Raw genomic sequence first — 72,089 nt, 5'->3', positions numbered from 1 at the left:
TGACATGAAAAGAGCAATCCCATTCACAGTCATGCCCCAGAAAATCAAGTACCTCGGAATCAGTTTAGCTAGGGAGGTAAAGGACCTCCACAAAGAAAACTATAAAACAAAAAAAATAACATAAAATGAAAACTATAAAATGAAAGATTGCACTCTGTTTAGTTTCTAATATGTGATTCCATGTTAGAAAGTCAACATGCAGCTAACTATATGCATAAAGATTAAAGAGAGAAAAGAACACCTTTCTCCCATAGGATTAGATCCTGTGGGGTATTCCACATTGTCCAAAGATGAGTACACTGCACGTGTGGTGCTGGGGGATGTCAGGAACCACCTTAATTTCTCCCCTAAAGTGAATAGGTTTAGCAGGAGACCAAGGAGCTGCATTTTCTAGTACTAAGTAATGAACACTTTTTCTTTTGTTTGCTTTTTGGGTCATACCCAGTGATGTGCAGGGGTTATTCCCATCTCTGCACTCAGGAATTACTCCTGGAAGTGCTCAGGGGACCATATAGGATGCTGGGAATCACGCCCTGGTTGGCTGCATGCAAGGCAAATGCCCTACCCGCTGTGCTATTGCTCCAGCCTCGATGAACACTTTTTCATGTGCCTACTATGTCATAGGTCTTTTTGGGGGAGTGTATGTTCATCTCATCTCTCCATTTTTGTTGGGGTAATTGGATTTTGTTGTTGTTGTTGAGCTTTGTGATTGCTTTATATATCTTGGCTACTAGTCCTTTATCTGATGTATTATGTGCAATATTTTTCCCATTAAGTGGGATGTCTTAAATATCTTAGTTTGAGTTTCCTTTGCCATGGAAAACCTTTTTTTTGTTTTGCTTTTTTTAGGGGGGGATCACACCCGGCAATGCACAGGGGTTACTTCTGGCTTTGTACTCAGGAATTACTTCTGGCGTTGCTCAGGGGACCATATGGGATGCTGGGAATTGAACCTGGGTTGGCCGCATGTAAGGCAAACGCCCTATCTGCTGTGCTATTGTTCCAGCCCACCTTTTTATTTTTATGTAGCCAACATCACCCTAATACTAAAAACAAGTATAGATATTACTAAAACACAAAATTATAGTCTAACATCCCTGAGGATTATTGACTCAAAGATCCTGAAAACAATTTTAGTAGATCATGATCAAGTAAGGGATCATCCAAGGGATACAAGGATGGTTCAACATACAAAATAAATTAATACAATAAACCATGCAAAATATATAAATATCATATTGTTATAGAAATCGATGCAGATAAGGTTTTTGACAGAATACAATATCCATTTATGATTTTAAAGACCCTTAAATTATTAACATAAGAATATACTTCAAGATATTAATAGCCACCTGCAACAAATCATTAACCAATATAATGCTCAATGGTTAAAACTTGAAGGCCTTTCCTCTTATATGAGGCACAAGGCAAAAATTTCCACTTTCACCAATCTTATTTAACAAAGAGTTGGAAGTCATTGTCACAATAATTAGACAAGAAAAGTAATCAAAGTTGTAAAAGAAAGCAGTCAAACTATCGTTATTTTTAAATGATATACAATTCTATAGCAAAGTAGCACTTTGCAAAAATTTACACATAAAAATAATTTGCACTTGTGTGTATAAATAGCAAACTAGAAGAAAAAGGAATAACAAAACAAGCTCTTTCAAAATAGTCTCAAAGCATCAAATACTAGGAACCAACTTAATAAAGAAGATAATAGGATTACACCAGGAAAACTATAAATTACAGCCGAAAGGAAGGCAGAATATACTAGGGAATAGAAAAATATTTTCTGCTTATGGATTGGCAGCATCAACATTGTCAAAATTCCCTTCCTTCCCAAATAATTATGTACAGTCAAAGCAATGCCCATTAACATCCCAATGATGTTCTTCAAGGACTTGGAAAAAACAACTTAACTAAAATGTGTATAGAACAAAAAAAATCCCTGAATAGCCAATGCAATTCTAAGGGAGAAAGAAAAAGATGGGAGATATTGCATTTTCAAACCTTGAATTACAATAAAAAGTTATGATAGTGAAAGCCACGTGGTATATAATAAAGATAACAATAGGATCAATGAAAAAGAATTAAAAGTCCCAAGATAAACTTCTGATATATGGGCAGTTCATCTCTGACAAAGGAGGCAAATTTACGAAGTGGAGCAAGGAAATTCTCTTCAATAAATGGTGTTGGGATAACTGGATAACTGAATTAAAAAAAAAAAACTGGAGTCATGTCTCACACCATCCACAAAAGTCAATTCCAAGCAGATTAAAGACTCTGTGATTAGACCAGAATCTAAAAAATATATGACTAAAACAAAGGCACAGCTCTCTAGAAAATGAACTTCAGAGACATCTTAAAGTAATGAATCACAGAGGCAAAGACAAAACAAAAATAAACTAGGAGTAGATTTGAGACTTTCTTTTTTTAAAATTTTTTATTAGTGAATCACCGTGAGGTACAGTTACAGACTAACAAACTTTCGTGCTTGTGTTTCAGTCATACAATGGTCTAGTACCCGTCCTTCCACCAGTGCCCATTTCCACTACCAATGGTCCTAGCATCCCTCCCACCCCACCCCACCTCTGTGGCAGGGCATTCCCTTTTGCTCTCTCTCTCCTTTTGGGTTTTGTGGTTTGCAGTAGAGGTATTAAGTGAATTTAGACTTTCTTAAGTGTCTTGTACAAGTTTAGTATCCTGAGATCTAAAGACCTCAGAGCAACAACAGACACGGAGAAACAGCAGTCTGCCATGACTACCCGTCATGACACAGATTTTCTCCAGCTGCACAATGTAAAAATTCTCAAAGTTGAGGTCAAACATTCTTCAAGACTACCTTATTTTCTCTTTCAAAAACTTAGGTCATTTCTCTCTTAATGTCACTCTGTTTCAACATTGAACCTTTAGCACTGTCCTCAAGCTCTGTGGTTAGCTACTCACAATTACCTGGGGTGATTCTAGTAACCTTGTTTTCAGCTGTTTTTGAAATCCAGGCATGTAAGTTTTCTAGGACTGAAGAACAAAGAAAAAAATTCATGTACTAATGTCTTCAAATAACATTCCATAGTCCATTTCAGCACAGAGATACAAAAATCAGTTTCCAATCATCAACTCTAGTTAGATCAGATATTTTTGTAAAACTGATTTCATCTGAAAAGAAAATGGGACTTTGACAAAATGATCTTTCCACAGTTGTGATGAATAACTTTGCGGCGATTGTTCTCTGTGATACTTTACCTGGTATTGCTACAAGCCTCTCTCCTCCTGCTGCTTTTCTCTTTACCTCCCTAGTTTTGCTACCTTCTTATCAAATTGTCTTAATATTCATAATTAAAACACAATTATCTTATGTTACCTGTTGTCATCATAACATAAGGTCATGTATGAATATCTTCCTAATGCCTATTTCCTTTTGGGCATTCACCGCTAACCAAAGTAAGATGCTGGTTCCTAACTGAGCAGCTATTTCTTTTGCTGGGGCCGGGGGCAGCAAATGGGGTCACATTTGACATACACAGGGATTAGTTAGAGTTCTGTGCTCAAGGATCACCCCAGGCAGGGTTGTGGTATCATATGGAGTTCTGGGGATCAAACTCTAAGTTGCTCAGCAGCATTACCCATTGTACTAATTCTCCAGTTCCCCGAGTAGTCACTTTTTTTTTCCGTTTTGGATCACACCCTGCAATTCACAGGGATTACTCCTGGCTCTGCACTCAGGAATTACCCCTGGTGATGCTCGGGGACCATATGGGATGCTGGGGTTGAACCCGAGTCAGCCGGATGCAAGGCAAACGTGTTACTCCCTGTACTATTGCTCCAGCCCCCTGAGTAGTTACTTCTTTAACCTGGAGGAAGGGTGGGAATTTTCTTGTGGAGACAAGGATGCCCAAGAGCTTGAGTGAACTTATGAAAATCTCTTGAGCATCTAGAAGTTTCAATCCTAAGCAGACTGCACAAGGACCAGATAGGGAATTAAGAAAACTTCGAGTCTAATCTTATGCACACTTAGCTGTGGTGATTCCATTTATTTGGCTGTTGTGCTATGCTACCAGACTTTAGCTTGTACTTGTACTCACCACAGCACTTTAATTGGGGTGCTCTCACACACCTGAGTGTGGTAGAATCTGGAGATCCATTGTTTATTATGTCACCAGGGATTCTAAATAAAAGGGCTGGATTCCCCTTGAGATGCAGGTGCTAGGAAATGGATATGTAACCTTACTGATCTCAAGCTTACAGTCATGCACTCTGCTGTTATGCACAGGTCACTTCTATCTATCAGTTAAGGTGAAGAGGTATGTGGAGGTCCTGGGGTGCTGCAGGGAAGGAGAGAACATGGCCTTGGAGCTGGGGTCTGCTGGGACTGGAAAGATATTGATACCATTCCAATTGTCTCCCAGTTCTCCAGTCTATCTTATAACTCAAGCATTAACTGTTTTCTTTTCCTCTACTTTCTTTTACTTTCGAGTTTTTAATGCACTGACCCTTCTATAGCTATGGAGAAAATCAGGTTATTCTGGACAGAATGCAACAGCACCAAGCTTTCATAACAGATAACAAGAATATAGAGAAGTATCCTAATGATAGAAATGACAGAAAAATAGTGGTGTTTCTGAAAATTGTGTCAAATTAAAATTTTGAATGAGCAGATAATCTACGATGCTGTAAAGAGAAACCATGTTCTAAAGAGAAGTCAGTATAAAGCTGTGCTCCTATAGCTATTATCCAGGGGTACTAGTCGGAGTACTGATAAGTAATTTGAATTATATTTATAATAAATCTATTAATAGAACTGCCCACAAAACACAAAATCTTAATTTAAAAAGATATACTCTGGGGCTGGAGCGATAGCACAGCGGGGAGAACATGTGCCTTGCATGTGGCCAACCCAGGTTCGATTCCCAGCATCCCATTTGGTCCCTTGAGCATGGCCAGGAGTGATTCCTGAGTGATCCAAAAAGCAAAAAAAAAGCAAAAAAAAAAGAAAAGATATATTCACACCTATGTTCAACATGGCACTTAGTTCAATATAATCAAGATACGGAAACAACTCAAATACTCAACTGAGGACCAATGGATCAAGAGGTTATGATATATTTATGCAGTGGAGTACTATCAGCTTTACGAAAGACCAAAACATGCCATTTACTGATACGTGGATGGAATTAGAGGGTTTTATGTTGAATGAAGTCAGAAGGAAAGGGACTGTATGATTGGTGTATGATTGCTCTCTTATGTGTGATTTTAAAAAAGCACCGGATGGACAAAGGCAGCAGAACTGGAGACTCAGCCCCCAGAACTGGGGAGGTGGGTGGTGAATAGCACCTTTGTTGCATTGGTGAAAGAAAACAGATATATAGCTGGTGGGTTTGGTGTTGGAATAATGTTCGCATGAAACCTTTATTAACAGGATTTGAATTACAGCATCCCAATAAAATGTAGTATGAAAGACAAAATAAACTACAAATTAAAAATGAAAGAGAATTTAAGAAATCTCTTTCTATAGGGACATAGTACAGGAGGTCAGGTGCTCTCCTTGCATGCTGCCAACCCACGTTTGATTCCCAGCATACTATGGATCCCCTAAGCCCCACCAGGAGTGATGCCTGAGTGAAGAACAAGGGTTAAGCCCTGAGCACTGTCTGCTGTGGCTATAAAAGTAAAATAAATTTCTGTCTCATAGTTGATACAAAGAAGAATTGGCAATAGGTTTAAGTGTTTGTCTTTTTAAGACAACTACTCAAGAGTTACGAAAGATGCTTCTCCTATGGTCCAATAAATCTTTAGAGTCCTCAGTCCTCGATGAGGTAACTGTTAGCACCTAAAACGATTTCAGGTATTGGGTTGGAGCAATCACACAGGATTCAAGGCCTTGCAGACAGCCACTTCGAGCCAACACTGGATCCCTGGCATCCTATATGGCACCCTGAGCTCTGCTGGGATCACTCCTCAGCACAGAGCGAGCAATAACCTGAGCCCCGGGCTGCAATACATCCTCTCCTCCCACAACATAAACAAAAATGTCCTCAGATATTAAGCTGAAGTAGAGACCAAAGAGTGTTTTTTTTCAATGCACTAGAACAAAAGCTAAGCACGTGCTTTGCCTGCAGGAGGGCTGGGTTTGATTCCTGCACCGCATAGCCCCCAAATATCGGCAGGAGTGAGCCTCAGGCACCAGCAGAAGTAGCCCTGGAGCACTAACCGAAAATAAAGTAAAACAAAATAATAAAAATTTAAAAATCTTGACTGTGAAGCCTGATTTTAGGTAATTTGGAAGATATCCAGAATGTACTTTATTATAAAGTGGAAAACAGCACAAAGGCCACAGGCAAATCTCTTCTGGATGAGCACATGTGTCAAGACACAGAGAACATGCTGTGGTCACTTTAGCAAGCTTAAGGTGTCACAGATCTCTGAGCTGATTCATAAAGAAATAGGTAATGGCTGCCGCCTTGAATGCAAAGAATTAAAACATAAGATACCCTTTTCTAGAAGTTATTGAATTACATTTAAATAAGATATATTTGTGTCCCATCAATGTCCAGGCCAAAAATTCTGATTATTAGTAGTTCGGTATTTATCCTAATTAAAGCATGATCCATTTTCAACTGCATACTAAAAATTGTAAAATGGAGAATTATTTTTGAAGTCAAACCTAGTTATCTTGATACTTTTGAGCTAAGGAACTTTAAATTTTATTTTCCAAACTTTTGAAGTTCAGAAATTACATTTGGACAACAGCATTGCATCTTCAACTTAAAATATCTAAGATAGTATTGTTTCATATTTGTGGCTTTATGTATATTACCAATTATATAATATAATATTGTAATACTTAGAAAACTCAGAGTTTGTGATATTTATTCTTGTTAGAGTTATATGGATTACTTAGTAGTTGGGAAAATTTGTTAATCAGACAATCAAATTTAGAATGAAATAAAAGAATATAAAACATAATCAACTCATATGTGCAGCGTAATATATATGTAAGAGTTTCATCAGCTAATTTTGTTTTATTTTTATTTAATCACTGTGAATTACAAACTAATTCATGACTGAGTTTCAGGTGTGCAATGTTCCAACACCAATCCTTTCACCAGTTTCACTTCCCTGCACCAATGTCCCCAGTTTCCCTCTCTCCCTTACCCCAGCCTTCTCCTAAAGCAGGCACTTTTTTCTTTTGTCTTTTTAGGCTCTGAGGTTTAAAACAATGTTACAGACAAGGTATCATGCGTTCCTTTACCTCTTTTCAACACCTTGTCTTCCTCTAGGATAACCACTTCTGTCCACCCATGTCATAGTAAAGGGAGCCCTCTTTGTTTTTCCCGATGAATAGTGCTGCAGAGCACTTTTTCATATGTCTTTGGCCATGAATATTTCTTCTTTGAGGAAGTTTATGCTCATCGCTTCTCTCCATTTTTGGATGGCAGTGGATTATTATTTTTTTGTGAAGTTCTACTAGCAACTAATTTTGAATAGGATTTGTTATTGTTAAAAACCATTATAGTAATTTTTAAAATCCTAGGCATCACTGCAAATCATGAATTATAAAATCATGAATTATAAAATTATAAGATATTATAAATTGGTGACCTTTAAAAAGTGTTAGTTTTTGAAAAGCTATCTTTATGTGAGCTGAAAGAATGAGATCAGCTTATCAAATTTGGCTGAATGATGAGCAGATATGAAAATGGCAAGACTAAAGGCTAAGCACTATGGAGAAGTCTCAGAAGACCCACCATCAGAGCAGCCACTGTCTTAAGCCAAGCACAAGAGCTGTGGCCAGAGAGGGGACTGGTCACCTTCGTTGCTACCCAGACATGTTTTTGTATGCTGTATTTACATTGGGTAAATGCTGCAACTTTTCTAAGCCACTTTGATTAGCCACTGACTTTGAAGTTCTTTTAATTAGCTTTTGTGGATGATGGTAGATACTTTTGCATATAACAAATTGGTTTAGATTACCTTCTACCCACAAAACCACTACCAAGTTGCAATGGAAAGCAAATTCTGGCCAATGTCTGCCAGCCACAGAAAACAGATCAGTTTGAAATGCCAAATGTCTGTACTTTTATGTGCTCTGACAGACTTTTCATGAAGCATGTGTGTATGGAGATATGACGACATGCACACTGTAGAAAGCTATAACTCCTGTGGGAGATCTGACTTTCAAAACCTCTAGTATCCACAGAAGAACACAGATTTACACTGGCTAGACGTGGGCTCCATTGCGTCCTCGTATACTCACTTGGGTTGCTACATAATCTCTTTTGCCTTCAATTTCTTTTTAAGTTGGGCAGAAATAATAAATAGGTCTATTTTTAAGGTTACTGTGGGAACTGAATAAAATAATGTATTTAGTCTACACAGTGTCACATAGTTGGCCTTTATTAAAGATAAACTTTTGTTATCACTGTTTTCTGTAACTCCAATGGGAGAATTAGGGTATAGGTGTCTGTCTCTCTCCAGGGCTGACTTCTGTAAAGTCTGAACATCTGCTGCCTTATAGGTCAGATCTAGATGTGATTATCCTTGTGATCACAGAAGGTTCTCTACTCTTGTACAGAGTGAAGGAGTTGGTCTATTTATCTTTAACTCTATGGCCTTTTCCTGATAAATTCAAAAGCTTTCTGTTGCATCTTTATTCCTGTGATTAGCAGTATAAAAGCTTGATATCTTCACATTTCTTTCTGGAGCAAGAATTTCATTGATTTGGTATTTCCCATTTCTCAACCAGCACCTACAGTCACACTAATATGAAACTTCACACACATACTCCCCCAATTTGTTTTCAAGAAAAAATAAAGCCTTATTTCTGAGCTTTAAATTTATACCCTGTGCTCCTTAAAGATTATCATTTTGAAATTGACCCAAAGGAAATTAAGAGTTGAATTCAAAATTGAAAAGCAAACACTTCTCTGGGCAAGCACGATTGTCCTTAGCTAGTCCTTCCCTCAAAAATTCAAGATAAGGACAGATTGAACCCTGACTCAGAAACCTGCATTTAGGCTTTCAGGTAAAATTAAGTGTGCCTTGGGAGACCAGCCCATGAGGGAATTTGATCACTCTGGCGTCTGGCAGTCTGAAACGTACCCTTTCTAAAAATCTGTTTTCCTATTCTCCTTTTCTGTAAAAACCCTACTTCTTATTGCAGTACAGAGAAGATAGTTGCTGTGAGGAAATGAGTCTACTATCTTTCAGGCTGTGGGTTTGCCAAGACCTATCATTTTGGAAAACTTATTCAATTTTCTTTTTATTTTAGAATTTGCATGCATGCATGAAATTCATAATGTCATAGTTGCAATTCCAGAGAGATCACATTTACCACACTGACCCTCATTTCCAATTTGTAAAATGATAATTCAGAATAGTTATTATATCATATAATTTTCTTTTTTTTTGTTTTTGGGTCACACCTGGCAATGCACGGGGGTTACTCCTGGCTCATGCACTCAGGAATTACTCCTGGTCATGCTCAGGGGACCAAATGGGATGCTGGGAATTGAACCCGGGCCAGCCGCATGCAAGGCAAACACCCTACCCACTGTACTATCACTCCAGCCTCTCATATAATTTTCTTTAAATTTTTTTTTTATCGAATCATCATGTGAAAAGTTACAAAGCTTTTAGGCTAATGTCTCAGTCATACAGTGATTGAATACCCATCCCTTTCACCAGTGCACATGTTCCACCACCAAGAATTCCAGTATACCTCCCATCCCACCACCCCCTGCCCCCTGCCCTCCGCTTGTGTGGCTGATGATTTTCGCTTTACTTTCTCTTTACTTTGATTACATTCAATATTTCAACAGGAAACTCACTATTATTATTTGGAATTTCCCCCCAACAATCAGACCTGCCGAAAAGGCAGCATTTGATAATTAGTTTTCCATTGCTGAGAATGAAGAGCATATGAGGTTTTGGATTTCTGGTATTTTAGTAACTAAGTCCAGAGAAATTTCTGCCATAAATTGCATCATTGCAAGGTCGTACCATTGTTCAGTGGGCCTTATAAGCTGGTGGTCGCCATGCTGCCGCCAGGGAAAGAAAAAGCTGAGAGAGAAAAACCTTTCCCCTCCCGTGGCGGCATGGTGCTGTAGCTTAGTTCACAGTCTAGAGGCATTTCTGCAAGAAGCTGCTGGTGCCGAAAGTAGTGGGCCTCTGGGATCATGGGCATTTAGCAACGGAGGGGCCGCACGTGTGTCCTTCATATAATTTTCAAAGAAGAAAATGAAGCATTATTTGTGATGGCTAGCACAAGACCTAGAATAATAGACATATCTGCCCTTTTTCTGTCATTTCTATTTTGTTTTTGTTTTGTTTGGGTGCCACATCTTGTACTGTCTTCAGCTCTGTGCTCAGAGGTCATTCCTGGTAGTCTCAGGAACAATATGGGGGATGGGGTTAGAATCCGGTGGGCCACATGCAAGAAAAACACTGTAGTGTTACTTCAGCTCCTCTACCATTCAAAATTCACAAATAATTAGTTTGGCTGACATAATATGAGAAGAGATCTTTTGAAAGATATGCTGAAATATTTTTAGTGTGTCGCCTTATTGTACTCTTATTAGGCTCTTTGTTGCTGTATATAGATATTATATATATTATCTTCATGATCTCTAGGTTTTTTCACAATTAGAAAAGACTTCCTTTTCCAATTTTATAATAATATTCCTAAATATTTTCCATAGTTTTAAATCTTTTTTTTTTCTTTTTGAGTCACACCCGGCGATGCACAGGGGTCACTCCTGGCTTTACACTCAGGAATTACCCCAGGCAGTGCTCAGGGGACCATATGGGATTCTGAGAATGGAACCTGGGTCGGCCGCGTGCAAGGCAAATACCCTTTGCTGTGCTATCGCTCCAGCCCTATAGTCGGCCACATGCAAGGCAAATGCCCTTCACTGTGCTATCGCTCAAGCCCTATAGTTTTAAATCTTGAAACTTCAAAACATCTTAGATTTGTGAATAAACTCATATAGTTTTATAATTTATATTTTCCAATGGTAAGTCAACTATTCTTGGTCACTCAAAAACTGACTTATATTTCCACAGTTATGAATTGTCATCTGGATGGAGAAAACTTATCTAGGCTGCCCTGCCTATGGATTAATAGGTTCTTGAGCACCAGTAGGACTAAACCTTTGTGGCCATAGTTCCACACTTGCAAGGTTTTTGTGCTCCTTGTTTTTCTACCAGAAAAATTTCACCCAGATCTTTATTTATTAGATTTCTGTCTTGAAACTTGTACAGATATCATATCCTGATTTCTTCAGGCTTGAATCATTTCTATTCGGTCCACCTCTGGCATGGCTCTGGCTGTGTCTCCTTGTCCACACTACTTTTCAGTTGTTTTTTGTCTCATATTCCCCTAAGACCCAAATCTCTCTGTTCCTGTACTGTAACTTTTAACATAACAAACACCTACTCATACTCTTTCCTATTGCTCATAGCAGCATGCATGGAAGGGAGAGATATCTTTTGGTCCATTGTGAATAATCACAATATGCCATAAAAGATTTGAAATTTTAAAATGATTGTTGTAAATGATGAAAATGAAGATAAAGGTTATTAAATATTATTTTTCACCTACAAAATTAGCAGAGATCCGAAAGTAAGTGTGCATTGCAACTCTGGGTCAGTGAGGGCAACCTTAAGAGAATATCTTCTCCAGCGAGGGGATATAACTTCATATAAACACTTGGGGAAGTGATACGGCAAATCGAATAGGAAGCATGATGGACACATAGAAAGTAACAATCATATTATTTAGGGAGTGAAAAACAAGAAGCCATCTAAGTGTTTAATTTAGGTAATAACAAAAACCTTGGTGTGGTTTAATATTTTGTTAGGTGCTCAGTATAGTTTTTTCTTTACTTTTTAAATGCTGTTTTTCATTTTTTAGATAATTGTAGATTCACATGAAATTCTAAGAAACAATACTGAGAGGAGCTGTAGCTTTGGCTCAAGGCATGAAGCACATGTTGGCATGTTTAAGACCTGGAGTTCAATTCCCAGCATAGCATTTGTGCTCATCTTCCACCCATAGCAACAACAGGCTTGGCAGGTCCTCAGTGGCCCTAAACCCAAGCACCAGGTCATCCCTGAGCACTGAACTGGAATCAGACTTGCCCACAAGACAGAGAATTGCATGGAGTGGTCCCTAGTCCTATAGCAATATAAAAGCAAGATCCCATGTAGTCTTCACCCAGATTTCCCAGTCTTACAAAACTTCAGCATAATCCTGCAATCATGAACTTTACTGGGTACAATCAGGATAATACAATCATGCAGTTACTCTTCATGTCATGTTTTTATATGCCACTCCTGCCCAGGTCGCCTTTATCACCCCTAGCAACAATGAATCTGTTTGCTTTTGTCAGTAAAAAAGGTGATGTAAATAGAATCATGTCAGATTTGGGGATTATAATTATTTTACTTAGCATAATTTTCTGGATCTAGGTTATTGCATGTGCATAACATTTATTTCTTTTTTATTGCTGAGTAATATTCCAAGATAAGATAGTATACATCTAGTTAGCTAACACATTGAAAGATCTGTGCTGTCTACATTTTGAATGGTCCCATTATAAATGGTCAAGATCTTACAAGCATTTATACACAAGCTTTAATGCCCAGGAGTGATGTTGAGTGTGCATATATATACATATATATACACATAGGTATGTAAATATATATATAAATATAAAGCTTTGTAAGAAACTGTAGACAGTGAAAATACAGAGGGACGATACCTTTTCACATTCTCACCAGCAATACATCAGTTTTCTCTCATGCACAGTATCAGTTTTCATTGTCACTATTTTAAGTCCTAGAAATTTTGATAGGTAGATCTATGGTATCATTTCATTGTGATTTTCGTTTTGCATTTTCCAAATAGCTAATGATGTCAATCATCTTTATGTAGTTGCCATCTGTAAATCCTCTATGTTGCAATGTCTCTTATTACTGTCTTTTGTAACTTTATCATTGAGTTGGTTCTAAAAAAATACTTTAATTAAAGTATTTGAGATATGGTGGCTAGAGAGATGGTAGATGCCCCCATATCCCGGGCCAGGCTATTTCACTCGGGGCACCCCAGAGTGGGACAGGTGAGACACCTCCCACCCTAAGGGACCCAGACCCAACAGTCAAAAGCCTCCAGAACTCAACAGCCGCCATGCTCATGGCTTGCCCACAAGGCAGAGAATTGCCTGGAGCTGGTTCCCAGCTCTTCACACACTGGGGCTGAGCCTTACCCAAGAGTGAATGTATTCCTGGACCGAGGCACTTCATAGGACACACCCTACCTATACTCCAAGAGTATTTCACCACATTTCAGGGGTTCAAAGTAGGAGGTCACCAATCTTAGAGGGAAATATTTTTTTACAGATATATAGGTTTGATTCCTCTGCCCCTCTTGGAGATCCAGCAAGCTATTGAGAGTATCCCGTTCGCATGGCAGAGCCTGGCAAGCTACCCGTGGTGTATTTGATATGCCAAAAACAGCAACAAAAAGTTTCACGCTGGAGACTGGAGACGTTACTGGTGCCAGCTCGAGCAAATCGATGAGCAATGAGATGACAGTGATACAGTGATACAGTGATATATATATATACACATATATATATAAGCATATGTGTGTGTATAAAGCACACATGGCTCAACCTTTAACAACATGTTAGTGATCTCTTATAGAAGGGTTTAATGGCCCCTGGGTGGAATACAACAATCTTCACACTCTTTCTCCTGAGGATACTTTCTAGTAGCATTTTCAGTGTTTTCTCCTAACAAATAATACAAAATATATTATTTCAGTTCTGCTTTGGGGTAGGGATTGGGGTTTGGGATGGAAACATCTGAAATATGGTGGTGGGAAGGTGTAATGGTGGTGAGATTGGTGTCTGAATATTAAATGTAATCAAATATTGTGAACTACCTTATAAAATAAAAAAATTTAAAAAGAGAGAGATGGTAGTGACAGTAAGGTCCATTTCATGCACTTATCTGACAATGGTTCAAGCCTCAGCACCAATAGGATGCAGGATGCATCACAGGATGCAGAACTGGAGGCTCGAAGCACTGAGAGTGTGGCCCAGAGGATGCCCAGCACCACAGTCTTGGGCCCTCACACTGGTCCACTGGCTCAATTCCTTGAGAGTCTCTGGTATGGGACCTAGGCCTCCTGAGCATCACTTAGAAAGCACAACCTTACAAGATTGAAATATAATTAACATTCAAAATTTTTACTATTTTAAGATATGAAAGGCAGTGGTTTTTATCATACTCAAAAAGACTGTGAAAGAGGCAAAGAAAAAAGTTAGAAAAAAAAACAAATGAAATTATAGAAAACAAAGAGCTTTGGGCATGGAAAAAGAAACTCAAAAATTAGACACTACTGAATGGGAGAAAATATTCTCACACATCACATATGATATAGAATTAGTATCCATTATTTATAAAGTACTCACAAAGCTCAATAACAAAAAATACAGAATCCCACCAAAAATCAGGAGAGGAGGTGAACAGATACTTTGCAAGGAAGATGTCTGTATAGCTAGTGGGCATGTGCAGAAGAGCTTATTATAACTCTTTACTAGAAAAATGGAGACAAAAGCAATTATGAGAGCTCATCTCACATCAGTAAGAACGCCGTTTACCAAAAAGTCTAAAAGTGAACAATGTTGGCAGGGATGTGGTGAGAACAGAACGCTAATTAACTTTTGGTGGGAATATTGACTAATTCAACCTCTATGGAAAGAAATATGGAGACTTCTTTTTAAAGTAATAATAGAAATCCCATACTACTCAACAATACCATTTTTGGTATCTACTATTTTGGTATCTAACACAAAAACATTAATTTGAAAGGTAATATGCATACCAATGCTCATTCCAGTGCTTTATAAAATAGCATAGATATAAAAACAATCCAAATGTTCAACTATCGATGAACAGATCAGAAAGTTGTGGCATATATACACATTGGGATGCTATTCAGTTGTAAAATTGTTGAATTCTTAATGCAAGAATACTATTTTTTTTGGCTTTGGGGGCCATACCCAGAGATGCTCTGGGCTTACTCCTCAGGAACTACTCCTGGTCGTGCTCAGGGAACCTTATGGGATGACAGGGAACAAAGGTCGGTTGGCTGTTTGCAAAGCAAATGCCCTACCTGTTGTACAATCACTCTGACCCAAGAATAGTATTTTCTTTCAGTTGTAAGGTTACTATAAAGTTTGCTGCTACATGGATAAAATCTTAAGTCATCATGCTGAGTAAAGTCACTCAGAATGAGAATGACAGATGAAGAATGTTTCCTCTCATGTGCAGGATGTAAATATATATATATATATGTATGTATATATATACATATATATACATACATCTTAAGGGAATAACAAATCGCCAAAGGCAACATATCTGGAGAGTTGGTCCACAGAACTGAGTAAACTCAGGAGTGGGGATAGGGTGGTGGGAGGGGACTTTGGGACTTGGAGGAGGGAAGTAGGTACTCTGTGAGGGGCATGGTGGTGGAACAATGCATGCCTAGAACACCAACAGTACCGCAAATCATGGTGCTCCACGAAAATGTTAGGGAGACAGTACAGAATCATATTTTTTGCATGTTTACAGAGTATGTTAATATAACCCTCCCCTCAAGAAACCCACATCCATGAAAAGTCAATCTCATTTCCAACTTAATTTTGAATTGGAGATAGAGAGAGAGGCATGGTCTTTAACAAGGGCTGTCCTCATCACACCTCAAGTTTGGGGACCAGCAAGTCTAAGACACATGGAGGATAAAATGATAAGTACCCTTGATAGATAGGGGTATGGTGTTAAGCTTTCTCCAAATACCACCAAATTTGGTGGGGTTATTTTTGAATGATTGTGAGTAATGAGGGAGGAAGCACAAAGCCACCCAGCTATTTATCACAAGCCCACAATACACATCGATAGTGAGAACTGAAAGCCTTCCCTCTACAATCAGGCCCAAGATATGGCTGGCCACTCCTCACTACCACTCAATATAGTTCTAGAAGTCCTAGTCATAAGGATTAGGTGATGGTGGTGGTGGTGGTGTGTATGTGTGGGCAGTGGTCTTAATTTTTTCACATAAATTTAAAGCAGCATTTGGTCTTCATATATTTTTAAAAACCATGGGTATATTTGGTTTTGCTTGGGGGCCACACCAGTGGTATCCAAGGCTCGTTCCTGGTTCTGTAAGCATGACAGTTTTTAAGTCTGTAACTGTACCTCACGGTAATTCATTAAAAATTTAAAAAAAAATTAAAAAAAAGAATGCGCATAGGGTTTTCGGGAAAGTTCCAACTCATCACTTAAGTTGCCCATTTCAAATGAATTTGGAAAGAAATTCATTCTTGAAATACTTGATTTTCTGAAGCTTTTGCGTGTCTCTCCCGGAAGAGAGGCAGGCTGTGGTGACGAGTCTGGACCTTGCAGGAGAGCCCTGTGCTGTGCGCAGACCAAGGGCAGGTCACTCTCTGTCTTGCCCAAGGGCCAACAGGTAAGGGGGAGCCACGGGCCCACTTCTCTCTCTGTCCCGTGCTTCTTTTCCTAAGACTGCCAGTCTGGACTTGGGAAACATGCTGGTGATGGTATATAATTCAGTATTTAGAGGAAGCTGGAGGAAAAGAATATTAACACTGAAGAGGTTTGATCTTTAAGAACTGCTGATGCTTCACACTCACTTGCAGCCCAGACTTTCCCTGTCACTGGCCTGCCCTGAGTGGACACTCCCGTTCTCCAAGTCTCTCTCTTCTCAGCATCCTTCCCTGAGTGCTCCAAGGCCAGCCAGCTTCCTTCGCAGGATGAGTGACTGCAGGCACTATTCAGGTTTGGCATAAGTTCCGAGACAAGAGTGGCTCAAACTCTCCTCAAACCTCTTTGTCTTATTCTTTCTAAGTGGATTTTAACAAAATATGTTCCATCATGCAATTTTTAAGTTGGTAGTAAAGTTTTTCATCATTAATTTAAATACTTTTAAAGAGCATATTATAAATATTTCTATTTTTACAAGAAAGATGAATCTGTGCAAATGTTTATAAAGAAACGTAAACAGAGCAGTTTATAATTCATAATTCCATTTTTAAATAAACACTCTTTTAACATAGAAATTTGATTTTTAACTTAAATTTTTCTTTTCCTTGCCCCAGATTTCATTTTCATGTAATATTTTTTTGAAAAGGTAATTGCATTTACCTACAATAACAATATAAAATTGTACCAAATTAACTATTTAACTGTAAATTTTCTGTGAATATAATACTGAAGTATTAAAATTTCTGAGTTAATTATAATTATTATTAATATGCCACTGATCAAAGGAGATCAATTTTGAGAAACACACTGGTTAAGGGACCACTCCTGACTTTGTACTTGGGGTTTGCTGTCAGCTGTGCACAGGGACCATGTGGTGTTATTTTACATGCACTCAACTTCTTGAGCTGTCTTTCTTAAAACATATTATTAAATACAAAATTCAAATTCATAGAGTAAATGTACATTTTAACGAGAGGGTTAACTTTTCCAAGAGCCATATTATTGCTTAAATGAGGTAGGTGTTGATATAAATTCTGTTTCTACTTTTTTGTTTCAAAGACTGGCAAGCTACCCGTGCCATATTCAATATGCTAAAAACTAACTACAAGTCTCACAATGGAGATGTTACTGGTGCCCGCTCGAGCAAAACTGATGAGCAATGGGGCTACAGTGACTCTTTTGTTTATAAAGATGTGAGCTGTAGAAATTTTAAGTTTTCTATTTTATCAATGCAATTAAATTTATTTGAACCATTTTTATGTTATGCACTGAATTCATATACTTATTATAAAAATATTTTCAGTCTCTGTGACCTGACAATGTGATTAGATCCTTCATCATTTTATAAGCAATGAATTGGAAAACTTCTGACTTAAGAAGAAATTTGTTTTCATCATTGGAATAATTAACACTCAGCATCCAGGAAGTGTCCCAAATGAGCTTTATTACGATTAATCATATTATTGTTAATCATTCTATATTAAACTCTGATTTTGATGCACTTTGTAAGTCTTATATCTTCATAAATTATAGAGACGATAATATTGATTTCATTACTTTTGTCAAAATAACAATTTTTGCAAAATGATTTGACCTTATTTTTTGCTTCAGATGTAGTATAATTATCATTTCATACTTCATGTCTGGCTTTTTAATGAAAAACATTACATACCAGTGTTGGCCAAGCTAATCTTCACTATCAAATCAGATATACTCTATGGGAAAAAAATCCTTTGATTTCATTGTTCAATTCAAATAATTATTTTGAAACGAATTGTAAAGGTCAATGAGAGTTAAGTGTGAAACTGATCACCACAAGCAAATTAAAATAATATAAATTGAATCCAATTAACTATTTCATATTTAAGCATTATAAAATCAAGATGTTCAATAAGGTAAGAGAAATGATAAAAGGCATGCTATGTCTCTAGTAAAATTGTTTGAGACTGCTGAGCAGTAATTGACTTATTTGATTATTGAAAATAACCAAATAAAAATAATATAAAACTCAATAACAACACTAACGATAGAAAGGTTCTAATGATACTACATCTGCAGGCAGTAATCAATCTCAGCATATAGGTTTTTGTGGTTTGTATAAAAAGAGATTAAATATTTTGTAATATAGAATATTTTAAAAATTATAATTAAAATGAACATTTCATTTATGTTTGAGCCAAACACGCTTTGACAATTTTATTTGCTAATGCACATCAAGTCTGAAAGAATCTACATAAAAGATTTTTTTATCCTTGTGTTACATGCATTTTATCATGTAAATATTTGGTACTTGGATGGGGCTTGGGGGATAATTCATAGAAGAGACCACTATGACAATAATAGTTGGAAATTATCACTCTGGACAAGAATTTAGTGCTGAAAGGAGGTATAGATACTTTTACCTATATAACTATATACATATACATATGATAACCTTTCAGTAAAGTATTACAAACCATAGCATCTAAAAGGAAAGCAAGACAGAGAGAGGGAAGAAGAAGAAGGGAGGGACAGAGAGAGAGGAAAGGAGAGAGGGAGTGAGGGAGAAAAGGGAGAGTTAGAGGGAGGGAGAAAGAAACAAAAAGAAAAGGAAAGTGCCTGCCACAGAGGCAGACTGGGGTGGAGGGTGGTGGGAGGGAACCTGGGGACACTGCTGCTGGGAAATGTACACAGGTGAAGGGACAGGCATTGTCTGACTGAAACCCAATCACAAACTACTTCATAACTGCATATCTCATGGTGAAGTTTCTATCTTGGAAGCTTAAGGCCATAAATCAAATCCCGGCACCATGCACAGGCCCTGATCCCAGTCCTGGCAGCTCAGCCTTCTGGGTTGAGGTGTGATAGTGGGGCATGCCCGCATGTGCAAGCATCCCTCCTACCAAGACAGGAGCACTTGTTCTCAAAACAATGACAAAATCAATAGGTTTGCTAGTTTCTCAAAGCATTCTCATTAACTTTAAAATATCCCCCACGACAAACCTGTATTGCTTTAACTCTTCTGCTACTTTGCTTTGCAGATAAAGTATATTACATAGGGATGAGCATGGATACTAGTGGAAAAGAATTGCTTACAAATATATGCCTGGAAAAGCTTTCTTGTATCAGAAGGTATTTTGTATCTCCTGCTGCTTTTGTCTTTGCCTTTCTCTCTCAGTACTCTCCCTCCAGAGCAATCCATTCTTTGACAACTCAGGAAGTAGAAAGGGAAAAAACATTTTGAAATTGCCATTGATCTTATTACCATTCCACATTAGCACAAATCTGAATTCTGATAATTCACATTGAAATTGTCATTTATGTTTTCCAACAGATTACTTTTCTAACTTTCATTTTTTAAATTTATAATACTATTTAGTAATGTTTTCTCATGCAGACATATTACTTTTAACTTATGCGTTAGAAGAAAAAGTTCAATGTTCTTTGAATTTATTATTAATCACAAAGAAAACATGTATATACAAAGAGATATACAAAGTATATATATATATGCTACATATATACTTTGAATATGGATATATGGATACTTATCATTTGAGGTAAAAGACTATTAGGAAAATAGAATGAGCAAAATTTCTCAGTACATTATATTTAGAAGAGTATAGTTTTTATAAGATGTGGAAACTTGGGTCAGGGATATAGTTCAGCTGAGTAAGGTGCTTGTCTTGCATACTGCAACCTGGGTTCAGTTCTGGCACTGAACACAGACAAGAGTGTTCCCTGAGCACAGACCCAGAAGCAGGACTTGACAGTTAGCTGTGGCCCAGTCCCCTCCATCCTGCACCCTCAAAAAAGAAGAGTAGAAATTTGTTCTTAAAACTATAATTTCTTAAAAATTTCCACACACACACACACACACACACACACACACGTATTTCAGTTTTTAAAAATCCTGAGTTTATCAGAGCCCTATAATAGCCTACCCTGACTCAGTCTATGACTTTTGTATGGTAGTGTCGCTGAACATCTTGATCAGGGTCTGTGTGTGGAGGCAAGAAGAGGGGGCCGTTTCCAGCCCAGCACGTAGACATCCACATGCGCTGAGCTCCCAGAGATCTTAGGATTCCAGGTCTTTTGTTGGCAAAAATAAGCACAGCAGCATTCGCCTGAAGCCAATGCATCATCACAGACACACCTGCCAGCAACGGCGGCAGTTGAGGTCACTGAGTGAAGCCAACAGAGTAATATAAAAATAGGAGGTGCTGAGGGTTGGCTCACGAAAGCCCTTACCAAGATAGAACTAGACTCAGCTCCAACACCACTCTTGCCAGAACTACTTTTCAAAGGAAGCCAAAGACTTGGGCTTTCATATGAAACCTTCCAATTTGTAAATGTTGACAATTAAGCCAACACTTTGTAACACACATTACAGACGAAACAAGTCTACAAGTCATATTTGGCCCATGATTGTTGGCTAGCAATTTCTGCCGGAAAGCAATATGGCTTTTTTGGTTTTTGGCTTCAGTGGAGAACAAAACACTCTTAAATCAAAGTTTAGGTCTCTAGCTCTGGCCCCATCAGGCATTCCAATCTCTCATTTCTCTCTCTGCAGTTACTAACCCTAAACAAGCTCATGGCTGAGCCTTTCATGTGGAACCTGTAAGTTGAAAGCGAGGTGCAAGGTTAATCATTCAAGATTTCAAGTTTCATGGAGGCCAAACAAGTCATCCTCAACAAATCCCTGTCTGTCTGGATCTTAGACATCATTGATTCCAGCCCATTTCTATACTCCATTAACAGCCCCTACTCCTTTGTAGACTGACTGGTAAATGGAGGCTATATAACTCCACTCTCAAGTCTGGGGTGCTTTCCTCATTTTCCTTCTGTCTCTGAAACTTCAAAGACTAAAATATTTTCCAATAAAAAGTAGTTATAACTCTAATTTCAGTCCTTTTCACTTTCAGTGCCAGGCCTGTGATTGCCCAAAGTGTTTTAACTTCATATGATGGATTGGTATTATGATATATCCACAAGTTCTTCAATACTCATCTCTTAGAGGTAGAGATTAGTTTCCTTCCTGTGTGTGGGTTATACTTAGTGATTTGGCCCTAATGAATAGAATGTGATGGATGACTCTGACTTCCAAGAATAGGTCTCAAGCACTGTGGCTTGCTCCCAACTTTCTCTTGAATTACTCTCAGGGAAGCCAGAGGTTATGGGAACACTTAAGTTGCCCTATGAAGAGGCTCAAGTTGAGAAACTGCATTTGCCTGCCAGAAGCTAGTGAGTATGTTCTATTGGGTGTGGATTCTCCAGCCTTGGTCAAGCCTTCAGATGACTGTGTCCTACAAACATCTCGGCTACAAACATAAGACACCTCAACTAGAACCACCAGGAAACTGCACTCAAAGTCCTGCCCAACAGAATATGAGAGATAAGAAACATTTGTGGGAGCCAGATCAGTAGGGCATTTGCCTTGCACAGGGCCAACCAGGTTTTAATGCCCTTAGCATCCCATATGGTCCCCCAAACCCTGCCAGGAGTAATCCCTGAGTGCAGAGTCAGAAGTCCTGAGCATAGTTTGCTGTGACCAAAAACAAAACAAAACAAAACAAAGCTTTGAAAAGAAAAAACATTTGTTTCAGCATGCAAAAGGTGGTTGCAATTTGTTATGTGGCCACAGATGACTTGTGACTAGGGATAAAGCAACCTATGGAACACTGGCTGGGTGACCTGGCTCCTCAGGGGCCTGTGTTCCCAGGGCAGCATGGGCCAGGGTGTAGCCCCTCTCAGCTGTAACAACATACAGTAGCAGGAGTCTTGTGTGAGGAAAGGACAATTGATTATTCAGTGAAAGGTAATTCAGTTTAAAAAGAACTTTCCTTGCATATATAAAATTAACCTCTGAATGGAACGCCATGCAAGATAGCAGTAGCCCTTGATGAATTTTCTTTCAGATTTACTTCCCAATTTAAAAATATCTCTTGACACCTGCCTCAAGAGCCTGATTTCTGAAAGCATCTGATTCCCACCCAGCACAAGTTGAGCACAATTTGAAAATGTTTTGTTTTGGGGCCACATCCAGTTTCACTCAGGAGATATTCCAGGCGCTACGCTCAGGAATCACAATTGCAGGGTTCAGGGATCCATACAGGATGCCAGGGATTAAGCTCTGATCCAGCATGTCAAGGCAAGCACCCTACCCACTGTACTTTCTCTCTGACCCTTCTGGGGAAAATGTTGACTTTGGTCCTCTGTCTTCATCTCTGGCTCCAATTTACAAGTTTCCTAACTGAATCTTTGTTCAGGTAAAATCCACTCAGCCAATTTGGCAACTTTTGTGTAAGACACTTTGAAGTTTAATTCTCACAGAGCTGAGAAGAGAGCAGCAGGAATTTCCAATACACAGCAAGGGTGAATCCCCTGTAGAGTTCTGATTTTCAGGGTCACACAAGACCTCCACAGCAAGTTCTGGTTATGCCATCTAACAGTATGCTGAGTTCCCAGTTGCTGGGTGCCTATGGATTAATGTCAAAATTTTATCCTCGGGCCAAGCAATAATACAGCAGATAGGACATCCCTTCCCTGGCATCCCATATGGTCTCCCCAAGCACTGCCAGGAATAATTCCTGAGTGCAGAGCCAGAAGTAACACCTGAGCATTGCCAGGTGTGGACCAAAAACAAACAAAAACCATTTATCCTCTTGTAAATGTAAGCTTGTGTATAAGCACAAAAATTCCACGATAAAGAGGTGATGTATCTTTTGGCATGAATGGAAGATATAACTGAATAGGTCTTTATGGCAAGGAACAGGAAAAAATTTTTTTTTCAATTCTTCAGAGTACCCTAGAATGGAAAAAAGAAAATAAAAGGGTCTTGGTTTAATTCTTCTTTCTGTATGGAAGTAGCTCTGGAAATACTGTCCTAAAGCCACTGATGGTTCTTAATCTCATAAAAGCCTTTGAAGGAAAATAAATACATGAAAGGCAGAGCTGATTCTATTGCTCTTGATGTTTGCCCTGGGGTCTACTTCGGAGTTTCTGTGAACACATGAATTTATATGAACCAGAGGAGACATTCAAAAGTAGGTCTTTCCAATGATGAGCCGAGCCATTTCCCTTTCAACTTGCATATTTATTGAACAAATACTACTAAAATACATTGGGTACTTATCATGAGTGCATCAGATAGATCACATTGTTACAAAATCAGTATACAACTGCAATTCTACGTAAATGCCACAGATGCAGAATACTGTTTTCTTGCTTTATATACACAACTTATACCTATTCTAACAAAGGAGGGAGGAGAAGATGCACAAGAGACTCAAGCCCGTGGGAGAGCGAGAAGGAAGGGGGAAGATGGGGCATGCACTGTCTGACTAACAGTCAGAAGCGGAACAGTACAGAACAAACCTATCTTGCTAAGGAAGAGCTAAAGACAGTTATATAAAAATTAAGGTGGGCTTTCAGACTGGCTAACACAACAGCATTCCATGAGTAGGTGGTATTAGCTGATTTTATTTTTATCTATTTCACTGGGAGCAAGGACAAAACATATAACCTATACCTTGCTTACTAAAACTGTTAAAAAGAAGTGCTCTGCCTTTATTTTTTTTTAGTTTAAATTTTATAAAGAAACCTTTCAAATGTAGTCTTGGGTTAATGTTTATATTCATACTGAGATATCAAATTTTTGGATTTGTTCAGAGGGCATTTATTGAAAATAGAATTTGCCTTTTATTCCCCAAAGATATTTTCACAAAGAAAAAAAGGAACCAAAACAGACACCTAATAACACCTGTAAAATTATTGCTTTCCTAAGGCAGGCAGAGTGACAGAAAGGAAGAAATTTTGTCAGTAAGTTACAGCTTTGTAATTGCCCCACTACCGTGCCTGTGTGCTCGAGAGTACCCGCCCAGGAGACATGGGTCTCTTGGTCTGTCTGGAGTCACTCCCTGAACCTTCCACGCTGAAGAAGAAAGCCACACTGAAGACACAAGGAAAATAAGTCAATCCAGTCTAGAGAAGAACATTCAGGGGAACAGAGTACCAACACCTTCTTAGAATATGGAAATAAAAAATAACTCCATCAGAGCTACCTCGCCAAGGAGCATGTTGAAAGTCCAAAATAGCACCATTCATCAGTGTCTCAGGTCCTGTGGCAGCATCTCAGTCACTTACCACGAGGAAACAATGAGTTTCAAACTACTTCTATACATCAAAAGAGTACATGGGTAAAATATAGAGATATACACACAATTGATGAACAGAAACTACTAGGCTTGTTACATCTAAATGAAATTAAAAAACAAACAAAACAAAATCGAAAAAATGGGGACTCTCAGCCTCTGCCAGAAGCAATCGGTTGCTGTGTGCATGAAGGCAGGTGTGGACCGGTTGAGTGAGAGCTGAGGGGGTTGGAGTTGTGGAGACGCCGTTGGGTCGTCGCTGTAGAGAACCAGGCCTGAAGGCCCACCTGTAAGGTTGTAAACGTGGATTCACAGTGTGAAATTCTGAGCATTTTCACTTGAGTCAGAATGAGTCAAAACTGGTTTGATGCTACCTATTTGAATGTCCACTGTAAATTCTCTAAAGCAAGGCTCAGAGTCCCAGAGTTCCTTCTTCTACTTGATGATATACACAGAAAAAATCCCATATATGATATCATGACCTCATCAATACCCATACACCATAATGCAATACAAATGGAGGTGATACACTTAAAAAGAGTGGAGGTGATTGATTTTCAGGGAGCGGTATTCACAGCTGCCAAGAGGAGTCAGGAAGGCAGCCTTGCTGTCCTCATTCTTCTTGCGGTTCACTTCCTTGGGGACAGGAAGTCTTCCCTGAAAGGCAGGAGTGTGCACACGGGACAGACAGAGAGACGATTAGTTATTCTTCTGAAACCACTTGAAAATTTGGCTTCTCCCTCCCACCTTTTATCCTTGAATGCCCGATATTTTGCAAACAGAGTGCACATATTAAACACAGTTCACCTGAATGTAAATATTAGGTTTGTGCGGGCATGAAGTGATTAAACCCTAGCCGCCTCACTCCAGTATGCTCAAGTGCTTCTCTGGGCTACACCGGCTGTAGAAGGCTCCCGCAGTCAGGCTTCCAGAGGATGCTTCTGGCATCCAAGGGGCCATGAAAGCCTGCCTTTCACCAGTCGTGTTCTGTGTGTGTGCGTGCATGTGTGTGTGTGTGCATGTGTTTGTACTGTTTTATGGCTATACTTAGGGGCTACTACTAGCTCAGTGCTCAGGGACCATGTGATACAAAGGATCAAATCCTAGGGTTTCTGTTGAGATAAATCTCTGGCCTGTGTGTGTGTGTGTGTGTATGTGTGTGTGCGTGTGTGTGTGTGTGTGTGTGTGTGTGTCCTAAAAAGTTCAAAGTAGTTTTGGCAAAGGGAAGTAATGTCTTTCATAAAGACATTAACAAACTCTTTAACTGCCTTAAAAGCATATATAACTGGCACAGAATGTCTATGTGGGCCTTCCCATCAGAACAGAAATGGGTATGCAAAGTGTTACAATGAAAATTGTGTGTGTGTTGGGGGGAGTGTGGGGTGCAGTACTTTTAAAGCAGAGAACAATGGGAAAGTTAGGTCAAAGATATTGAGATTCAGCCCATTTGGACCGACTAGGTCTATTCTAAATCTCTCCTCACCACTTGAGATTTGTATGTTTTTGACTAGGAGAATCCAACTACAGTTTGACTCAGGACCTGCTGACCACCTGGAGGACATAACTACTCACCACCAAAACCCAGCAAGTGGCCAGAGTTCATTTAAGCCTGCGGTGGGTGATACAAAATAATATAATGATGTTATATTTTGCCACAGCCAAGTTTCATGCCAAATTTAGATATGAATATAGTGAGTTGAGAACTGTGAGAGAGTTGCAGTCCAAACCTTAGTTACTGGGATTGTCTTTGAAAAATGAGCCATTGTGGCTTAAATTTTTTCTTCTCTTTGCTTGGTCACAAGTTCTAACAGGATAGTTACAATAAGTTCATTGGAAGGAATATAAGAATAAAGTGATAATATTGCTTTGTAAATTTTTACATCAGAATCTTTTAAAGTCAGGATCTCCCCCAAATTTGAAACTAAGATGTTTCAGTAGTCTCAGGGTGAACTTTTACTTCACTTGGACAAATTAAGAATTTAATGGCTGTTAATTGTCATAGGTCAGGAAGGGAAATCAAAAGTTCATAAGTTATTATAATCAGTGATCGCATACTTGACATTGCTGGTTTAGGGACTGCCTACTTCCCTGCAGACCTACCTCTACACCTAACTGAATGCCCAAAGCACTAGTCTGTTTCTGCTATAGCTGACTGATAAAAAACATGTCTTATGCCTTGTTTTAATTCCATGAAAAATGTGTACTGAAAGAAATTAAATGACTAGGATCTAAGTAATTTGAGAAAATAATAATATATAATAACATTATAATGTAATAATTATAAAACTGAATTTTCCATTTTCCACTCCTTTTTTCTTTGAAGACCCCAAACTACTGACCTTGATTCCCCTAAGGTATTCTTATTCTGGATACCTTCTTTTGGACCACACTCTGTGATACACAGGGATTATTTCTGCCTCTGCATTCAGGAATCACTCTTGACAGTGCACATGGAACCATATGGCAAGGATCAAACCCGGGTCAACCATGTGCAAGGCACATGCCTACTTGCTGTACTAGTGCTCTCATCAGACCTGCACGAAGACCGGGTGGTAGATGCCTGCATAGGACACTCTTGCAGCACCATCCCAAAGGGCCATGGCCAATAGACCTCCCGGAGAGGTGTACCAGGGAGATAAAGTCCTGAACATTTGCCTTAAGAGGCTATTAATCCCTGAGTTTTAATCCTTACCTTTCTCCCTCACATTAAATAAGGCAGGGGAAAAAAGCATTCTTATGCTATTGAAGGAATTTTGGCTTCTGTGCAAGAAAAGGAAGTATTCTGAAGAGGGGTCATAATAATATCTTATTTCTCCAGAGGTCGGGCCTTATAATAATTCAAGCAAAAATCATTTCCTACTGCCTCATCCAGCACATGTGGTCCCCAAGAACTTAGGCACTTGAGTGGGGCACAGATCCATCTGCATCCACGGGCTGGCTGTCCTACGTGTCCTTCCAGCTGACTTACCTCCAGCTGGATGGTTCTCTCTGAGGATGATTATTAGTAACAAAGCCCCCAGTTACTCAAATAATAAGTCTTTAACTAAGTAAGTCAAAATTGTTTATCTTATGATTATGTAAAGATGTGCTTTTTCACAAGGTAACTGCTTGAGCGAGGACAAGTATATTAAGCTTAAAATATGACTCGACGTTTAGGAAGAAAAGAAGTTAAAATAACAGAAGTGTTGAATCCCAGGACATACTGCTGGCCAGGCCCCTGGAGTATGCCTCAGGGGGCAAGTCCTGGGACCTTGATCAGCCTTTTGGAAGGGAAAAGGGGGTACCCCTCACACCCAGTTTCACCTCTTCATTTGATATCACCAGTATGGAGAAGGTCTGCTGAAGTCAAAATGGATCATGAGATGTGAGTGGGTGGAGTAGAAGCAAGACAAAGGTGTTCCTTATTACATCTAACCCTGAGTAGCTCAGGAGAATGTGGGCTGAGCCGACCCAACTGGTATCTGACATACTGCCACTGGCGATGAGGGGAGCTAAGAGGGTATTTTAAGAGATTTTAAAACCCAAGATTTTAACTCATTTCCGTTCCAACTCTACAAGATCAGTAAAGTCTCACTCAGGGAGAGTCAAACAAGTTTGTTCACCTGCTTTCCTGCCACTAACGGCAACCCTGACCTCCAGAAATCTTCTGAAACATTAGAAGTGATTTAAAATTATTTTTCATTGCAAACTGCCAGTTGACACACTCTTCAGCTTCTGCCTGGCAGTGAAAGATAGGGAATTGCTGAAACCACTTAATTCAGAGAAGAATGTCTCAACAGTAAAATATCCCAAACATCTGGGGAGGCCTCAGCATTGGTCAGTCATACTTAGGAAACTTTAAAACAAAAATTTTATTTAAAAAAATATTCTATTTTTCTTGATTCATTGCAAAATCAGCAGATTAGTGGTGAAATTGGTATTGACGTTTAAGGGCAAGTACAAAGAAATCCACACTAAAAAGTGGTATATTTTAATTTTTAAGAAATGGTACTAAAATCTAAAATGTCAGAAAAAATGAAAGTATGATTATAGAATGTTCTTTTAGTCTTAAAAATTAGAAGAAAGAAACTCAGTGGTTTTACATTCTTTGGATTTTGTTGCATGGGCAATGTTGTTAGGAAGTCAGAACTCAAGGAAACAAAAAAACGTCATCACCTAACATTTCTAAGTGTTCTTTTAGTTTGGCAGCCCAAGAGACAGTACAGTGGGGAAGGTGCATGCCTTGCACATGGCCCACCTAGGCATCACATATGGTCTCTGGTGCCCACCAGGAGTGATCCCAACAAGCCATGAGCACCACTGGGTGTGTAGCCCCCCAAAAAAATACACACACACACACACACACACACACACACGGTGATTCCAAAGACATAAGTACACACAAACAGAAAACCAAAATATTGACACACAGTAGCAAGGTGTCTTACCTTGGGAAGCCTCCCTTCCATTTCTTGATTGGGAAATGAGTCTTGATTGACCCAGACAGATAGCTCTGGGTAATAAATCTATAGAGACATAAAGGCACACACTGAGGTTATATACAAGGTCTACTCTGAAGCCAATTAAGCGTACCTATCTTAATTTTCCTCTATGGTAAACTTGTTTATGATCACCACTTAGAAAGTTCTTTTTTTTCTGATTATTCTGCTCTGTAAGACTTGGTGTCCTTCTGAATTTTCTAATACTCAGCAAGGTCTGGCTCGCTGTCTTCTAAGACTTACTCCAACAGAGCATAGTAAGGCAATGTTTTCTCTTTCATATGCCAAGTGGCAGCTTTACAGTGAACTAAGATAGAGGAGATCGACTGCTGACTCCCTCTCCTTCACAATGACCCCAAGAGGCAATACACGCATTTAGGTCTAAAACATTTGAAGGTTCATGCTATGATTTTGCAAACAACCTAAAAGAGGGATCCTTGCAAGATTATCACATTCCTTATGAGAAAAATGTTCCTATGAACTCATTAAATACTGGGATTTATCCTCATCGTTTATTTGAAGGCTCCAGATGATGCACAAGGTATTTAGAGGAAAAGAACAAGTAGCCTGCACTCTCTCCAGGTAACAGATACTGACAATACTACATCACTGTCTGAGAAGAGCAGCATGGGGTGGAGAGGGGGCGAGGGGACAGGCAGTGGGACATAAAGAATCCGAGAGCAGTGGCTGATGGGTGATAGGAAGGGAGTGGGTGGACAGACTGAGGGAGAGAGTAACTTCTCTGCGTATGAAGGGGCATTATCTGTCCCAAAACAGTAGTTGCTAACCAGTTGTTCTTTACCTCCACAATAGGCAGATTTGGGTCAGTTTTAATGAAGAAGTTGGCATATGAATTGTTAAATTACTACAAGACTTTAGAAAGGAAAACTGTGAACTTTTCCTTAAGAAATTTAGAAACAGCCTAAGGACCATCTGTCAGGGCTAATTCACATCAGATACAGTCCTGCTTGAGAGTCTCCAGATCTGATTCTCTAAAAACTCTAAAAACTCTAAAAATAAGATTACATTTAAGAAATACTAGTGAGGAATGACATTTCATTAATACGTTCATAGATTCATATGCCATTTTGGTTTCTGTGCGTGTGATATGCCAGGGATTAAGTCCAAAAGGTTTCACACATGCAATACATGTTTCTCTTTCATTTTTAAACTACTGAGTCACAAGCCCAGCCCATCATTTTTGTTTCTGGAAGTGCTAGGTGAGTTGACAGAATTGTTAGCCAACTGCTGCAAGATTTTCCAGATTCCAATCAATCTATTTGATCAGGGATCTGACATCGGGGATATGGTCAGCTAATTTGATTCTTTGGGATAACTCTCTTTGCCAACTCCCATAATATCTGTAGTACATTCCAGCTTGTCAAGCACTTGTGTGTACATTACCTAATTTATTCAGATGATAAGCACATGAATAATCTTTTCACTAATGAAATGGGTTATTTAACCTGCCTAAAGTCCCACTGAGCAGATGAGGACTGGAACTCAAACAGGTTTCCAGATTCTCAATTTCCATTCATGTCACTAGGCCATGACATCAACTGCTGACCCCCTCTCCTTCACAATGACCCCAAGAGGCAATACACGCATTTAGGTCTAAAACTTTTGAAGGTTCATGCTATGATTTTGCAATGATTCTGCAAGTTGCAGCACTTTACTGATCAAAAGGCTCTCCCTCCCCTCAACCTTTTTCGTGCTCAGTATCTTAAGGGAAAATTTTACCTTTTGCTTTTTTAGAAAAAAATAACCACACTAACATTCTTCTTAACCAAGAAAACAATATTGCAATCTGAAAATCACAAACTGTTTTAAAGGCTTAAAGTAAGGTATTAGCACACAAAATCCCAACTTTAACTTAATTTTAGAAATACCCCAATCTGGGACCAACTAAATTAATCTATAAAAATAGATATAAATGCTTACATTTATATAATAAAGCAATTTCCTTGTTATGGAGTTTCTTCCTTAATTTTCTGCTTGCAATATGAAAAAATGCTTAGTGTCACTCATTATAGAAATGCAAATAAAAACTATGAGATATCACCTCACACCAGTGAGAAGGGTACACATCGAAAAGAACAAAACAACCATTATTGGCACGGATGTGGTATAAGTGGAACTCTCGTCCACTGCTGGTGCAAATGTAGACTGGTCTGGCCTTTGGTAAAAATGATACAGACACTTCTCAAAGTGGAATAGGAATTTGCCTCTTATACAATCAGCAATTTCACTTCTTGGCAAAAACTGTCTAGAGAAAAGACATTTGCGCACCTATGTTCACTAGAGCACTATTCACAATAGTCAAAATCCGAAAATAACCCAAGTGTCCAAGAACAGACGACTCGGTAAGGACACCATGGTACATAAACACAAGGGAATATTATTTAGCTTTATGAAAAGATGAAATTATCAATTTGCGACCATGTGGATGAATCTGAGGAGTATGGTGCTGAGTGAAGTCCGTCAGAAGGACAGGGACAGATACAGACTGATCTCTCTCGTGTTCGGCATATGAAGTACCACAGTAAAAAAATAACAAATACTGAAAAGAAGCAGAAACTGAGAACTGGCCTTTATGAGGAAGCATGTGACCATAATAGGGGAATAGTGGAAGGTAAAAGCTGGGGTGGGGGAGGGACACTGAGACATGGTGAAGGAAGGTTGACACTAGCAAAGAGTATGGTGTTGGAAAGTTTTTTGTATGAAACCCTGGCATTATCAATATTGTCAATTGCAGTGCCTAGACTAAAACAAATAAAATAAAATATTAAGGCAAAACAAAATGTTCCACTGAGAGCCCGGCAAGCTACAGAGAGTATCGAGCCCACGCGGCAGAGCCTGGCAAGCTACCCGTGGCGTATTGGATATGCCAAAAACAGTAACAATACGTCTCTCGATGAGAGACGTTACTGGTGCCCCCTCAAACAAATCAATGAGCAACGAAAAAAAAATTAAAACTTTAATAAAAATGCATGCAAATACTTAGTAGGCACATAGGCATAATAAAAGAAAAAAGATGTACATTATTTCTGTGTTCATGTGTCTTTCTCTAATATCACATTTTAATAAAATGGCACTGCTTTAGCATTTAACTAGATTCAATGCATCAATATCAAAACCACCCAAATCTGATTTGCCTAGGGGAAAATATAACATGCTTTTTAGCAATTATTCTAATTATTGTTACAATTTGTTTTCCAAGAGCTTTCCTTTTGGTTAAGAAAAACACTACAATAGTTTTTGTCAAAGACTTAGGAACATGACTAGGAAACATGCTTTCCTGTCTCATATGTGATCTTTTAAATCATTAATTTGGTTTCCAATTGAGCAAGAACATTTCCAATTTGGCTTTTTTAGTGCCTGAATCATGTTATCATTGTCTCCTTTAGGAAAAATGAATGCCACTTGTGACCTCGTGGTAAAAAGCCTTCCTGTCTCCTTCAAAGTCAGACCTTTTAGCCAAGAATATCAGAGAATAGAGGAAGCTGTTAACTTCTTCAAACCTGCTTGACTGGTCTCTAAGAAAGCATAACCAGGGACAATGGAGCACAGACAACAGATATTTAAACATTTTTTGGATGGGGGGCAGGGAACCATTATTGGAAGGAGCTTCTATCTATATTACAATCTTGCCTTAAGACTCTAAACTGAGGACTTTCAAAGATTATTTTACCCTTGCTCTCAAATGACACAGGATACCTTTGTCCACACATTCATTCACTTGGGTGTGCACTATTAAGTTCTGAAATGACAAGAAAAGAAATACAGTTCCTGTCTTCAAGGAATTCATGTCTAGGGGTGGAGATAACCAGAAATAGATCCACAGGAATATTTTATGAGTATGTTAATGGATGAATTGTGTTCCTCTCAAATCTATATCTTGAAGTCCTAACTTGTAAATATCTCAAAATGAGATTATTTTTTGAGATAGGTTACTAAGAAGAGGCAAGTTAAAATTTGGTTATTAGGACAACTTTAATCCAGTGTGGTTAACTAGCAGAGAAAAGACTTTGTGAAGAAGACAGCCATCTACAAGACAGGAGACCTCAGAAAAACAACCCTGCCAGCACCTTGTCCTCAGACTTCTAGCATCCAACACTGTAAGAAATTAAATGCCTATTGCTTAAGCCATCCATTCTGCAGTGCTCAGCTATGGTAGAACCCAGCTAGCTAGCTTCGGCTGCCCTAGCGGACTAACACAGCAAACCAAGTTCAATTTGTAAAAGGTTATGTTAGATACAATTGCTGTATCTGTATGAATCAAAATCAAGATTTAGTCAAAGATCCAGTACCACTAAGACCAGAGGAATGAGGTGTGGCTGGCCTAGTAGGGGCCCTGTGGCTGCCTGTCAAGGAAGCCAGCTGAGAGGTAGGTGCAGTGGACTCAATGTAGAACAGCAGCCAGAGCAGGGTATCTCTCTGGAGCTCTCAGTGTCCACAGCAGGGCCACACCAATGTTGTTTTTCTAAATACAATTCAGAATATTAGGAGTTGAGAGTGACCCTGTGATGGCCTGGAGTTAATGAGGCGGATATCCAGCTTTTACATCGTCCATTTCATCTCTTATATTTCATTTTTATGATTTTCATGAAAACCAATTAAACTGATGTTTTCTTCTCTAAACATCACTGTGTTCTTTCAGTTGTTGCTTTGTATCTCAGTAAGTACATGGGAAATACGCATGGGAATACTTCAGAAATGATCTTCTTATTAAACATTCACAAAAGTAGTATGTTTTTTTATTTTGTTTGTAGTGGTGCGTTTGGGCCATGCCTAGCGAATCTCAGGAGTCACCCCTGTTTCTCACTCAGGAATCACTCCTGGCCAGGCTCAGGGAATTATATGGGATGCCAGTGATCAAATCCAGCTCAGCATCCTACAAGGCAAGTGCCTTACCTGCTTTACTATTGCTTAGGCACAAAAGTAGTATGTTGTTTTAAAACTGCTTTCTACGTTAAAAAATATGTCCTCTAGAATGGAGGGGATGGGAATGGTGCGGACAAGAAGTGAAAACTGCAGCAATGAGAGGGAGCTGCATGAGACTAGGGGTCAACCATTAAGGCATGGGGAATCCCTAGGAAAAAAATAAGGTCTCCTAGGGAGCTATGGTTAGTAAGGGCTGAGAAACATTTTTCTAGAACACTGTTCTTTCAGAAGCTGGTTAGAAATCAGTATCAAGTCATACCCTAAACAATGAGAAAACGTGAGTGTTTGAGAAAATACAGAGCAGAGGGAAATTCTACTATTTTAAGCTGAAGAACATGCCAAGAATTTGCTTGAATTCTGGGGAAGTTAAAAAGTAGTTTTAACTTTTCGCAATAAATATACCACTACATATGTGCAATCATATATGTAGTGGTATATTTACCACTTTAAAAATGCAGCTTTAAAAATGCTGAAAATGAAAAAATGCTGTATTCATTCACTATTTGATTTAAATACAACTGATCCAAGGAACAACAATTTGTTCAGTTATACTAATCATGATTAATAAGTATTTAAGATACTTATTAGTATCTTGTTCAGTTATACTAATCATGATTAATAAGTATTTAAGATATTCATGAGCAACCCAGGTAAGACCATTTTTAGGTACATCTATCACAGTATACTAGTTAAATACAAAATATTAATACTGCTGCATGTTTCATTCTTTTTATTTCTTCCCTCCCTCTTTTCCTTCCTTCCTAACTGGTTTTACAGTCTACAGAATACAGAGTTAAAACTAATTTCACGAGGACAGAGTGACAGTACAGTGGGCAGGGCTTTTGCTCTGCACATAGCAGCAGGTTCAATCTCCAGGCTCTCATATGGCGCCTTGAGCACACCAGAAGTGATCCCTGAGTGCAGAGCAAGGAGGAAGCATTGAGCACCACTGGCTGTGGCCAATTTTTTTTTAATTTACCTTAAATGTATAAAGTAAAAGTTTCATTTTTAAAGTGTATAGACTTGGGTTGGAGCGATAGCACAGCGGGGAGGGCATTTGTCTTGCACAGCGGGGAGGGCATTTGTCTTCCAGGTTTTATTCCCAGCATCCTATATAGTCCCCCGAGCATCACCAAGAGTAATTCCTGAGTGCATGAGCCAGGAGGAACCCCTGTACATCTCCGGGTGTGACCCAAAAAGCAAAAAAATAAGCAAACAAACAGAAAATAAAGTGTATAGACTTACCAATGATTATTAGGTGGTATTTAAATTAGAAAAGTAAAGTATGGGAATCAAGAGATCAATCCTTCAAGAGCACCCCACCAACCTCCACGGCAAACTAGATTATGCCTGAAAGTCCCTTTTCCCTGTTTTGGTTTTTGGCACACTTGGCAGTGCTCAGTACTTACAGCTGGCTTTGTGCTTAGGGAGTCACTCCTGATGGTGCACAAAGGGGCTGGGTAAGGTGCTGGCCTTGCACATGACAGTATCTCTGCTCTATATTCCAGCCACCCCAAGATCCCCTTTTAAGCCTTTAAGGCCTTTAAATGTTTCAGCATTATCTAGTTATTTTGCAGCATTCAGAATTGACTTAGAGGCTATAATCCATGTACACACTCCATCTAGAAGCTCGTGTGAAGGGCTGGAGAGGCTGCACAATGGTTGAGATGGTTGTGTTGCAAGTGGTGGGCCTAGGTTCCATCCCAGGCATCACATCTATGCCCCAAGCCTTGCCAGGAGTGATCCCTGAGCACAGTTGTGTGTGGCCCTAAATCCATACCCCCCAAAACAAGAGTTGAGTACAAACATACCTCCTCTTGATGCATGCTGAAAGTAGATAATGGACCAAACATGATGACCTCTCAGTGTCTGTGTTGCAAGTCATAATGCCGAAAAGCAGAGAGAGAGTATGGGGAACATTGTTTGCCATGAAGGCAGGGGGAGGGTGGGAAAGTGGGGGTATATAAAGGATATTGGTGGCGGGGAATGTGCATTGGTGGAGGGATGGGTGTTTGATCATTGTGAGATTGTAACCCAAACATGAAAGCTTGTAACTACCTCACATTGATTCAATAAAATTAAAAAAAAAAACACCATATCTCCTCTTATTTCTACTATTGTGTAAAATTTGGGTTTAAGTACTTAGTACTTATTCTAAATTTCTACTTTTCTCCATTTACTGTAATATGTCTTGAGAGAGATGATTAGATGAAAACGACCCTCCGAGACAAAACCCTCCTGCTGGTGTGCAAGATACCCCATGCCCTGCTGACCCAGTGGAGAAGCTGCTAGGAAGAGATTGCATGCCTTAGTCTCAGTACATAACTGAACTTATTTTATATATAAAGTGGGTTTCTACATGCTTAAAGAATGCACATTCATGGCCTTTTCTGCCTTAATAAGGTTGGGCATCTATCCCAGCCAGGTAAGAAAGGAGACCCGCAGATGCTGAGCCTGAGTAATTCATTATTTGAGCAGCAAAGAAATATATTTCATAATCTCTCTGCCAATTAAACAGTGTGTGTGTACATGTTCTGTTCTGCCTAATTAGGTGGGAGGTTGTGAAATCTAATACTACATGGGAGAGTTTGTGTGCAGTAGACATGCACTTCATTTCTGCAAACACCTTTGAAGTAGTGCTATTAAGAATCTTGCTCAAGAGCTTCTCTGCTCCCAGGTGTTAGAAGCCATGTGAGATGGTAGAATGTAAACTGAAACCATAAATAAGTCTCAAGGATCATTTTCTCTGAACAGCATTACATCAGAGATTAGATGGTACTAAAGAAGATGCATTGAGCCATTTCTCTGGAGACCCAGTCTGAGAGATGAGTCTACTCCTGAGTGTGCTCGCAGATCATGCACCACACACAAAGACCAAGGGCTAAACACAGAGGATACTGAGCCATTCAGATAAGGTGAGGAGCTGCTGTATGTCTTTTGAGGGATGGAAGTGGTTAGTAGGTGCCTGCATTGACAAAAAACTCTGGTCTAGGAACCAAGTCGACCAGCAGTGACTCCACCTTCAGTGCCATGCACATATGTCTCACACACAGACACACACAATAGTTGGCTGTGGTGACGACCATGATCACAGGGGAAGCGTGCAGCACCTGGCCATTATCAGTCACCCTCCTGCCAGGATGCTGAAAACAGGCTTCCATTTTTCCACGGCCTCACACATGCTCACTGCACACTTGAGGGAGTGGGGAGACTACAGAGCTGACACACCAGGCTTACTCTGTGGCGCCTATGCCCACTGGGGCACAGTGCATGTCCACCGGGGTTTAGTAATGCAGCAGGCACTGGGCGGCCTGACCCAGTCTTCGCTCTGTCCTCTGGGTTGTCTGAAGCAAGCTGCAGGCCTGAGGGTGCACCCTGCTGACTCACTGCTCGTGATGGAGCCATCTTGAGAGACCCTGATGAGTACTTGGGAACCTGACTGCTTTGGAGTTTTAGTTCTGGATTTCAACTAGGCAGAGAAAGGAAAAGGAAATCTCTTTGCTGCCAACAAAATGAAAACATTTACATGTGGAACTCATTGTCAGCACAAAGAGCTTTCACACCACTCGACCACAATTTCAGATTCTGTTGGGTTGCTAAGTTTTTTCAAATTTTATTTCAAAGAAGGATAATAAAGACTTTCAGGAGAGGAATGATTCAAGGCATGGGCAAGCTACCAACAGTTAACAGAATTATCTGACTTCGTTTTGCCACTGCCCTTGAAAGCCCTTGGTTCTCTGTGTTTCCAGGGCAGGGTGCCGCCCAGTGGGCTCATTTAGCTTGGGAAATGAAAGGTCTGCAGCAAACACTTGTATGCACAAACTCTTCTCATCCCAGCCTCATTCCTTTCCAATTGGAACATACATAGCACAAAGCCAAGCCACCTAAAGGCTCCATAAATCCAAAAAAGGGAGTTACTGATCGAGGAATTCTCAGACTCCTGCCAAGGCACCCTTCCTGGGCTGGAGGTCAGCCTAGGGCAGTAATCAGAGCCCAACTCTGGACGACACTCAAGGAATTAAGTGCAACACTTCAAATCTGGATTTTTAATAGGCAATTTTTCTTTTCACTAAAGACAAAACAAAGAACAAGCAGCAGATAGCAGCCCAAGTCAATTAGGGGGGCGGGGGGAACACAAGAATAAAACTTGGATGCCAGATTCTCAGGTGTAACTAAGAGATTTTCATACAAAGAGAAAAACTAAAGCAGCTTTTAAAACTCTGATTTAAGATTATGTGGTTTTTGAAGGAACAGTAAAAAACTGACGACCATAACACGAAATATTTGTTCTTTTCATAAAAATACTGACCTATGTTAACTAGAAGCAAAACAGAAGAGAGAGGAAAAAAGAAACAGAGGGATAAAAAAGAGAGGAAAAAAGAAAGAGAAAGAAAGAAAGAAAGAAAGAAAGAAAGAAAGAAAGAAAGAAAGAAAGAAAGAAAGAAAGAAAGAAAGAAAGAAAGAAGAAAAATAAGACTCTCAGGCATTTAAGCAAAACATAAGCTCCCCCTTGCCACATGACCCCAACACATAAATGTTAATAAAATCTTTTACCTCCCTGGAGTAGAACTGGAGGAAATATTTGCTTAACACATTGGGTTCCAAGTCTAGACCAACCTTATTCCCTTATCAAAATTGCTTTTCATCAAGATGTTGGAAACAGTATATCTTGGGTTCTTTTTTTTACTTTTAAGATACTTAAAAAATAAACACTCAGATTGTGCCCCAATATGCCGCAGTGCAGTTTTGAATGTTTGAACACCATTTTCTGTCCTAAATGAAAAGTACTAACGCTGTTGATAAGCTTTCCAGTAACCAGACATCTAGAGTTAGCAAGATTTTATCCAAGCACATTCCAAGGTTAACGGGACACACCTAGATTTGCTTTTATTAGTTGGTTTGAAACATTTCAGGTATGCTGAGTTTTGCCTACTAATACCGAGAGAGTTTCCTGCCCACATGGGAGAGCCTCGCAAGCTCCCCATGGAGTATTCATATGCCAAAACCAGTAACAATGATGAGTCCCATTCTCCTGACCCTGAAAAAGCCTCCAATGTGGCACCATTGGAAAGGATGAGTAAAGAGAGGCTGCTAAAATCTCAGGACTAGGACAAATGGAGACGTTACTGAGACCAATCGAGAAATTCGACGATCAACGGGATGATGATGATGATGATGAATATCTAAAAAGTGATAATAAAAATGCCATTTCTTCCCTTTCCTCTTGTCCTAACGGCTATGTTACACATAAAAATCTGACAAATGTGTTCAATATGGAAGGATAAAATCCTCAAAAAACATTCTCTCTCTCCCTTTCTCTCTCTCTCTCTCTCTCTCTCTCTCTCTCTCTCTCTCTGTGATATTTTGGGGCCATATCCAGCAATGTTCAGGATTATTCCTGATTCTGTGGAAAGGGATACTGGTGTTTCAGGGTCAAATACCCTATCCACTGTATCCACTGTACTATCCACTGTACTATCTCTCCAGCTCCCAAATTCTCAAAAATTCTATTTCTTCTTGGGCCAGGGTAATAGTAGAAAGGGTAGGGGACTTTCCTTGCATGTGGCTAACACAGGTTTGACCTCTGGTATCCCATGTTATCCCCTGAGCCCACCAGAAGTGATCCCTAAATGCAGAGCCAGGAAAAAGTCCTGAGATTTGTCATATGTAGATCAAAAACAAATAGACAAAAATCCATTTGCTAAAATCTTCTATCAAAGGCTAATGAAGAAAGTATTTATTTAGGCAAGGATTTTTGATTTTTCATGGTCTAGAATCAGTTGCTTTCGTTTGAGGACTAAGGTTTCCAGAAAGTCTTTATTTATTCCCTGTGTGCTCCTCCCCAAGGAGCTGTCTCAGCTCACCCTGTGGCCAGCCTCACTCCATTCCAGAAAGCAGCACTCAGTTCACACCTCAGTGTCTGTGCTGCCCCATTATGGCCCTTTACACACATATATCTCCAAAAGAAAATAGAATAAGAAGAGAATACCAAATTTGGAGAAAACGTAGCTTCTATTGCAGGAGCAGGTTAAAATTGGTTTAATCAGAGGCTCGCTACTATCATTCTTATAAGAAGTTGGGTAAAATAGGGAAAATATAGTGTCATCAATGGGTCTATTAGAAAGCATCTTGTAGATGTGCTAAGATCAATAGGAGATTTTTAATAACATGTTTATATGCTGTGAAAACTAGCAAAACAAGAAAAAGATATACATATATATACATGTATATAAATAATATAGATATTAGATAGATAGATTTTTGAGTGAGCATGGTCAGATTCAGCCCAAGGCTCACCGACGCTGGCAAACAGAGAATTTGGGGGCGGGGATGGAGGGGGTAGTTCGCATCCAAATCAGTAAGATGCTTTGAGCTGGAAGTCAACCAAAGAAACAAATACCTAGTTATGAAAGTTATTGCAAAGAGAATGTCAAATTAAAAAGCTGTATTAAAGTGACCAGTCATACTCTGATGCTCTAACTTGAAATAAAAGCATGGGAAATTCAGATCCACTTTTCAAGTCCTAACAGTCCAAGAGAATCCTTGGACCAGACCTTATGTGATTTTTCCCCTCAGTCTTTCTTCCTTGTGAACCAAGAACTCTGAATACTACATGAAAGTTGTTAGAATCCATTTGGATTATGGTAATTTGGAGAGATGATCTTTGTGTGTGGAAATGCAGCATCAATCACAATGTTTCTTATTTTGTTGTTTAGTTTAGACATGTTTTACGGTGCACCCACTTCATCTCTGCAGTGCTTTGCAAAGACAAAAAGACATCTATTTATCTATCAGTCATCTATCATCTATCATCTGTCTATGTATCATCTATCATCTATCTGTCTATCAAACTGTTACACACAATGCTGGCAGCGGTGTCAGACAAACAGGTTGGCATAGTTGTTATTCTTACCACTTCACAAAAGAACGTTCTGAAGAGAGCAGTTATGGTACCTACCTGCCCTTGGTCAAAAAACCAAGAAATGAAGGACACATTATAAAGTCAGTCTCTCCCCTCTTCTCTAAGTCTCATTATCCACTTTCCCTGCCACTGCCCCAGCAGTCCCTGGAGTGCTTAGTTCTCCCACCCCTGGGCTGCAACTGGGCATTTCTGCTGAGTGCCTTTATGAAGACATTTGTGCAAATTTCTAATCCACTGTCAAGAGGAATTTCTCCCCCAAATATCTGCTGCTCTCTGATAGTGTCCGTGTTTTTCTGATAAATAGCATCCCTCAGAAATGACTACGACAGGGGAAAGTGGACACTCTAATAGAGGGTAGAGTGCTGGAACATGTGGGCCTGAAACCCTGCCATCAGCAGTATCATAAATCATGGTGCGTAAAATTCCAAAAGAGAAAACTTCAACACTGTGTGAAGACACCAGCAAGTTGATTCTCCTGTGTCCAGGTGGGGATCTGGCAGCAGGGGGAAGACTAGTCTGGGTGGCTGGTGGTTGCTGTTGTTTGTTTTAGTAGTCCAGGGATTGAACTCAGGGGATCATGCACAATCAGGTGTTCTGACAGAGAGGCAGTGTGCAAATGATCTAGACCAAGAATTCAGGGGAAAAAAAAAGTAACCCCCTTCTTCCAATTCCATCTGGGAACTTAAAATATATGTAGCAGAAACTCATATAGTTGCAAACAGAGAAAAATAAAAAGGAGATGGCAAACACACCATCATTAACTGTGACCAACACAAAGCTATCGAATAGTAAATAATAGGTCAAGTAGTAGTTTATGCCCTGATCATAGTAAAGGACTCTTACAATCACACCAAAAATGCAGTGATGTGGTGATCTACTGAGGTCTAAACAATGTAAGAATAGCTGATTCACTTTGCTAGAATTCACATGATCAGATGAATTGTCTCAGTGATGCCAAAGACGTTTAATTTCTAAATCAAATGTAACTGTGAAAGCTCATATAAATTAAAGTTTAGAAAATTAAAGTTTAGAAAGAAACCTTCATTGAGGATGAGGGTGAGGGAAGAAAAAGATTAGGCATACTGAAGATAAAATGAAGATATAGCTCTCAGACCTTGATAACAAGATCTGAACAAGTTGAGACTCCATTACCCAGAAGGAGCAAAATATTCAAGGACCAGGAGCCTTCCTGATGTATAGTTATAACTAAGCAGAGGGCAGCAAGAAATGGAGGCTTGACAAGGGTTCAGGACATTCAGACTTCAGAAAGTCAAATTCAGTTAATAAAGCATCAGAATTATGAACAAGCTGTGGGGAAGATCCAAAATTCATTGAACTGGTTGAGTATATAATCTCAACTGTCCAGTAAATTAATTCAAGTTTTACTAAAACTTTCTTCACATACAGCACATTAGAGAATTTGGTAATGGCTTTCAATCTAACTGTACAACTAATTTCTCATTAGATTGGGCTCAGAGTGTCAAAGAAGCAAACACATTTCCCCCCAAAGATTTTAAAATCAAATCATCAAATCCTAGGAAATTTATTCAAGAAAAATATTGGCTAGTTAATTGATTCCTCTTTGCAACATGTAATTCTCTCTTCCTGATAATGGATGTTTTCATATAGTGGTCTGTTCATCTTTTCAGTTAGTAGGACCTGAGTCCCTAAAGTATAGCAGATGCCAGGCTATGTCTAGCCTGGTATGCCAAATCCACATCCACAATATAGCATCATTAGTAATGCCCACAAACATGTAGATTAGACTTTCATGTCACGGTCCCCATACGTCTCTAGGTATTTTTCACCAGGATGACTTAGTAAAGGGCATGAATAGCATTTTGTGGGGAAATATTTAACAACAACCCTTAGGTTATATTCATAGGTATCTTGGCCAGCAAGTTTTATCTAGCCAACTACTGACAAGTTTTTCCTTGAATATGTTTGCCAAAGATGCACTATTTCTCCCTAATGTTTGTTCTTTCCAACCCAAGACTAGAATCTGTATTTGATGATGACTTTACCCCCCAAAAGTGTCTTTAAAACATCTGAATCCATTTTAAACACAATTTTTGTAGAATTATCTCTGTTCCGCCACTGGACTGCAGTACTTTTCCTTGCTGGAATTGTATCAAACACAATTCAGACAGGAAGGCTGTTACCTGCCCCAGTAATCAAAGGATGTGTGTGTAATAAAGATCTGAGTAAAGGCTAACAGGAATGAAGAGCCAGGCCTGGGGGTGTAGTGTGTGGAGGGGGGCATGCTATGAAGTGCCCTCTTGTTTTAATTGCTTATTGGTTTGAGCATTTGGCTCAGAATTTTTTCTGGTAATGACTGCTTGGTAATTTTCCCTTTCTTTCCAATCAATCACTATGGTTCCTAATTTCAGGTTTAAAAGGGGAAAAATAGGCCTTTCTTCATTGGTAACATTCTCTATCTTTTCTTTCTCCTCAAACATGAAAAAAGCTGTGACTTCTTTTTTATAAACACTTGTATTTGTATTTCAGTCTATAAAAGTAATAAGGGACAAGAAATCTAAAATGAATGGGAATATGAAAATATCTCCAGATAGCTAATCTTAACACTTTTGTTTTGTTTTGCTGTGGCATCACACTCTTCCTCGCTCAGGACTTACTTTTCGTTCTACACTCAGGAATCAGTCGCGGTGGGCTCAGGGATCCTATGGGATGTCTTTGATAGAACCCAGACAGACTGCACGCAAGGCAAGTGCCCCACCTGCTGTACTGTCCCTCTGGCTCCAAACACTTTTCAGGTAAAAAAGTTTGGATGGAACTGTTCTAAAGAACTGTCTTTGTGTTTTCTTTTTATCCCCCTTTGATTGTTTTCAGGTCACAACCAACTGTGCTCAGGACTTATCCCTAGCTCTGTGCTCAGGAATCACTCCTGGCAGTGCTCAGGGGACCAGATGTGGTGCTGGGGATGGAACTCGGGTCTGCCATGTACAGACATGTGCCCTTCCTACTCTACTGCCTCTCTAGTCCCAGGACAGTTATTTTGTTGATGAATACTTTATTCCCATGTTTAAGAGGAACAGATTTTGATCTGCTGCCCAAGTCCAACTTCTGAGACACAAACTGTAGCTGCTGGAGGGACATGATCAATAACTAAGAGCCCCTTTAATAAAGGGGTGCTCTCCATTAGCACTCTGGATGAGAAGTGTGACTCTTCCTAGAGAGTCCTTTTTCAGCAGATCACACCAGAGGAAACTTCTAGACTTTTCTGGAACCCCTTCTATCTAAGGGAGTATAAAAGGAGCACAGAATGTAGGCATTTAATCTTTGGTTAATTCACTTAACTCTTTCCCAGCCTTTCTCACATGGGGTTTTCTTAAACATTTGGCAAAAAGGGCTTTCAAGCAGTTAAATCATCCACATGTGCCCATCTTCTCTAGAGCCCCTTTATAATCAGAACTGTCACAAATTCCTAGTATTACACTGTTGGTGGTCATAAACGTCGATGAGCTACATGGACCTGCTTGGATATGAGAAACCTCCATATAGTCCTGACTCGAGTGGCTGGTTCTAGGGGTAGTCTCATGAAGAAGTTGTCATTCTAGTTCAGTTTGAAAGATTCACTGTATTTTGTGAGGAACAGCCTTTTTAAGGTTAAGCAAGCAAATGCACAAAAGGAGGGACTTCTAAGCACATTCAGTTTCTCTAAAGAAAATATGCTCCCTCCTAGAGAGAAATAAAGAACTATTTCTCATAGTTACTAGACTAGGTGTCCCGCAGAGAAATTCAGTTTCTAAGGATCTAAACAGTAGTTGGGAGAAAAAATAAGCATGAGGTGGGAAAAAGGTACAAGAATTCAAGGAACAATGCTTACTTACTTTACGTCATTCTTGCTGAGAGACCCAGTGATAACTCCAACTTCAATGAAGGTGCTAAAAGAACTACTGAAAACATTTTGACATAAAATTCATGCATCTGAGTGCTATATCCAGAGAAAATTCTAAAATATCAACTATTGGGCCAGAGTGATAGAACAGCAGAGAGGCCTTGCATATGGCTGCCCCGGGTCCAATCCCTGGCTTCCACTATGGTCCCTGGAGCCCACCAGAAGTGATCTCTTAGTACAGAGCCATGAGTCAGTCCTGGACATGTCCAGGGGTGGCCTCCAAACAACAAACAAACAAAAAAGCATATGATATCACTCTATGATCTTGGCTTTCCCAAACTATTATGTATTATTTGATGAAATTCCTTCTGGATGGTGTGCAAACTACTGGCTGTAGCCGGCAGGCCTCAGGTCATAAACAATTTTAGGAAGATGTCAAGGTTGGCTTGAAAACTTGGTAAGTGTGCCTCACTGATCAGAAAGAGAGAGAAATCCAGCTGGGTACATGTGTCCACAATGGAGCAGGATGAGGCTGCACCCAGCAAGACTCACAGGGGTGGCATGATACTCATTTCCCACAGCCTATCAAACTCTCTTGGATCAAATGGACACTGCTGAGTCTGCTGGGCCGGGCCCAGAGGGGCCCTCACTCTCTCAAGAGAAACAGATGGATCACATCCCTTGATGCCCTCTGATTCCTTTCAACTCAGGATCTCCTACTACTCCTTTACAGCCCAAGGCAGCAAGAAATTAAGCTTCTCTTTAGCCAAATCTGTGTGTGTACGTATATGTTTGAACATGTGCGTGTATGTGCTAACATCCATAGTGACTTACTGACTCTCTTCCTTATCTGGCATGATGAACAGTGAGAGCCATTGGCCATCTGAGTGACTGCCCTGGGCAACTTCGGAAATGCAGGCTCAGGCCCAAGATCACCCTTGTTGTCCAGGCCTCACCTGTGAAGTCTGTCTGGGATGATAGAGAAGTGCATGGTGGACCAAGACACCCGCTGCAGCGGGGGAGGGCCATGCTCACTCCTGCATCATACTTGTCACCGTCCTCCCTCTCCCTGAGACATACTGCTCCACTGCTTCCCACTTACATGGACCAAACATGGGGGGAGCAGGGAAGCTGCCCGGAGGACACAGGAACATCAGTGGAAGTCAGGGTACATGGCCGAGCTCAGGGAGCTGGCCACGCACACCAAGACCATGACTGGTAACCAGAGAATGACAGAGGGGTTACTGGGATAAGTGACACAGAGTGTGGGGGAGGGCCATGTGCATTTCAACGAGGGCTGGAAGTGTGTGCAATAACTTGGTATATCAATGTCAGAAACTTGAGCACCATTGCAACCCTATTATCTAAACTATAATAACATTAATAATTTTTAAATTTTGTTTTTAATTTTTATAATAACATAAAAATTAAAGAATGATTAAATAAATATAATCATAAATCCTTTTTGGGGGGAGGGGACTCTTCAGCAACACTCAGGGGCAGAGCTACATCACACAGTTCTAAGGGGACCATGTGGCATGAGGGATCAAACTCAGGAACTTGCATATCTCGGCAGATGCTCTCTCACTAAAGCTAGCTCCTTCAGCCTAACTCTGATAGTCTTAATTATTCTTTAATTTTAACTTACTAAGGACAATAGATTAGCAAGTACAATGGTCTAGAGAAAAGAAGTTTAATAAAACATAGTACCTGTTCTCTAGGTTTCAGATCTTGTGTTGAACACACCAATTGTAGACAAAACACTGTATTTTAACATTCTGAGTGTCAAGGTCAATTATCAACATCTGCCACAGGTGTAGCAGAATTTGGGGGTGGTCTATATGCCATATATTAGGCATCTTTACCTCAGAGTTAATTTCTTCCTGATAAAGGTTTTATCCCACAGCCTCTAGTTCTGAGTCCTCAATGACATTTTACCATTTAGCACTATACTGCATTGCATTGTTAGGTTTTTCTGCATTTTAGACTCCCAAAAATAAAATTTAAATCCACTGAAGTAAAAGTCAAATGTAAAAAAGAGCAAATAAAATGCTCAAAAAGTACTTCTTTAACTGACATGAAGCTAGATGCATAATCCCCCTGCATCTCCTCATTCTCTGCAATACTTTTCGGCATGTCACTTTTATGTGCTTGGGATCACTTTCCTATCACAGGATAGACTTACACAGGAGGTAAGTGAAGGTTCTCAGCCCTCACTGAGAGGAATGCAATAGTATTGGGATTCTATACAAAGGGAGATTTTTATGGCTACAGAGAAAGCTTCTGTGAGCTTAGTGTATCATCACTGAACCCAGTCTAGTGATTCTGTGAAGCCTAGTGGCTAGACTCTCAGTAGCTTCTCAGCACGGTATTAGAAGCTGGTAAAAATGTGAGCAACTGCAAGTTATTCTCTTTTGTCAAATGGCTTTATGTCCTGTTTTGACAGGGGAGCCTACACTCAACAGTGTCTTGGGTTCCTGGAAGCCCACGGACCATGCAGTGCCAGGATGGAACCCAGGGTTCCTGCAGAAGCACTTGCTTCAGGTTGGCTTTATATATTCCTTATAGTTATTTTCCCCTGTTAATAATGAAAATTAATTTTCTATATAGACCAAAATTTCATTTACTTCAACTTTCAGCCTTTCAGAAAAAGATGAGATTACAAATTACTTCTAGCTCAGAACAAACATTATTCATTAAACGTCAATTTTTTTTTTTTTTTTTTTTTTTACCCCTTCCCTTTGTATCTGGTTGTGAGTTAGAGGAATCCTCTTTTAGCTTGCCTGGGATGGCATCTCTAGGTTCTGTAGTCCTGGATTTTTTGCAAGGTTTGTGTTGGTCTAGTTTACTGGTTGGTCCCTCCCTCATATGGTCCCAGAACAGGGACCTGAAACTGACCTGGAGTTGTTCTAGGTCAGAGCAAAGTAGCAGCGTGTGAAGGGAGAGGGGTGGGGAGGGGAGTGTGGGGTGAAGGATGGAGAGTTGGTTTGGCTTACCACTTGTAAACGTCAATTTTTAAAAGCCCAACTTAATAGATATTAACATGCATGAACTAAATATTTACTGAACTTCCAAAATACAGTAGATGAGGTTTATAAACTCCCTCTGGGAACCTACAATTTAGTTGGTCAACAAAGAAAATGCAAATGATCAAACTAGAACACAGGAGAGTATGGTTTAGTGTCATACCCAGATTAATACCTTGTCATTGTTACTAACTAAATTGATATTTAGAGTTTAGCTGAGAGCCACAGTAAGGCATACAGCCCAAACCATAAGAGCTGCTAATACTTGTCATGCACTTACAGATCAATTTCTGAATAACTGCCACTTTTTAAACCACAGAAATGAAAAAAATTGAAGCTGCCCCTAGGTATAAAATATGTCTAGCAAAATGCATTTCAGATTAAACTTAGACCCAATAAATGATATATTTAGCAGTCATAATTTCTAAAGATGTAGGCTGAGATTTATGGGTGACATGCTCTCTAGTTCAAAGCATAGGAGCAGTTTAAAATTGAAATCTTGTTTTTATTAGCCAAGATGACACAGTCTAAGAACATTCATACGTTGTCCTCTGGTATATTCAAATTGGATCTGCTGAAAAGGTTTCCTGATCCCTAGTCTTTTCCTGTGTCACAAAGGAATCACACAAGTAATTCCCACTTTTTTAATCACTCCAGCACCATACTGAATAACCAAGATGAATTAGGCAAAAATCAAGGTTTTTGTCTCTTAAGCAAATCAGTCAAGATCACTACCTCAACTCTCCATTTCACTTTGGCAATTAGAATAAGGCCTCAAAGTTGTGGTCTTAACCACTGGTCTATAGATCTATAAATGGTTGAAAACCAATACCAAGCAAGGCATAGCACTAAAAATAATAGGCAAAACCAAGGATAGCACAATAGTTATTTCAAAGAACTGCAGTCAGACCAATACAGAGGACTACTTACTGTATAGAACTCATAATCTGGAAGTTATTCATTTAAATTAGCAAAGGATTCACATTATAGAAGTGTATTTTCCAAGTTTAGAATTATTTGTCTTGGAATTTAAATCCTCAAATCCTTTAGTATATTAATGAAGATCTGATTTACGTATTACTTTTAAAGAATTACTTCAGGTTAAAATAGAATAATACCTTGAACAGTCATTTACTCAGCGATTTCTTATCAAATACTGTCTCTGACTTGTGTTATCTACATAGCTTAAGAGGAAAATGGAATGGAGTGAAACCTAAGTAGACCTTCCCTAATTCACCAATTTCACACTTCTCGCACCAAGGGGGAAGCCCAGTGAAAGAGAAAATAAAAAATAAAATTACCTTTCCTAGGTACTCTTCAGTAGCTCCCCAATCAAGAATCACTGTGTAACTTGTAATTTTGAATCCTAAAATCACACAGCTATCAATAGGAAGGGCCCATTCCTCCTCAGTCTTTGTCTTCTCTTTGAACAAGGGAGCCTTATGTTAACAGATTGTTGACAGTCTCCTAGTAAACCCAAGAATGCCACTTCAGGCTGCACAGAAACTCCATGATCAGTTCAATGGAGTCCACTCATCATTTTAAAAAGCTCAGCATCAGCATCAGGGATAATGGAAATTGTTCCTATTCCTTCCCAGGACGCCATTAAAACACACAAACTCATTCTTTAGATGCCATAGTGACTACACCTGAGCCATATACCCAGAGGCAAGTTTACTGTATAATGGGTAACGGGGTTAAAATCAGGATTTAACCTTGATATTGGATTACTCTTAAAAAATTATTCTACAAGATCACCTACTCATTTGAAATTTTTTCTCCTTGACCTATCTGAAGCAAATGCCTCTAAAAGAAATATCTAAGCAAATACTATGGGTATATGTATCTTAAAGATTAAAACAGTAAAAAAGATTAACATAAAGAGATACTATAGGCCTCTCAAGACTCATAATGTACTATTAGTTGCAAAAACAAACAAATTAATGGAAAAGACATATTTACTAGAAATTAGGAAGTTGTGAAATGAGTTCCAAAAACAGGCTGGTGAACTAAGATAGAGCAAACTATACTCAAAATAAAAGTAGCAATAAGTGATTCAAAACACTCTGTGTCCCAATGCAGTGACACTGATGTATATGGCACCCTGCCCCTGGAGTTGTGATCAAAAGGTCCCTCACCCCTAATCCTGCCCCCAGCTTACTTTGTGACTAGTGTCTCCTACAATCCAACAAGATGGTTTCATTTGTTTGATAGTATAAAAGGCATTTAAGATTCTTGAGTATCTTCAAAATTATTATTGTGAAACATTAACTATCATTAAGGGTACAGAAAATGTCTACATTATTGAGTTCTGAAATCAGAATTCCTAGCAAAGAAATTAGTTTATTTAAAATGCTATAATTCTTGGCTAAGGGGGGGGGGGGCGTGGGGAGGTACACTGTGATTCTTGGTGGTGGAATATGTGCACAGGTGAAGGGATGGGTGTTTGAGCATTGTATAACTGAGAGTTAAGCTTGAAAGCTTTGTAACTTTCCACATGGTGATTCAATAAAAAAAATTTTTTTTAAATGCTATAATTCTTATTTAGATACTCCTTTACTAAGCAGACTACTACACTAAAATTAGATCTTCTTTATAGTTTTTTAAACAATGCAAATAGAAATCCATGTTTAAGGCAACAGTCCTGTTTATGTGTCTCTGGCCAGTGATCGGGTATTAAATAAATTGCTTCCTTAATCAGCACTTTTTATTGTCTGTGGACTAAATCCTCACCCAGTAAGTCTGTTCCAGAGAAGAAGTCTATTCAAGGAAAGAAAACAACTAACTTCATTTTGTCAAAAACAAAGAAAGAAGAGTTGCACATATTTAAACTATATAAATTTTTTAAAAATAAGGCTAACTTTGTTTTCACAATAATATTTACAAAAACATTTAAGAGTTCAGACCTCCCTGGGATGAAAGAATTGCTAGAAAGTTACTTGGAATCACCCACAGAAAATAACTGTTGCTGGTTTCATTTCAGGCAATGGACTTGTGCCAAAAGGGACTGACATTATGATGAAAGGATCACAAAAAGTTGTGAGAATTTTTTTCATGAGTATGAATCCTTCCAAGAGCAACAAATTGCGATTCCTCATTCTAACACCATACTTAAATGACAACTGTAAGAAATTAACAACATGTAATAATTTGAATGTGTTCTTCTGCATGCAAATTGTTCCAACTTTTATTCTCAGCTCTGGAAAGCAAGCTTGCCTTCCACAAAGATCACTCACTGCTGCAGAAACATGATTTTTATTCTGTGAGCTTTAGCAGCAGGGCTTGTCTTATCAGGGTCAGGAGTCAAATTTAACTGAACTGGCCACCTGAAATAATACAAAATACTTGAAGCTTTGTGGTCTCTCTATGGTGGCAAAGAAGGTAAGATTCTGGAATAAAGAGCTGAAATATAAGGAGGTATGACTAGCTATAGTAAAAGATTCAATAAACAAAATTCATTTTATTACTATTCTAGTATTCTATGACAATGTTAATCAGGGATTTAATATGAAAGGATTTAATATGAACAATCACAAAAAAACACCGAGTAGTTGAATTTTACGTTCATCTCTTTTGCCCTATAATCCATACTTCCTTAAATTGATCATATTAATCTAAATCAAAGCAAGAAATATTTTATTTGGTGTTTGTCACTTACCTGTTTAAATGATGGGTTGGGTATACACAAGAAGCAAAGGTCATACTTTTATCGGACTTTAAATTAAACATACTTGTTTTTCTCTTGAGAAGCTTATACTTGGGTTGTTTCCAAAAAAAAAAAAATCAAGTGTATGAGTTTGAATTCTGATTCATTACATTCCACCCTCATTTAAAAGAAAAAAAAAACACAACTAAAACTGAATTGTGAGTTCCAAATTTAAAGTGGCAAAGAGGTGTTTAAAAGACTCTGAAGCACCTGAAGAACCTGGTGGACTTACTTAAGTTTTATGATAGTTCTATAAAAAAAAATTTTTAGAACACTCTTATTTCCAAAGAGAAAAATCTTCATAATTGAATATACTTTGCTTATTCTTATGTTTTTATGAATATACTTTAAGAGTATTTTTATAAACACACTTTGCTGATTTTTAGGAATGTCCCACCTCTTTCTTTGCTTATTTGATTATAAACATCACACTTCCAGCTCCATGGAGCACGCTTTCAGAGGTAATTAGAGAATAACATGCTTGACTGAACATATCTCTCATATACAAAGTTACAAATCAACCAGAAATACAAATGCTTCTGTGATATATAGAAGTGTTGTGAGAAAACCCGCACTCTTTGCAGCACACCTCAGAAGAGCAGACTCAGGATCTGTGCGTTTTGCTGGGTGAGGCCCGCCTATCTCCAGAAGACACATTGCTTTGTCTGAGCTTGTTCTGTGACATTCCCAGAATGTCCCAACACCTCACTCTTAAATTGTGTCTGTGGTTAATTACATTTTTATTTTTGAGAGAGGAATTTCAGGGTTTGTTTTATTCAAAATAATTAAAAATCAGAAGCTCTAATGCACCAGTTCAATTCACAGAAGTGGCTCGCCGCTGCAATGTTCCCAGAGGCTGGAGACAGAAGCTTCAAAAGGTCAGTTGGGTAGGGACAATGCAGGGCTCAGACCGGGCGGTGGATATTTATACGCAATAAGGACTGAGCAGAAGCTACTGAGAATCTCCTCCCATGGCCAACTCTTACCATTTTGAGATGAAAATCAGTCTTGTCCTTGCAAACTCACTCTCTTCTGTCCAAGACCAACCTGCAAAATAGGTTTAAATACAGTAGACAAATCACCTCACCACGGGTAAACAAATGAATGTCTGCCTGGAGCTGACAGGCAAAAACCCATTTTCTGTGGTTAAGATAAGTTACAAGCAAAGGATTATAATTATTGGGGCTTCTGAATGAGCTTTCCAAGTGGTCCACTGGCTTAAAGAAGGGACAAAGGAATTCTTGGTACTAGGCATTACAGAGTCCTTGGCTATTCTTAGTGGTCGGTTTATCTTTAAATCGCAGGAGTTCAAAAGGTTTAGCAACTTAAATGTGGAACCAAGAGATAAAAATAGATTGCTGACTGCTCTTTGTTCCCAGACATACTACTGGCAGTATATTTGCAATCAACACAGCAGAATGGGGATCAGTCTTCACTGAGTAGTGTAATGCTTCAGAGTGGATATTTTTGGAAATGGCACTGCATTACATAACCTTCCGTGCTTAAAAAAAAAAAAACCGACCCGGGGTGGAGGGTGGCAGTCAGGAGAGTCGGGAGCATAGCCCATTATTCCCCACTCCCTAGCCCAGATGAGCAGGAATGTACATGCTGCAGTGATTTTCTTTTCAGCATTCATGTCATCATCGGAACACAGTTCTTTTGTTTGCCGAAGTTAGGACAAAAATAAAGATGAATGGAGAAAGTAAAAGTTCTCCAAAAGGGGATCACAAATTCATCATTTCCACATCATGTTACGAGATACATATAAATGCAAATCCGATTATTACCACCATGAAGCAAAAAGCAGTCCATTCTCTTTATGCTTTCCCTCCCCACAAAGTTCAACCGCTTTATTTTTAAAAAGGCAGAAAAAAGTATTGCAAGATGCGGTGGAAGCCCAGGAAGGCCGTCGGCTGTGGCAGCGCTGATGGAGCAACGGGTGTAAGGATGAAGGGTCAGGCACAAATTTATCTACAAGGATGGGGGAGGGGTTGCATGCACCAAAGTGCATCTAATGCAAAGAAACAAAACATTTCCCAACAATGCTTTCTGAGCCAAAGAACAAAACCCCACCCCTTCCTCAAAAAATCCTCAACTTGTGCAATTTATGAAAAACGAACAAGAAAACCTGGTTACATTCAGCCTTCATGCAGCAGGTCCCCCCTGCCCCCCACCGCCAGAAATGCCCCAAAGGTAGGCGCTGCAGCTCCCGGGCCCCGCGCGGCCGGAGGCATGCACTCTGCAGGGCCGGGGCTCGGCCGCCGGGTACTTACAGACAAAGCCCGCTCCGGCTCCCTCTCTCCCGTCTACACCTGAAACACAAATGTGGATGGAAGGGGGATCGTGCTCCAGAGACAGCTGGGGCGGCGGGGGAGGGGCCGGGCGGAGGCGGCGCGGGCGGAGGGGGAGGGGCGCGACTCCCACTTCCAAGAAGTGCGGCCTCGGGTGGGAGGCGGGCGCGGCGCTGGGCCCGTGGGCTCCCCGGCCCGCAGCCGCCCCGCACCCGGGGTCAGGGGACTATAGCGCACGGCCCGAGGGGGGGGAGGTCCCCGCAAGGAGACCAGGGGCGCACGGCCGTGGGGTGGGGGGCGGGTTCCCCGCACTGCACCCGGGACCAGGGGCGCAAGGCAGTTTCCCCGCATCCGGGACCAGGGGACCAGGAGACCAGGGGCGCGCGGCCCGGGGATCCCCGCCCCGCCCCTGGGACTAGGGCGCACGACCACGGCGGGGTGGGTGTCTCCGCTCCCTCCCAGCGCCCGCACCCGGGACCAGGGGGTCGGGGGCGCACGGCCCGAGGGCTCCCCGCAGCCTCCCCGCACCCGCCCCAGGGGCGCGTTTTCCCTCCGCGGACGGGCACACAGCGGGACCCTAGCGGGACCGGGAGGAGCGGGGTCTTGGTCAGGGACGCGCGACCCGGGCTCGGGGACGGAGGGGCGCGCCTGCAAGCAGGGAACAAAGGGGGCTCAGCGGCGCCCGGCCGCCACCCGACGTGCGCCGACTTTGCAGACAAATAAGGAGGCGGAGGAGGCGGTTGGGGGCGCGCCAAGCGCGGGAGGCGGCGCGGCCCGACTGTAACAATAAACCCGCGGCGAGGGCATCTGAGGGGACGTCCGCCGGCAGCGCCTGCCCTGCCCTGTGCCCGCGCCCAGCGCGGCAGGAGGCGGCGGGGACAAGGGCCGGAGGCGGCACGCGCCCGCGGGGCCCTAGAAGGCGCGTGCACAGCTGGAGTGGACCCCGGCAGGCGCGTGCATAGCCAGAGTGGACCCTGGCAGGCGCATGCACAGCCGGAGTGGACCCTGGCAGGCGCGTGCACAGTCCGAGTGAACCCTGGCAGGCGCGTGCACAGCCCGCGGGACCCTGGCAGGCGCGTGCACAGCTCGCGTGGTCCCTGGCAGGCGCGTGCACAACGCGAGTGGACCCTGGCAGGAGCGTGCACAGCCCGCGTGGGCCCTCGCAGGCGCGTGCACGGGCACCCACATGGCGTGAGCGCGCTCACTTCGCCGCGGCACCGCGACCGTGCGCGTCCTTGGAGTTCCCTTTGTCCCGCGGTGGCCACGCCTTCCCCAGCCGTTCCTCAGCCTCTATACCGAAGATTGCTTGAAAGAGCACAGCCTTGCACTTCTGATTTTTTAACTCCTCTTTCTTACCTAATATCTCGTTTTTGTTATTGTTCTTTAAAATAGTAATAATTTAATAGCTTAAATTTTTGCTACGGACTCCAACAAACTGGTTTCATTTCAAACAAATTATGATACCGTCCATGGTAGGGCCAAAGGGACTGTTTTCTGATTAAACTGCTTAGCCAAGGAGAAAAGAAGGCTTATAATGTCATTTGTCACCTACACTTTACATCAATGGCAACGTTTCATATTGCAAACAGACAGAAAATCTCCCTGAAGAATTTACAAAATGAGAAATTCCTAAATATATATTTATGAAACACAATAGGTTTTTCTTTTTATAGATTTAAGCAAGTGGGAGGACATAAATATCCTATCTTAAAAAGTTCACGCAAAAAAATTTAGTATTCACTGTACGTTAATTTTCTTTGTTGTAACCGCAAACTTATAAGTGATAGACTCATAAAAAAAAAAAAATCTGGGGGTGCGGTGTCCAGCAGATCAACCTGTGCCTGCAGGGCGAGTGCATCAGCATCAGCACCTGGTGGTGCCTTCAGGCTTCCTGATACCCTCAGACTGCCCCTGTGCCTCTGGCTGGACCCCAACAACTCAGGATCAAGTATCCCAAGAAACTAAATGCCCAAAAGTTAGGTATGCAGGAGTCATGCTGGCAAACCACCTCCAGTATTCCCCCACTTGAAGGAGGAAGTCTATGCTTATATTTTAACAGGCCCCCCCAGAAACTCTGGGTCCCGCTATGCCTCATCTGGAGCTGAATTCATCCAGTGGGTTCAGCCCTCAGACCACCAGAGACTCCTCAACTCTCCAAACTCCGGCCCGCCAAACGAATTTCAGCTGGAAGTCAGAAGGAAATCAGAGGAGGAGTCAGCCTCAGAGGACCTGTGGGAAGGGCCTCTAGCTCCTTTCCATGACTGCTCCGCCATTCCCGACAATTTGTTAGACTCCTGATTGTAGCTCTCCAGAGACCCGTTGCTGTGATCACTACCGCTGCTGTTGCAGGAACAACTCTTCAAACCTTACCCAGACAAACCTCAGAGGCAAACCTCATCAAGAAGCATGATTTCATCATAATGTGGCAAAATGACTCTCCTCACCTCTGGACAGTGCAGGCTACTGTTAACCATGATGTTGAGCAATGATTGGACACTTTATAACAAACACTGCTCTGGGTTCAGGGGTGAATTGAAATTTCAATTTTTTATATTTTACAAACTGAAATAGGGGAAATGTTGGATGACATCGGGTTGTCCTCGTCCCTCCCGCAGGGAGCTTAGGTTTATTGAGTTACTCCCACAACAGTGCTCCTGAGGCACACGCAATTCCATCAAGCACTAATAATCCTATATTGTTTTTCTCTTTCCTTTATGTCCTTTGCATGGTTTATTTAGCAATGTCCTTTTTGTATAGGCACAGAAGACAGTTGGTGCTATGCTTTTGTAACATGGGAATGAATTGACTCCAAATAATATTTACTCCTTGGCATCCACCATATTCAATTGACTTAACCCTCGGTTGCCTTTACTTCCTAACAATCCCAAAAGGAGGGTCCCAACAAAGGGACTGGATGAACGCAGGGCAAGCTGTAAGCTACCCTGGCATTGAAAAGGGACAAGATAAATGCCATAACATGTATAGTAAGTTAAGAGCATGATCATGGACAAATTCTGTCATGACCCAAAAGGAAGTAATTGAATAAGGACCCTACTGGGGTTAGGAAAGACTAACCTGGCCTCAGGACTGTGATCTGGAATGCATAGCAAGATGTCCCCAGGAAAAGCAATCTCTTAGGCTTACTATATATCTCTTATTGTGTTCATAGAAAATTACTAGAAATATTATAAGAAGTCAATTTACTATGATTGTTTAAATAGATTAGCTGAGGAAAGGAGAAAGCAATACACCCTAGATGGAATCCTGCCCTTGAGTGGATCTCTGGTAATCTGGAGAACTGAACCTTCAGATGAGATCTTGTCCTTGAGTTAATCCCCTAGAACTGAAGGAGGGGTTTTACCTCTGTTTGTTGTTGTGACAATGTTCAACCCCACCTATGTGTACCCCACTCTCCATGATTGCTATATAACTATGCTGTAAGGGGTAAGGGGGGGACTAGAAAATATCAGGACTAGGATGATGACTAGAAAGAAGTCAAGGACTCTGATGAGGACTAGAATGATGGAACTGGAACTACGATCAAAACTATGACTACGATTGTGTTGTAAGGGAGAGATCGGACTCTGCTGGAGAGAAGAGAAATGAACTGACTACCGACCAGCCTGGGTAGTCAGTGGAGAAAAAAATTAAAAAGCAGGTTAATATTTCTGGCTTTGTGACTGCTTACATGGCGATGTTCTTTTCTGAAACAAAAATAATAGGCACAGAGTGAGTTTGGGCAAAGATGGCAAATAGCCCTGGGCTCATTAATGACCCATCAAACTCACATAACCAAGGCTCTAGCAGTTAGTATGGAGTAATTTTTGTTTTAATCACCATCTCCCTTCTCTTCATATTTCCCTCCTATCATGAGCTGGATTATGGCTCTTGCCCCGCTTCCCTGGTCTTTCATACATCCAACACCCTGGGCCGCCAGGGGGACCGAATGCTATTGCCCTGCTCATGCTCATGCCTTTCTTTTGAAACTCACAGTTGGCATTCCTGGGTAGTTCAGATACAGGCTCATTTATTGGCCTTTCTTCAAAGATCCATAAATAAATCTCAAAGAGATCAAAAGTCTCAGTTAATCTCGGACCTGCACAAGACTGAACAGAAAGGGGTAAATCAAGAAGGGGGTGGGCCAGTTTGGTGCCCGCCCAAGCAGAGCCCCCAGCAGCCACTTGCTTCCACAATACAAAATCACTACCATGCCCCAGGCCAGACTACACTATCTCAGGATGGACTTCATGGAGATATAATGATCTGCTGAAAAATTGGGTGTATACTGTATGGGTTTTGTGACTGAAATTTCCATGCTTTCTCAGAGTTGGGAAGGGTTGTTACCTTCCCCACCAATCTGCACCTCCAGAAGCGTCAGCAGTCAGTTCCACACCCCAAAGCTGCCACCAGTTAAAAAGCTTCTCCAGCCTTACCATCCCAATAAAAATACTGAATACCCTGAACAAACACAGTGACCTCTTAGTACCTGTTTTGCAAACCATAATACACAAAAGGAGAGAGAAATGGAAAGACAGAAAGAAAGAAAGAAAGAAAGAAAGAAAGAAAGAAAGAAAGAAAGAAAGAAAGAAAGAAAGAAAGAAAGAAAGAAAGAAAGAAAGAAAGAAAGAAAGAAAGAAAGAAAGAAAGAAAGAAAGAAGAGAGAAGGAAGAGAGAAAGAAAGGAGGGAGGGAGGGAGGAAGGAAGGAAGGAAGGAAGGAAGGAAGGAAGGAAGGAAGGAAGGAAGGAAGGAAGGAAGGAAGGAAGAAGGAAGGAAGGAAGAAGGAAGGAAGGAAGGAAGGAAGGAAGGAAGGAAGGAAGGAAGGAAGGAAGGAAGGAAGGAAGGAAGGAAGGAAGGAAGGAAGGAAGGAAGGAAGGAAGGAAGGAAGGAAGGAAGGAAGGAAGGAAGGAAGGAAGGAAGGAAGGAAGGAAGGAAGGAAGGAAGGAAGGAAGGAAGGAAGGAAGGAAGGAAGGAAGGAAGGAAGGAAGGAAGGAAGGAAGGAAGGAAGGAAGGAAGGAAGGAAGGAAGGGAGGAAACTTAGAAGGAGCCTCTGAGCTGGCAGAGTGTGCTGAAACTACACAGTCAGTCTTCACTCAGCTCCATAACTTTGGCTTTATTTTTTGTCCTCACTGCTAGGCTGCAAATTCCACAAAGGAACAGAGCATAACAGAGAGTATTGGCTACCTGCCTCATGCCCCTTGTCTCTTTCCTCCTCCTCTGCTGATTTTGTTCTGGTCTCCATCCTTCCTCCACATAACCTACAAATTATAAGTCAGACTTAAGGAAAGAGTTATAGTGCATGTTAGAGCTAAGAAATTTGAGTTCTCTGTGTAAAGCAGTACAGAAAGACTGGGGTAATTAAATCTGAAAATCACATGACCAGATTTTTTCCCAGAAAGATTATTAGAGTAATTTTAAAGATGGATTTGAGTAGAAGGAAGGAGCAGAACTAAGGAAGTGTGATCAATTAGAAGACTATTATAGTAATCCAGGTGAGAGATTGTGAATGGTCCAAATTAGAGATCATGGGAAATGAGAAAAGGAAGGACTCAAGTTCCATTAGGGAGGTAGAATTGCAGAACTCATTAGGGACTTGAAAAACAGAATATTGTAAATTCACTGGAGAAAAAAAGAAAAAGGCAGGTTAATATTTCTGGCTTTGTGACTGCTTACATGATGATGTTCTTTTCTGAAATAAAAGTAATAGGCACAGAGTGAGTTTGGGCAAAGATGGCAGATAGCCCTGGGCTCATTAATGACCCATCGAACTCACATAACCAGTGCTGTAACAGTTAGGATGGAGTAATTATTTTTTAACCACCATCTCCCTTCTCTTCATGCTTTCCTCCTATCATGAGCTGGATTATGGCCCTTGCCAAAATTTGTGTGCTGAAGCCCTAACTCCTAGCAGTCTTTAATGCAACTATTTTGAATATAGGATCTTTCCAGAGGAAACTAAGGTAAAGAGGCCATGCGGAGGTCTGTAACCAAGATGACTCTTAGTATAAGAAGAGAACTCAAAGGGCTATGGTGTATGCTTTGAGTTCGATCCCTTTGTTAGATCCCAGAACCACTGGCCTTAGAGCACTAACTGGCCTGATTTCCAAAGGGGCCTGAGTGACACATCATTCTTAGAACAGTGCAGAGTCATCAGGCCAAGTCTGGCTGTTAGTGGCCCCTAGGGTACCAAGCATAGCCGGGACACCTCTTCTGATAAAGAATAAGATAATATGACATAGATACACTCAGATGGAAGACCAGGTGATTACACTGGAGAAGATGGCCAGCTCTCAGCTTTAAAAGAAATCACCCACACCTACACCACCTTCAGAACTGGGAGAAAATTGATTTCTCTTGTTTAAGCCATGTAGTCCATGATACACTGTGATGGCAACCCTAGCATCTAATACACCCCCTTGCACCACTCAGAAGAGTTTAAGACATAATATTTCTATTTGTGATAAGATTCGGGTTGCATAAAATGAAAAATTTGAGAAAGAGACTGAAGTTAGAGTAGCAATATGTTCACAAAGGGCACGACTTTGTTTAAATCCAGAAAATCATGTTAAATATGTATTGAAAAGTTGCAGTCATAAAGGCACATCTGAAAGTCATGGTTCCTGGTGTTCAGAACTACATTCCAAGACACATAAGGAAACCTATTTACAACAGACGCTGACCACTTGCAAGTTTCCAGCTGTATTTACACAGCTGCTGAGGGCAGCACAGAGCTCTCCACTGCACCACAGAGAAACCCACACAGAGTGATTTCAGAACAGTATCTTTATTTTTGAGAATTTAGGTCTCAGGAAGGAATACAAAATGCCCAGGCTGAGCTGTCCATAAAGGAGACATTAGCAATGAAAGGAGGAGAAATAGGTGTGGAATTAGGGGGAAAAAGTGAAATATGAATGTAAATGGATACAAGATGAGTTATTACCTATGACATGTTACAAAACACAAATGTCGTATTTAAAGATAAGAGAAAAATGTAAGACAGCTCTTGAATGTCATGGCACTCTGTTTTGAATTTTGTCCAACAACTGAAAATAATTGAAAAATCCCTGGGCAAGTCAAGTTGACCCTCTTGGAGGTGAAGAACAAACTGGCTATTGCAGAAACAATGAGATAAATGGAAGGAATGTCCCATTTATTCAGATTTTTTTTCCAGGCAAAACTGACCCAATGAAACACATTAGAAAATTACTCTCTGCTTACCTTAAAATTTGAATGGTGGTGAAAAACTTAAAAAATAATAATGGTGGTTAATTCTACCCCAAAACAAGTAAAAAGAAATTATCACAAAATCTCAATGTATGTGTGTATGTATGTGTGAGAGAGAGGGGAGAATGAGAGAGGGAGGAAGATAGAAGAGACAGAGAGAGGGAAAGAGAGAGAGAAAGAGAAAGAGTGAGAGAGAGAGGGGAGAAAGAGGGAGGAAGAGGGAGAGGAGAAAGAGACTTCCTGGGAAAATACTGACTTTTAAAGTTGATTTCAGTAACCAGTGCATACGCTCCATTCCGCTGGGCAAATGCTCTAAGAAGCTGTCACATTATATATTATTCTGTCATAAGAAGAAAGTGCTTGTCTACTTACTCAAAAGAGAACATCAACAGATGTCAAGTTTAATATCTGCTTTGGGCATGTGGTTTAAAACATTCTGTACACACTAAGTCTAATTTTGAAGTTAACGCAAACAACTGGAGCCAATAAAATTTTGCCCCATATCAGTAGCTTTATCATTCTGAGACTGAGAATCCAAAGATTCTAAGATTTCCGGGTGAGAGTCTGGTTAAGGAGAGAAAGTGAAGAGAAGACAGACACACGGAGATGTCTGGAGCCTGCCTTACCTCTCCACTCTTCACCTCGTGACTCAGATCAGAGTTGAGCAGAGAGAAATAACTGGTTGAACGGCAGAAAAAAATTCTATTCCTTAGGAGAAAGTTTCTTCTTTCCAAAAGATGGGCACTGTGCATCCTTTTGTGTTAAGATCCTCAAGAAGATAAAATATGCCCGTAACTTCACATATCAGATATTGTGGTCCCCTGGAATGTATGAAAACAACCCATGTGGAGAATAATGAAGGTGTTTGAGGTTAGCAATGCCAATGACTCATGCCTTCACTACACTTTCTTTCTTAACTCAAAAATATTCTGAGACAAGCCATTAAGAAACAGCGTTATCATTCTTATTTTATAAACAAGGAAACAGGTGGAAGTAAAAAACACAGAAGCAGTTTGGCATCACAGTCCTGTCAGTTAACACTGACCGGGCCTCCTGAATCATGACTAGTCACGTTGCTTTGCACCCAAGCTCTCAAAAGGCATTGAAGTAAGCATGCACGGCCAGCTGCAGGCTGCAGCCCTTATACTAATTCTGTTACAAGTGACCTTTCACTGAGTCTCAGTATGCTGAGAACCAAGAGGAGAGGGGTGAAGTCATGCAGTGACTTATCTTCAGTGAGGGGTAGGCTGAGACTTAAAACCCCAGGTAGTCTGACTCAGAATCCATCATGCTCTTGCGCCTCCCCTGAGAGGTCCAGATTTTTTTCTTCCAGGGAACATTGACTTGTCCTTTACTCCTGATGTCCCTTAATTTCTGAGTCTTACTCTTAATTTCTGGGACTTATTCTCTGCCTGTTTGTTCCTTTTTCATAGACAAATCTACCTTCTACTCTATAAATTCTGCCATATTCCCAAGTATTCTGGGCAACATCTCTGCAGGAAAAAAATTTTAAATAAATAAATGAAATTTAAACTATCCTAAAAGTATTGTGTTTGAGGTCATTAATTTATTTCACCAAGTCATGATCAAGAGAGCCTGGAGCGATAGCACAGCAGGTGAGCGTTTGCCTTGCACACGGCCAACCCGGGTCGGATTGTTCTGTCCCTCTCGGAGAGCCCAGCAAGCTACCGAGAGTATCCCACCCGCATGGCAGAGCCTGGCAAACTACCCATGGCGTATTCAATATGCCAAAAACAGTAACAACAAGTCTCACAATGGAGACATTACTGGTGTCCACTGGAGCAAATTGATGAACAAAGGATGACAGTGTAGTGCTGTGCAGTGTTACGTGATCAAGACAGATTCTCAGGACCAGAACCGTGTGGCAGGGCTTCTCTCCCCTTGCACAAACATGACACAGCTGCCGCCTCAGCCACACAGGTTTGAGGCATCAGGGTTATCTTGGTTTTGGTCCTGTGTGTAGCCATTTTGCTCTGAAGGAAATACCATGCTAGAGCTGAGAAATGTGTCATAATCAGTTTTAAAGTGTAAAGTTTTCTTTTTCTTGGTCCTCAATACGACAGAGTAAAGTGGTTAGAGTTTCTTGTCTAATCAAAAATGCTAGACTCATAAGACTTCTGAGGATTCTGACAATGTGCACAGTAAGAAGCCCTGAACAGGACAATTTCAAGAGAAATGCCAGGCTTTCATTTGCATGGATTTGCCTCACTTTGCACTTTACATTTTTTTGAGAGGCTAAAAAAATGTATTGAGAGGAAAATCTTAGGGTTAGGGCATAAGCATACAGAGTGGAGGGGGGCAGAACTCTGTCAAACACCCAGCAGACGGGATCAACCTGGGTACCGCCTGAAAATACCTCTTCTTCATCTCACTTCTCCATTGTCTACAGGCCTTTAATCACTTTACCTCTCTTGTCTTCATCTTAGTTTCTAGGGTTCTACTATGTTCGCCTCAAATTTTCACAAATTCAACCCTCATGTTTGGGATTATTCTAGTTCTGGTGGGAGAGAAGGGTCAAAGGCCAAGAAGGGCTTTGGTGACTGCTTTTTTCCTGGAAAGGTTCTAGAGAGAAAAAATATTCTTGCTGTCATAAACCATTTGACTATTAATTCTTCATCGGTTGTTAATTTCACTGTTCCATCGACTCTTTAAGTTGTTAACTTCCTTATGCCTTGTATCATCTCTTAAATGTCCTTAACTTTTTTGTCTTCTTTTCATAAATTCCAGTTTACTTTAACATCTCCACGTTACAGATTTTTGGGTTGGGGGAGTCACGCTTGGCTTCCTAGGGCTACTCCTACATTGGTGCTCAGAATCAATCCCAGCAGTGCTTGGAGTACTATGAAGTTCCAGGAATTGAACTTGAATTTCCCACATGTCAAGCATGTGCTCTGCTGACCTGGGAGGTTGTCTGCCCTTGTGCCCCCTCGCAGACTTAAAGACAGATATTCACAGAGCCTCAGTGGGTAAAATAGAGACCTGTTCTCAATAATCCAAGAAATCAATGAGACGGATACTTCAACTTCACTAAGGTTAGATGAAATTGTATTTCCGCAACATAGATGAAGGAAACTTTAATGAGATTGATTAATTTAAGCATTTTGAAAGGCTGTCTTTGGGATTATATTCTAGCTTTAAGGGTAGTACAGTGAGCAAGGTACTTACCATGCACATAGCCAACATAGGTTTGATACCTCGGTTCTCTGAGCACCACTGGAGTGATCCTTCAGAGCCAGGAATAAATCCTGAGCACTTCCAGGTGTGGGCAAAGAAACAAAACAAAAATTCTAACTTTAGTACTTTACATTAATTTCACAAAATCTGATTTCTGAAGTAGTCCCCAAAGGATCTATGTTCAGCTGTGTTCACTTATAACTTTTTCAGTTGCTTTACAAAATAACAGACAGCAGAAATATTTATCTGGCATAGACCTATTTTGCTTTGTCTAAGAGTCTCTAACATCTCAGTGGGGAAAGTGGCCAGGCTTTTATCTGGGTGTGTGACTGGCATGTGTCAATTAGCCATTTCTCAAGGAAATGCCCCTCTGGAGAAGAATGTCTTGGCATTGAACTTGGTTTAGACACTTGCATTGCAAAAAAAAGAAGTTAGCTCTGGAAGTTTATAATGAAAGGTGATGTTATGCCATCACAATATCTTATCTTTCTAATATGAACTAAAATTTATAAAGTCCCCAATAATATTTTACAAAAATAAGCCAACAAAAAGAAATAAATTTTTTTGTTTAAAAATAATATCTAAGAGAAAGACAGAGAAAAAAGACTGCCACAGAGGCAGGAGGGGGAAGAAGGGGATACTAGGGACATCTATGGTGGGAAATATGTCCTAATGAAGGCATGGGTGTTGGAACATTATAACACTAAAACCCAATCATGAACAACCTCATTTAAAAAATATTATATCTGCTGTTAAATTACTCTGATTGACAGGTTTTGCCAATTCTATTCAGGATGACTCGAATGAACAACTTGTAGATTATGGACAACAGGCAGATCAGGAGATAGCTGCTTATGTCGTGGATGTCTCCCTTGTACAACAGAAAGGTCCTACTGGTTTTCCACTGGGACAGAACCTTGCATTCAGAAAGGTAGGGTATGAAGAGCCGAGCCAGTGTATTGACAAGTACTGGCGGCAGATTCTTCAGGTGTTCGGGTCAAACCTTGTCTGGACCATGTGCTGTAAGCTTCTTTTTTTTAATTTTATAGAAACACCATGACATAGTTACAAGCTTTCATGTTCTGGTTACAATCACACAATGATCAAATACTCATCCCTCCACCAGTACACATTCCCCATCACCAATATCCCCGGTAAACCTCCCCTTTCCCACCCACCCCCTGCCTCTATGGCAGACAATAATCCCCATACTCTCTCTCTACTTTTTCGGCATTATGGTTTGCAATACATATTCTGAGAGGTTATAATGTTTGGTCCATTATCTACCTTCAGCACAAAACTCCCAACCTGACTGATTCTTCCAGCCATCATTTTCTTAGTGATCCCTTATCTATTCCAGCTGCCTTCTCCCATCCACTCATGAAGCAGGCTTCCAGCTATGGAGCAGTCTTTCTGACCCTTGATCTACTGTCCTTGGGTGTCAGCCTCATGTTATGTTATTTTATATTCCACAAATGAGTGCAGTCCTTCTATATTTGTCCCTCTCTTTCTGACTCATTTCACTTAGCATGATACTTTCCATGTCTATCCACTTATAGACAAATTTCATGACTTCATTTCTCCTAACATCTGCATAGTATTCCATTGTGTAGATGTAACAAAGTTTCTTTAACCAATCATCTGTTTTAGGGCACTTGGGCTGTTTCCAGATTTTGGCTATTGTGAACAGTGCTGCAATGAACATATACATCAGATGTCATTTCTATTTCTTTACTTACGAAATGGAATGTTGGATTTCGGAAGGGAGAATGTTGGGAATGACATATCCATCCTGCGAAATTTGGTATGTGGGTAGGTGGACATGGCTATAGAAGATATCCTAGTAGAAGTCATGGATAACCTTCTCCATTGCCCTTCTGGAAGATGTGATAGATCCAACAGGATGGATGCCGGAGTCATATTGGTCTTGTAGTTGGTGAAGGATAGGCAGGCATTGCATATACTTTTCCTGGCTTCTGCCACATAAGCCAACACTGCTGCTCTTCTCTCTTTGAGGTCTTCCTTTATTACTTCTCTGCACAGCTTTGCAAGTTTGGACGTTAGCTTGTGATTGCCTAAGGCTTGTGTCAAACCACATTGGCGAATGAGCTTGAGAGTTTCCGAAGACGAAGTACAACCATGTCAGCAAACCAGGTTCTGAAAAGGAATCAGCACAATTGACTATATGCACACATTGACCAAGCTCATTGAGGTTTCGAGAGAGTTCAAGATGCTGTTCTGTCTAATGTTCATCAATTTAAAGAAGGCCTTTGATTCTGTTGAGACTGAAGTGGTCATCGAAGCCCTAGCCAAACAGGGAGCTCAAACTCAGTACATCAAGATCCTCCACAAACTGTATTACGGATTCACCACCAGGATCTCACCATTCTACAAGGAAGTGATCATCGATGTTAAAAAAGGGGTTCGGCAGGGCGATACCATTTCACTGAAACTCTTCAGTGCCACCCTGGAGAACGACATGTGATGACTGAAATGGGAAGGAATGGGAGTGAAGATATAGTTGACAACTATACCACCTCCGCTTCGCTGATGATATCATCCTAATAACACCAAACATTAGCCAAGTCGCATGAATGCTGGCTGACTTCAACCGTGAGTGTGGAAAGGTTGGACTGCAGCTGAATCTCACAAAGACAATGCTCATGAGAAATGAACTAGTTCCTGACATTCCATTTGCTCTCAACGAATGAACATCTCCGAATGCAGTAATTATGTGTACCTGGATTGAGAACCCATCATGACGAATGACTTGGCACCAGAACTGCGCAGGAGGAAGAGAGTGGCGTACAATGCCTTCAAGAGTGTCAAAGAAGTTGTAAAGAGGATGAGGAACCTCTGGCTCCAGGCACATCTTTTTGACTCCAACGTTTTTCCTGCACTAACATACTCCTCAGAGACCTGGGCCCTACGAAAATAAAATGAGAACGCTATTCAGGTATCCCAAAGAGGAATGGAAAGAGCTATGGTCGGAGTATCACGTTTCACTCAAGTGAGAGAAGGAATCTGGAGTTCCGACCTATGTTGATGATCAAGGATCAGGGATGCTGCCTCATTTACCAAGGTATCGAAAATTAGATATGTAACAGGGACATGTAATGCGATTTGGAGATGACCACTGGACTAGAGCCATTACCAATTGGATCCCATGGGACATCAAAAGAATGCCTTAGCGCCCACCTACATGATGGTCTTACTTCTTTGTCAACACCCTGAATGAAAGGTTTGATGCTCTTCGTGTTCCTGGAGTGAGCAGATGCCATTGGGCTACAGTAGCACATTACAGGGATGAATAGAGACATTACTGGTGTCCACTCAAGCAAATCAATGAGCAAGGGACAACAGGTGACAGATGAAAGATTGTTTTAAATGCTATTGTAAAATGCTGTTATTAGACAAAGTTCAGAGGAAATGGAATTATTCAGAATTTCAAAATCATAAGAAAATCGGATTGGACTAGAAGATTACAAATTCCTTTATGATTTAACTCTGATGTTTTTAAGTTAGGAATTAAGTTACTCTGTACAAATTTGCAGTAGAGTCTTCTACTTAAATGAAGTTCTTTTATTTCCTTTAATCTATGATAACTTGTAACTTTGATATCTATGTCATTCTATTTGGTCAGAGATCTTACTCTGCACTCCCAGGAATCAGACAGACAAAGGTATCATGATGGAATTGTGGGAGTTTCAATTATTTTCAGCTACTTTGAAGTATTAATTTCTTTATTATTTTTGTTTGTGATAGTTGTACTAAATTTTAGAGGAAATCTTATATTTTTACAATTAATATGCAAATCTGTTTTTAAAGGGCAATTTCATTACTATCTAAGGAACATTTTTGCTTCTGTAACCTGAAAGTTCAACTAAAGTAAGAAATCATCATTTAATTTGGAGAAACTTCTTTATGAACTCAATGACTTACTTGGGTTTCACAAAGAGGCATGGATTTGTGATCTCAGAGCTTGTCACTTGTCATCCCGTTATTCATTTATTTGCTCAAGTGGGTGCCAATAACATCGCCATTCATCCCTGTCTCGTGCTAGTGTAGCCCAATCGCGTCTGCTCGCTCCAGGAACACGAAGAACCTTACCGTTTATCCAGGGTCTTGGTGAAGAAATCTGACCATCTTGTAGGTGGGCGGCCAAGCGATCTTTTGACATCACATGGAATCCAGTCAGTAATAGCTCTAGTCCAGCAGTCGTCTCTGAATAGCATTATTTATCCGGCCAATCTGATTTTCAAAGCCTTGGCAAACGAGATAGCATCCCAGATTCTTGACCGTTGATGGAGGTCGGAACTCCAGATTCCTTCTCTCACTTGAGTGGAACATGATACTCCAAGCATAGCTCTTTCGATTCCTCTTTGGGATACCCGAATAACGTTCTCATCCTGTTTTCATAGGGCCCAGGTCTCTGAGGAGTATGTTAGTGCAGGAAGAACAGTGGAGTCAGAAAGATGTGCCCAGAGCCGGAGTTCTTTGTCCTCTTAACCATTTCTTCAATGCTCTTGAAGGGGTTCCATGCTGCTTTCTTCCTCCTGCACAGTTCTGGCGCCAAATTGTTCCTCATGTGGAGTTCTCAACCCAGGTACACATAGCTGCTGTATTCGGAGATGTTTGTTCCATTGAGAGAAAATTGAATTTCAGGGACTAGATCGATTTTCATGAACATTGTTTTGGTGAGATTCAGGTGCAGTCTGACCTTTCCACACTCGCGGTTGAAGTCAGCCAGCAGTTGTGCCTCTTGGCTAACCTCTTGGTGTTATTTGAATGATGTCATCAGTGAAGCAGAAGTGGTGTAGTTGCCGATTGTTTATCTTAACTCCCATTTTTTCCCATTCCAGCTGTCACATGATGTTCTTGAGGGTGGCACTGAAGTGTTTCGGTGAAATGGTGTTACCCTGTGATCCCCTCTCTTTACGTCAATGAACACTTCTTTGTAGAATGGTAAGATCCTACAAAGGTGATGAACTCATAATACAGCTCGCAGAGGATCTTGATGTACTGTTTGAATACCCTGTTCAACTAGGGCTTCCTTGACCCCTTCAGTCTCAACAGAATCAAATGCCTTCTTTAAATCAATAAACATTAGACTGAACGGTATCTTGAACTCTTGTGAGACCTCAGTGAGCTTGGTCACTGTGTGGATATGGTCAATTGTGCTGAATCCTTTTTGGAACCTGGCTTGCTCGCATTGCTGTCCTTCATTTAGTGTCTGTCAACCTTACTCAGGATGACTCGAATGAATAACTTGCAGATGACAGACAACAGGCAGATCAGGCAATAGTTGCCCGTGTCGTGGATGTCTCCCTTCTTATTCAACAGGATGGCCCTTCTGGTTTTCCATTGGGATGGAACTTTGCATTCAGACAGGTAGCATGTGAAGAGCCATGCAAGTGTCTTGACAGCGGATTCTTTAGGTGTTTGGGTCTGACCTTGTCTGGACCAGGTGCTATACAATTCTTTACTGACAAAATGGCGTATCGGATTTCAGAAGGGAGAACGCTGGGAATGCCATATCTATCCTGTGAAATTTGGTATGTCGGCAGATGGACGTGGCTATAAAAGAGATCCAAGTAGATGTTATGGATAACCTTTTCCATTGCCCTTCTGGAAGATGTGATAAATCCATCAGGAGGTCGGAGGGCAGTCATCTTAGTCTTATAGTTGGTAAAAGACAAGTGGGCATTGTTTCTGACTTCTCCCGCAACAGCAGACACTGTTGCTCTTCTCTCTTTGAGTTCTTCCTTTATCGCTTCTCTGCACAGCTTTGTGAGCTCGGACATTAGCTTGTGATTGGTTGAGGCCCGCACCAGACCACGTTGTTGAATGAGATCAAGAGTTTCCGAAAACAGGCGAATTTTTGTGACTTTCTCTCTCTCTGCATTCCTCACACAATCATGGAGGTGCTGAATCAGCCAATCGTATTCCTCGTCAATGTTGTCAACAATAGCATCTTCCCATAGCCTTAGTGCTAAAGAGCTCCTAGTTGGTGATCGTTTATGGGAGTTCTCTTCTTAAACTTTGTAGCCCTTTCTCCCCTTCGTGCGAAGTAGAATTTCACATGAAGGAGACGGTGGTCTGATCCTGTTTGGAATTTTGAGACAACAGCGACATGTATCAGGCAAAACTGTGGATTGAATATGATGTGGTCAATTTCCTCCTGGAGTGTCCACTGGGAGACTCCCATGTCCAATGTTTAGATTTGGCCTTCTGGAACTGTGAGTTACCATGGATAGTCTTGATTAACATGATGAACTCAGTCTCTCACCCTGTTCGTTCCATTCTAGGCCATGGGTCCTGATGTGGAGTGCTTCGGGTGACCTTCTAGGTCCTATCTTGGCATTAAAATCACCGACAATGACCTTGTAGAAGGTGTGGTCTTCTTTATAGAACTTCTCCAGCTTTATATAGAATTTTTCAATTTCTTCTTTGTTGAACCAGGCTCAACAGGACCCAGAAACAAAGATCCTCTGCCTGCTAACACCAATCTCTGGTGACCCAGGGGTCACGCCCATAAGACCCACCATGCTGGTGCCAGATAAATTTCTCATTTGCCAACCTCCACTATCCAACTGCTACCTGCTCCAGGCCACCTTCCGGTTGACATACCACAAACACATTCTACCAATTTTCCATCATTACTGCACCATATTTGATGGGGTTCAAATATGGTGTGAACCATCGGAACACTTACAATGGTGCTCAGATCCATCACTCCCTCTGGATCCTCCATCCCTCTCGAAGAGCCTGGTTAGCTACCAAGAGTATCCCGCCTGTACTACAGAGCCTGGCAAGCTACCCATGGCATATTCGATATGCAAAAATCAGTAACAACAATGGACCTCATTCCCCTGACCCTGGAAGAGCCCCCAATATGACAGCATTAAGAAGGTCAAACAAGGAGAGGCTAATACAATATCAGGGCTGAACTACGCTGCCAAGACAAGGATGACTAAAATGACTGTTTGTACTTTTAACACACATACACTGGCATTGGAAGCATCCACTGAGGACCTGATGGTGCAAGCGCGGAAAAACAATTATGGCGTGGTTGGATTGACCGAGACAAGAAGGTATCGAACACATCATGCCGTTTTCGACACTGGAGAAGAACTGTTCCTCAGAACATGCGACAGTAGAGGGGTTGGTGGTGTTGGTGTCCTTGTCAACGTGAACTTGGCTATGAGCATTGATTCGGTCACATGCCTAACAACTCAAATCAGATGCTTACATTTGAATAGATGTGGCTTGTTGCTGGCAGTTTCTATCTTTGTCGTCTACGCACCAACATCCAACTACGATGAAGAAGAAACTGAGAAATTCTACATACATCTCAGAACTATATAATAGTAAACATCTACCTTCTCTGACACAGATTCCTGTGGTCTTTCTGTCATCATCTTTGCTTTTGATTGAGTGTTTGTTTCTCCCATAAACATCAACATCAGTTTGGGCTTTCAAAACAGAGCATCTCACAGCAGCAACAGAGGCCACAGAAAGTAGTCCTAATATTCAAAAGATTGGTCTCACCAATCAATATTCTGTATGAATGGAGATGAAGATGAGAATAGGTCAGGGAATTCTGGTGGATATAATGAGCTAAGAGGAGTTCCAGGCTAACAACCAGCAAAGAACTGGTTCATCAGCACTACTCTCTCAGCAAGCCAAATTCTAAGAGTGAACTGAATAAACTTCAAGTTCTATTCACACCAGAGCTT

At 40.5% G+C, this 72,089-nt stretch overlaps 1 protein-coding gene across 1 annotated transcript; it reads right to left on the bottom strand.

Annotated features, from left to right (window-relative positions):
* Nucleotides 1-23,629: 23,629 nt before the first annotated feature.
* Nucleotides 23,630-53,994, bottom strand: NREP (neuronal regeneration related protein). The gene is made up of 4 exons (XM_055121176.1): nucleotides 53,916-53,994; nucleotides 52,629-52,689; nucleotides 29,135-29,212; nucleotides 23,630-25,364 (listed from the first exon to the last, which is right to left on the bottom strand). Exons 2-4 carry the CDS (start codon nucleotides 52,629-52,631, stop codon nucleotides 25,239-25,241), a joined length of 207 nt encoding a protein of 68 aa, XP_054977151.1. The 5' UTR covers nucleotides 52,632-52,689; nucleotides 53,916-53,994; the 3' UTR covers nucleotides 23,630-25,238.
* Between the last annotated feature and the right edge of the window lie 18,095 nt (nucleotides 53,995-72,089).

The sequence above is a fragment of the Sorex araneus genome, chromosome 1 (genome assembly GCF_027595985.1).
Source record: "Sorex araneus isolate mSorAra2 chromosome 1, mSorAra2.pri, whole genome shotgun sequence".
In the NCBI taxonomy this organism is placed as follows: Eukaryota; Metazoa; Chordata; class Mammalia; order Eulipotyphla; family Soricidae; genus Sorex; species Sorex araneus.
Note: the sequence above shows the minus strand (reverse complement) of the source record. Positions and strands in the feature narration are given on the sequence as shown.

Bases quoted from the DNA above. Each gene is read 5' to 3' on its own strand.
- NREP (XM_055121176.1), bottom strand. The intron at 25,365-29,134 runs GTAAGACACCTT...CCTGCCTTTCAG, and splicing joins TGGAAGGGAGGCTTCCCAAG to GGAAGACTTCCTGTCCCCAA.